We start from the raw sequence: 72,089 nt of genomic DNA, 5'->3' as shown, positions 1-72,089 counted from the left end.
TGACACCAATTATAATGATTGGATGCGAAACATCAAGATGATTCCACATTTCGAGGACAAGAACTATGTGCTCGAAAAAGAACTTATTGAGATTGATGAATCTAAAGCTACTCCTGATGAACTAGATGATTATAGGACTCACTATAATGATGCAACAAAAGTTTCTTGCATCATGATGGCGACTATGACTCCTGAGCTACAAAGGATCTACGAGGATTACTGGCCGTATGAGATTAACAATGACTTGGTGGAAAAGTACCACCAATGAGTTCGTCAAGAAAAATACGAGGTAGTAATGTCCCTTGTAACAAGCGAGATGAAAGATGGAGAGTCCATCAGTAGCCACATGAAGGGAATGCTTGCTAAATCTCAATTTGAACTTTGATGAGGAATTGGCTATTGATATAGTCTTGCAGTCAGTGCCTAGTTGTTATGATCCGTTTATCATGACTTATCATCTGAACAACCAAAAGACCATATTGTCTAAACTTCAAAAACTACTACATAGTACTGAAGGAGGATTTAAGGGAAAAGGTGTTGCCTCCACTCCTACTGCTGCTCCTGTCTTGGCGAGTGGGTAAGGAGAAGGGAAGAAGAGGAAATGTCCTCCAAAATAGAATTGGAAGGTAAATTCCCAGGCTAGGTCCTCAAGCAATGGATCCAAAGGAAAAGCTAGTTCGGATGCTCCTCATGCCTCTGATCCTAAAGAGGCTACTTGCTTTTATTGCCATGAAAAGGGCATTAGAAACGAAGTTGCCCTAAGTACTTGCAAGACATAAAGGATGAAAAATTGAAGCCAAACTCAGCACGTATTTACACTATCTTATCTAAAAATCATTATATTCTCATTCTTATATCCTTGATATAGGATGTGGTTTTCACATTTGTTATGATTTTCAAGGGCTAAGAAAAAAGTAAAGATGTGGAGCATGGGATAATTAACCTGATAATGGGAAATAGAAGATCGTCACCTGTTACCAAGATTAGAGTTTACAACTTAGTGTTGAGTAGTGGGTTGTGTTTAGATTTGAAATAACTGTTGCTACTCGTCAGAGATGACATGAAACATCATTTCATTTAATGGTTTATATTGCCAAGCTTCTAGATATTCTTTTGATAATGAGAATGGATATATTTATTCTTATAAAAATGGTGTATTTTATTTTGAAGATTTATCTTGTGATGACATGTATGAAACTATGATGGTTGTAGACTATTTAGGTAATAGTGTTTCACAAATTTATTTGTCTAATGGTTTAGATAAAGCATGATTATGGCATTGTGGTCTTGGACATGTCAACAAGAAATGCGCCTAACTCTAAAAGCATGGAGTGTTGGAATCATTTGACTTAAGGTCAGATGATATGTGCAAGTATTGTTTACTTGGAAAGATGACTAAATCAACTTTTACTGGTTCTTATGAACGAGGTGAAGGATTGTTGGATATCATACACACATGTGTGTGGGCTCTTCAGATCCACCACAAGGGATAAAAATCAATTCTATGCGACTTTCACTGATGATTATAGTAGATATGACTATATCTACTTGATGAAGCATAAGTCAGAAACATTTGAAAAGTTCAAAGAGTTGAAACAAGAAGTCGAGAATCAATTGGGCTGGAAGATCAAGATGCTCATATCCGATAGAGGTGGTGAGTATCTTAGTATCAAATTCCACAACTATGTCAATGAATGTGGAATAGTTTCACAATTGACACCTCCTAGGACACCACAAATTAACGGTGCAAATGAGAGGCGTAATCGGACCTTGTTAGACATGGTTCGTTTTATGATGAGTCAAACTTCACTTCCAATCTCATTCTGGGGGTATGCCTTAGAGACTGCCGCCCAAATTCTTAATCTTGTCCCAACAAAGAAGGTTGCTAAAACACCTCACGAGATGTAGACAAGGAAGGTTCCCTTGTTGGCACATATCAAGGTGTGGGGTTGTTAAGCTTTATTTAGATGAGAGACTCATGACAAGCTTGAACCTCGAAGTGAGAGATGTATTTTCATCGACTACCCACAAAATTCCTTTGGATATTTGTTTTACAGACCTAGTGACAACCTAAGTCTTTGTAGCGCGAATGGGAGTTTTTCGCAAGAGAGAAGTTATATGTAAAGAGGACAGTGGGAGTACTATTGATCTTGACGAAATTCAAGATTTAAATGATGAAGGAACCACTAAAAATTCTAGTGCTCAACCTGAGGAAGAAATTCCAGCTGAACCAACTGACGATTCTTTACCTCTTAGGTGTTCCAATAGAGTTAGAATTCCACCTGAGTTTTATGGCTTCCATATTACTACAGATTGTGATACGTTTATCAGTGATAGTAAACCGGTAAATTTGGATGAACCTTCTAACTACAAGGAAGCTATGGCGGGTCCTGAGTCTGCCAAGTGGAAAGAGGCAATGGACAGCGTGATCAAGTCCATGTATGACAACCAAGTTTAGAATGTACTAGGTCGCAAGACAGTTAGGTGAAAATGGATTTTCAAGAAGACGACCAACATGGATGGAAAGGTGCACAGTTTAAAAGCTCGACTGGTTGCGAAGGGTTTTGCTCAAACCCCAAGGGTTGTCTATGATGAGACATTCTCAATAATAGCTAAGATTAAATCTGTTAGGGCAATGCTAGCCATAGCTACGTTTCATGACTATGAAATTTGGTAGATGGATTTCAAAACTGCTTTCCTTAATGGGAAGTTGGACGAGGATGTTTAAATAAGCTAGCTAGAGGGTTTTATGGACGGTAAGTACCCCAATAGAGTGTATAAGCTTGAGAAATCAATCTATGGATTGAAACACGCTTGATGTAGATGGAATCTTTGCTTTGAAGAGAAAGTCAAAGAGTTTGGCTTCTCTCGAAGTGAAGATGAATCTTGTGTATATGTCAAAGCTAGTGGGAGTATAGTAACCTTCCTGGTATTGTATGTTGATAACATACTACTCATAAGAAACGAAATTCTAACGTTGCAGGAGGTCAAATCTTGGATTAGGAAGTGTGTCGCTATAAAGGATTTGGGAGAGGTTGCCTATATTCTAGGGATAAGGATTTTGAGAAACAGAAGTAAAAGACTAATTGGACTTGGTCATAGTACATATTTGGATAAGGTGCTAAAGTGTTTTAGCATGGAAAATTTCAATAAAGGAGAGTTGCCTATCTAGAGTAATACTAAACTAAGTAAGACTCAAAGTCTGAGTACTAATGTAGAGATGTACTCGTCTGACATGGCTTTTTCTTTAAGCAAGGTTAGTCGATATCGGGGAAATCCAGGTAGAGTTCATTGGATAGCGGTCATGAATATTCTTAAGTATCTATGAAGAACTAAGGATTAGGTCCTTGTTTTTGGTGGCAGTGATGACTTAAGATTAATTGGGTATAGTGATGCTAACTTTCAGACAGACAGATACAAATTCCCTTCTCAGTATGGTTGGGTGTTTACCCTTAATAGATGAGTAGTAACTTGGAAAAGTTCCAAATAGGAGATAGTGGTTGATTCTACATGTGAATCAGAGTATATAGCTGCAAGCGAAGCATCAAAGGAGACTATATGGTTGAAGAACTTCATCAAAGACCTTAGAGTAGTACCAACCATAAATGAGCCAATGGAGATTTTCTATGATAATGAAGGAGCGGATTGCCTTGACAGAGGAACTAAGTGATCATGGCAGATCTAGATATATCAACAGAAATACCACTTTATCAGACATAGAGTAGAAGGACACCTCGTCATGAAGAGGGTATCATCAGAAGAGAATCCTGCATATCCTCTCACAAAGGGTCTAAGTAGTGTTAAGAACATTCAACATGCAAGGAGCATTGGTCTGAAGGATGATATTAGTTTTAGTAGTTAGATGGATATTTAGAAACTTGTAACAAAGTAAATGTAATTGATATTTGATGATTAGGTAATGGAGAACTATTTATGAGTATTGTTTACTATCTTTTGTCAATTGTTTATTATTGTGTTTCATTTTACATGTTTTACTTCCCAAATAATTAGATTATTCAAATATCCACAATCAATCATACTTTTTGGAAGTAAGTAGTGAATTAAGACTGTCATGAATCAGACTGTAGATTATCTAAATGTTTAGACATACCAATAGTCTGTTGCAGTCTTCATGAGTACTTTTGAAATAGAGAATTTGAGTATTGGATTAACCCGCGCTCAGAGAATTACTTCATGGAATTTATCACGAGTAATTATGAGACGATAATATCATATAATCTTGAAACAAAGATATATGAGTTGTTGTTTCCGAACTGGTTGTGCATTGATAATGCGTAATCACATCAGTAACTTGATGTTATAAAACACATTGTTGTGCATGATTTGATGAGTAAATAGTGCAAGAATATAAGTCAAAGTTTATCTATTCCTTTTTCCCTAACGGAAAAGTTATATCTTGGCCCCTCGATGATTTTGTGTTGACTTATAGTGTCGGGACCAACCAGGACTAAATTGATGTGTTCGATTAATAGTTCTTTGTCATTATAAATCAGAAATTAGGAAACAAACTGCTGGACAATGAGATTGATTGTATTCCATGTCTTTTTTCCACATGATATCTTGCATAATGGAGGATTATATGATCACTTATTTTAGGACACATAATTAACTAGGTCAGTGTTTGGCATCGACTTTGAGAGCTACAATTTGGTAATCAATTTTTGAAGTTATACTGACAATTATAGTTATTAGACTTATCCAACTTGGAGACTGTTGGATTAGGTGTCTAAGCCCATAACTGTAATTGGTATATACTTGAATTGATAGTAGCACAGTTCTTTTGGGTTACCCTCATAACTAACAACTAGACTTGATGACTTTTGGAGAGAGGTTAAATTTCTTATTTGAATAATAAATTGAAATAAATGATTTATTAATGTGTTATGAAAATAATATATTAATTAAATCATATTATTTAATTAACAGTTTATCAGAAATTAATTGGAATTAATTGTATTAATTAAAAATGCAAGGGTTGTTTGGCAATTTATTGATAGTTGAAGAATTCGGATCTAGAACCTCCTTAGAAGGGTTGGACGAAAACTTCTAGGAAGGCCCTAGAATTTTCGTCCAAGGCCTCTTGGATGGGAGTTCGAGGGCTGCTTAGTTCTTAAGCTAAGGAAATTATGGTTTCCTCCCAAAACCCTAGCTTTGGCTCTAAGCTACCTCACTATATAAAGGGATTCACCCCTTCTCATTTTTGGCAACTTGATTCCTTATAGGAATAGTTGAAATTTCAAGCTCCCTTCTCATCTCTCCTCTCTCATCCTCTTGCTAAGTTTTAGGTGTGATCTACTAGAGGTGTGGCACTTGTGACACTAGCTCTCAAAGTTTAAGATATTCAAGGAATCAATTGTTATTACAATATAACAATTAGAGGTACGTATTCTAACCCTAGTTTTATGAAGTTTGAAAATAGCATATACCTCCTAGGGTTTTCCTTTAGATGTTCAATAGTTATATGTTCAATTAGAGAAAACATAGATCCAAGAAATTAGGGTTACATGCACACTTATGGATTGTTTGTTATGCTCAAAACCCCATAAATTTGAACCATCTCAACCCCAGTTATCCTGAGTCGAATCAACATTCGTATGAATTCCAATCAGGTGCTCGGGTCATGCTTCGAACCCCAACACCTTTCTGAACAATAACAGGCAATGAGGCTCTAACACACCATCAACCTAGATCCATCCATATGCCTACTATACATCACATAGAAGACGCCAAATAGCTGTTGGAAGTTTCCTGAACTCCCAACTTACACAATTTTAATCCAGAAGACCACTCCGGTCATCTCTCCTCCTGTCCGGGATGTGAAATTTTCCCTAGTTCCACACCCGAACCAATTCCTAGAAATTCTAATCGATTCTCCCCCACTTAGATTCGTCGAAGCTCTCCTATCCCAAAATTTTTGATGGTTTCCCAACCCATCTAATCTTATATAACATGAACCGACTATGTCTAATACTAGCATTCCTTACTAGCCAATCTCGATAATCGCCCAACTCCTGAAATCCAGAAGAATACTCCCTGAAATCTTAGCAAATCTGATAATCCCAATTACCTACCATGATACCACACTAATTCCTTAAATCCTTTATGCTGGTGACTTAAGACCATAACCCTCGCTCTGAATTGGTGAATCTTCACCCCAATTTCCCATCCTCAAATGAATCTCTTAATTCTAACCATATACAATCCTTGTGATAGTAAAATTCACTTGGCACTTCCAATGACAAAACAACTCATGCAACTATCACCACCTCTCCTTACTACGGCTCCTTCCTTAGCAACGAGACTTCGTTGCAGAACTAATCCTGCTGAATCGACTAAAGATCTCTCCATCAAAACCCATGAACTGAACCTAAAAAATAATTGAAAAAATCTCCCCAAACAGTTGTATCCCGATTATCAAAATATGACCCACTAGTGACTCTTGGCATGAAAAAAGTCATAGAATAATTCCTGACGATATAACCTAGACAATAGCAGAGATCCAAAATAGAGATATTGCTTACCCAAACCAATAAAAAAATTCCCAAACAATATAAATTCTGATAATAATCAAGAAGAAAGCAAATGATAACATACCTGCAATAGCACCTGATGGAACCTTGGTCTCCCCCGACTGACACTGCACTACTCGGCTCCTCCTAGCCGGGGCTCCTGCCCCGTCCTCACGACAATCAACAATCCTTAAAGTAACCGGAGCAGGTGCACTTACTGCTCCACCCTTGAATATCGGGAAATCGGCCTTCTTGTAGCCTACTTGATTACAGTGAAAACATAATGGGCTTGCCCCCTTGAGGACAATCCTAAATGACATGGCCAACCCTTTTACACATGTAGCAGCCCATGCCCCTAGAACGACAAACCCCATGGTGCTACTTCCCATACATGTTGCATTGAACCTGGCCATGTTGCCCCCTCAAACGCTAATTTAAATCTTAGGTCTCTTCATCGGACCCCCAACTGCCTGCACATGCTCTGTCTACCTTCTCCCCAGGTGCTCCAAATCAATCTCCTGCTCTTGCGTTACCCCGACCATCGATCATTCGTTTGAACAACCAAGATCCGACCCCTGAACTCGACGACCAATCTATCAGTAACACGCCCACTTGTGTCGGGTAACTCCTCACATAAGGTTTACAAAACATATGCGGAAATCCAATCATGGGATCGACAAGACCTAATAATAGGAATGTAACACCCAAAGTCTTAAAGACCATGAAAGGAAAGAAAAGCCCTAATTTAAGGGCCGAATCGGCGAGTCCAAGGAGGGACTCGGCAAGTCTGAGCGGGATCCGGGTTGAGGTGTAAGCGACCGACTCGGCGAGTCGGTCAAGGTGACTCGGCGAGTCTGGTCTGTGCGCCTAAATTCGGGACTTGGAGCCTATATAAATGTCTTAATCTTCTTCCTAGGGTTCCTTACTGCCTCTTTAGCCCTGGATATCAAACCCTAGCCGTCACATCTCCTAGTTGAGCCTTGGAAGGTGCATTAAAGCTTGGAAAAGGAAGAAGGAACTTGGAGGAGCAAGAAGGAGCTATAGATATGGGATTGTGAGTTCATTCTGAGCACTTGGAGGTTATAAATTAGTTCCTGGACCCTTTTTGCACCTAGATCTATGTGTGGTTGTTGGGGCTCTTTAGCCATAATGTTATTATTTTGAGTTAGAAGCCGGATCTGGAGTTGCTACTTCAGATCCAAGTGTGTTATGGCCTGGAGAAGCATAAAGTATCAGCCATTAAGTCGATTTTGAAGCCCCTTGGCCTTACACCCTAGTTTATGGCATAATTTGCATAGATCTCCTTCTCTCCACGTAAAGTTTGCAACTTTACGTGTGGAATAGGCTTGGGAAGGGTGGATCTATAGTTTGGAGTCCATGCATGACTCAAAAATCCTCTGCATGTAAGGAGATCTGAAGGGACTCGACGAGTCCTTTGAGTGGACTCGGAGAGTAGCATGAAGTTGTGGAGAAACTCAACGAGTGGGATGAACAACTCGTCGAGTCGTATGAAGATTGCCTTGTACTCGGAGAGTCAGGTCGCGAAACCCCAAACCCTTCAAGTTGTGACTCGAATCAGTGAGTCGGGTGGAGACTCAGTGCGTTGGACAAGTATGGACTCAGAAATCGGTAGACTCGGCGAGTCATGGACTGACTCGGCGAGTCGAGTTGCGAATGGAAGGAATCTGATCATTTTGAACTCGGCGAGTCAGTAAGGTGACTCGGCGAGTAGGGTTGACCTGGAAGGTTGACTTTGACCAGGACTTTGACTTTGGACCAGGGTGGACTTGGTTGTCTTTCGGGGGTCAGTTAGACTCAGTGTTGCATTGATATTGGTAGTTCGGGGAGCAAGGGGCGAAGGAGTTCCGTGAGTTGTTAGGCAGTAACTGGTGAGATCCTCAGCAAGTTCAGCCAGTGCAGGTGAGTTTCCCTTTGTGTGAATGGGTCTAAGGCCACAATGTCGGCCCATGTGGTTATGAGTAGAAGACCCGGGGGTTAGCCCTAGGCACAGTATGCTAGTGTTATTTTCAGGATGAGGTCCAGCAATAGCGGGCGGGTGCCCAGGGAATTGTTTATATGATAGTTATACTTGTTGTCTATGTGATACATGTATGTGCCTGGTAGGGAGGTGAGTGTGGGTGAGGTCCCGTATCTCACCAATAGCAGAGTGTGGGTGGGGTTCCATATCTCATTAGTAGCAGAATAGGGGCGAGGCCCGAACTAGAACAAGAGTGAGTGTGGGCTAGGCCCGTACCTCACTACCGTTAGTAGCGTGGACGGGGTTCCATGACTCATCAGTAGCAGGACATGGGCGAGGCCCAGGATAGGTGAGGCCTAAGTAAAATAGATCTGTATCCGAGTGGGGCTCGAAGCGCGGCGGGGCTTGGAGCGGCGGGGCCGTTGTAGCTGGCGAGGCCCGATGTAGGGGGCGAGGCCCAAGATAGGGGGCGTGGCCCAGTATGTGCAGTATGTGGTTATGCATGGTATGTGGTAGGGTGGGGAACTCACTAAGCTTCGTGCTTACGATTTTCAGTTTTGGTTTCAGGTACTTCCGGTAGCGGAGGGAAGAGCTCGGGGTGATCGCATAGCACACACCATAGATTAGACAGCCTGGGAATGTTTACTCTGATAATGAACATGTGTTTTGAAAACTTATACTCATATTATGTTTTGGAATGATGACTTTACTTTATGTAATGATCTATTAATAGAAATTTTTGGTCTTAAATTTTGGGTCGTTACAAGTTGGTATCAGAGCGTTGGTTTGAGGGATTCGGACATGCTCTCAGGGTGTGTCTGAACTCAAACTGAGGAATTGGTAAGGAAGTTTTCAAAATGAAAAGACAGTTTTGTAAAAAGAGTTTTGAGAAACGAAATGGTTTTAGAAAAGTAAAAAGAATTCAGAAAGAAAAGAACTTTGAAAAGAGAAAAGAGGTGTGGTGCATGTAATCACCGAGCTCAAGTAAGTACCCCAAAATACCCATACAAGTTTATGTTTTGATTATCAGTTGATGGAACAGCATGCTAGATTAGGACTAAGGATCTAGGGAGGATGCCTTATGTGCCTATTATATGTGCTTTTGATTTGCATGATAGTGTTGAATGGTCAGTAGGAGGATAGCCTGATTAGGTTATGCCTGAGTTTATGAGTTGTGTTGCATGCTAGTTTAGATTCTTGCTATGTGGATATGATTGCTTGAGTATGTTATGGTTAGATTTTCCCTTGTCTGAATGCTGCTTGCTTTGTGCATTGTGGGATTCTAAGTGATGGGAGTTAGCCATTAGGTGAATACGTCACGTCACATGTGATCAGGGTTGAATAATCTCAGAGTGTTGGATTTGGTCCTATTGCGCAGCTCTTGTTTGAGTCCAGCCGTTGTAGGAACGAGTCTTTTACTTGAAGGATTATCTGAGCCTCGTTACATGTGATGGCATCCAGGTGATGGCTAATTGGCATTGCGAGGAGGCCTTCAGCAGCTGAGGACTGGTTTGAGTTGAGTCAAAGGTTTCCCTAGGGTAAGCCTAGGATGAGGTAATGCTGGGAGCAGTAGAAGTAGAAAAGGGACCTGGTGGAGTCAAAGCAGTTCCTGAGGAAAGTACGGATAGATGTGGATGGTAGTATGGGCCCGTACTATTGAAAGAAGAGGATCCATACTCGATTCAGGGAAGGCCGAGACAAGACCGGGAACCTGGAGTGAGTATGTTTGGTCTCGCAGCAGTGAGGAGTATTCTGATAGTGGTTATGTTATATGTTTCAGTATGGTAACATTGCAAGAGGGACCAGCAGGTGGATCAGGCGCCGGAGAGGGATTAGGCTCGGGCTTGGGGGCCGAGCAGCTCGAGGAGCGGATGAGAGAGTTGATATCAGCGGAGGTTACGCGCAGTATTCTAGCTCAGACTCCTGTGATCTTTGGCACGGTCAAGGAGGGTATATTGGAGATTTTGGATGAGAGACTGGGAGCCTTCCATACTGAGATGATGGCTTTGTTGGGAGCGCGTACCTTGACATTTCGGGAGTTCAGGGCTTGCGGGGCACTAGATTATCATGGGGCTAGGGACCCCATTGCTAGCAGCAGATGGTTGGCTGATGTTGCCAACACATTCCGTACGAGCCGGTGTCCTGAGGAGGACAAGGTCAGACTCGCTTCCTGTCTTCTGAAGGACAGAGCGAGGGATTGGTGGGAGGAGATTGGTCACGCTTTGGGTGATGATGCCGCGTTGGACGCGATGACTTGGAGTGATTTCTCAGCGAGGTTTAGAGCGGAGTTTTCGCCGATTATTGAGGTGCAACAGTTGGCCCGAGAGTTTCAGGTTTTGATGCAGACTACTGAGACTGTGGCGGAGATCAGCGCCAAGTTCAGAGAGAGAGAGCCCTTCTTGTTCCGCAGTATGTCGCGGATGAGGAGATGAAGAAGGCACGATATCACGAGATGCTGAGGGATGATATCAGGGAGTTCGTGAGCAGGTCCGGATGTAAGACTCTGGAGGATATGATTTCTCGGGCCAGGGAGAGGGAAATTGATTTGGAGCAGATCCGGATGAGGTTCAGGTAGCCGCGAGTTCGGGCAAAAGGCCCAAGGGATCGGATTCGAGGTTGAGGGATTATCAGGACCACAGTCGATGCGGAAGGTGTGGCAGGACGCACGGGGGCGCGTGCAGGAGTGGTAGTGGTGGTGAGTCTGGCTGTTTCAGGTGCGGTCGGACTGGTCATTTTAGCAGAGATTGTACTGCTACCATCACTCAGGGATCAGACCTGATATCTTTTCACTGCAATCAGCGGGGCCACAAGAAGGCCCAGTTCCCCAGTTTGCTTTCAGCAGGACGGGTGATGGCACCTGCCCCTGCAACTTTGAGGATCACAGACGACCGTCAGGGCCGTGCGGAGGTGCCTGCGGTAGGAGGCAGTGCTTTTCAGATGGCTACTTTGGAGATGCGAGCAGCGCCGGACATTGCAGGTATGCGACTTCCGGTTTCAGTTCTTTTATTTTGTGCATGATTATATTGTTATGGTTCTGCATCATTAGCGGTTGAGCATTTTATTTTCGAGCGGGTTCATTGTGATCGAGTTATATGCCATTTGCATACCTTGGATATTGGTTAGTAATTAAGGGATGGGTTGTATCGAAGAAGGTTACTTAGAGTGCAGTATCCGTAGCATGCCTTGGAGAGACTCGGTATGTCTCGCTAGTTCGGAGCCGTATGAGTTTTAGAATGGACAAGTTAGATCCTTAGTTATGGTAAGCTTGGGATTCCCCAGCGGATTGATTACGGTAGCAAGGATTGGGTTTTCTTCTCATCGATCATCGAGGTGTAAGCAGGATCAAAGTGGGGGAGAATCCTCCAAGTGTATAAGGTTAAGGGCACGCAAATCCAGATCGGGTATATGATTATGAGAAGGAAATAAGGTAGTTCAGCGTTTGACGAATCGAGTATTTCAGGGTTGAGAGTTTGAGAACTTCCCTTCAGTGCATGCGTGTAAAGGGTAATGGTGGGTATGTGGTTCAGATTCAGGTTAAAGGGCCGCATGTAGAACTCGTGTGAGTCAGAATGGAGATCTTGAGGTCAAATAGCAGGAGATGTTTTCGTGTTAGCAGTTAGTGGTGGAAAGTGATGTAAGACTGCGGGGCGGCCGTAGCATTCACTAGCAGTCAGTGGTGGAAGTGTTGTTAGACTACGGGGCAGCCGTAGCATTTCGTAGTAGCTTCGTTGGCGGAGTCGGGGCGAGGCCCTTATCTCCTAGCATTCAGATAGGGATCGGGAATGGGGAATGGATGAGAATGGTATGGAGTTGCTTGTATAGCCATTGAGAGATGAGACCTTGGAAGAGGCCGCTCTAGGATATAGTCGGGTGAGACCCATGGGCGAGGCCCGTATGAGGATAGAAGTATAGGTGAGACCTGAGAGCAGGGTGGCTCAGTAGTATGGTTGGGTGAGACCTGTGGGCGAGGCCCGTGAGTTTTAGCAGCACAGGTGGGACCTGGTAAGGATTTAGCGTCTAGGCAAGGGGATCGGGGATCCCAGGAAATGGTATTGCCAGCATGGTAGAATAGATTGAGCAGTATAGGTGGCGGGAGTATCTTCGAATGCCGCTGGGAGTGACTAGTGGTTGTGCTGGGTCAGTAATCGGTGGGAGTCGGTAATCCAAATATTGATAGGTTGGTAGGGACCAGAATGGTCTCAGTTCATTCGGAAATCAGATAAGGAATAGCAGGATTTCTAGCGAGTAGCAGTGCGGGGATGCAGAGTATGGTGGAATTCAGTTAGTTGATCGTGGGGTGCCCGACACCGAATGATAGTAGCAAGAATGCTAAGTGGATACTAGCAATGATGACCCGTACAGAGTAGCGGAAGCAATAGATTGGGTGAAGACAGGGTCTTCACAATGGCAGAGGAGATAAATGGTTATGGAGCGTTGCCTCGGGAGGGCAAGGAAAGAAGGGGTGAACCCCTATGTTGCAGTACTTGGAGAATATTAGAAAGATTGTCGGTCGAGTAAGTTGTGTTTCCAGAATGTTCAGGGTCGGGATACACCCGAGATTATTATCGGTAAGGATTGACGTTAGTCTGAATGATTGAACGGAAGGCCAGCAAAGTTAGGCAGCTGATGTTGGAATGGATGGTGGGGATTTGGAGGCAGATCGCCGGCAGTAGAGTATAGTAAACTTCGAGGACGAAGTTTAGTTTAAGTGGGGGAGAGTTGTAACACCCAAAGTCTTAAAGTCCATGAAAGGAAAGAAAAGCCCTAATTTAAGGGCCGACTCGGCGAGTCCAAGGAGGGACTCGGCGAGTTCGAGCGGGATCCGGGTCGAGGTGTAAGCGACCGACTCGGTGAGTCGGTCAAGGTGACTCGGCGAGTCTGGTCTATGCGTGGAAAACCCTGAATTCGGGACTTGGAGCCTATATAAATGTCTTAATCTTCTTCCTAGGGTTCCTTACTGCCTCTTTAGCCCTGGATATCAAACCCTAGCCGTCACATCTCCTAGTTGAGCCTTGGAAGGTGCATTAAAGCTTGGAAAAGGAAGAAGGAACTTGGAGGAGCAAGAAGGAGCTATAGATCTGGGATTGTGAGTTCATTCTGAGCACTTGGAGGTAATAAATTAGTTCCTGGACCCTTTTTGCACCTAGATCTATGTGTGGTTGTTGGGGCTCTTTAGCCATAATGTTATTATTTTGAGTTAGAAGCCGGATCTGGAGTTGCTACTTCAGATCCAAGTGTGTTATGGCCTGGAGAAGCATAAAGTATCAGCCATTAAGTCGATTTTGATTCCCCTTGGCCTTACACCCTAGTTTATGGCATAATTTGCATAGATCTCCTTCTCTCCACGTAAAGTTTGCAACTTTACGTGTGGAATAGGCTTGGGAAGGGTGGATCTATAGTTTGGAGTCCATGCATGACTCAAAAATCCTCTGCATGTAAGGAGATCTGAAGGGACTCGGCGAGTCCTTTGAGTGGACTCGGCGAGTAGCATGAAGTTGTGGAGAAACTCGACGAGTGGGATGAACAACTCGTCGAGTCGTATGAAGATTGCCTTGTACTCGGCGAGTCTGTTCTTGGACTCGGCGAGTCAGGTCGCGAAACCCCAAACCCTTCGAGTTGTGACTCGAATCAGTGAGTCGGGTGGAGACTCAGTGAGTTGGACAGGTCTGGACTCAAAAATCGGTAGACTCGGGGAGTCATGGACTGACTCGGCAAGTCGAGTCGCGAATGGAAGGAATCTGATCATTTTGAACTCGGCGAGTCAGTAGGGTGACTCGGCGAGTAGGGTTGACCTGGAAGGTTGACTTTGACCAGGACTTTGACTTTGGACCAGGGTGGACTTGGTTGTCTTTCGGAGGTCAGTTAGACTCAGTGTTGCATTGATATTGGTAGTTCGGGGAGCAAGGGGAGCAGGAGTTCCGTGAGTTGTCAGGCAGCAACTAGTGAGATCCTCAGCAAGTTCAGCCAGTGCAGGTGAGTTTCCCTTTGTGTGAATGGGTCTAAGGCCACAATGCCGACCCATGTAGTTATGAGTAGAAGACCCGGGGGTTAGCCCTAGGCACAGTATGCTAGTGTTATTTTCAGGACGAGGTCCAACAATAGCGGGCAGGTGCCCAGGGAATTGTTTATATGATAGTTATACTTGTTGTCTGTGTGATACATGTATGTGCCTGGTAGGGAGGTGAGTGTGGGCGAGGTCCCGTATCTCACCAATAGCAGAGTGTGGATGGGGTTCCATATCTCATTAGTAGCAGAATAGGGGCGAGGCCCGAACTAGAACAAGAGTGAGTGTGGGCTAGGCCCGTACCTCACTACCGTTAGTAGCGTGGACGGTGTTCCATGACTCATCAGTAGCAGGACATGGGCGAGGCCCAGGATAGGCGAGGCCTAAATAAAACATATCTGTATCCGAGCGGGGCTCGAAGCCAGGCGGGGCGTGGAGCGGCGGGGCCGTTGTAGCGGGTGAGGCCCGAGGTAGGGGGCGAGGCCCAAGATAGGGGGCGTGGCCCAGTATGTGCAGTATGTGGTTATGCATGGTATGTGGTAGGGTGGGGAACTCACGTGCTTACGATTTTCAGTTTTGGTTTCAGGTACTTCCGGTAGCGGAGGGAAGAGCTCGGGGTGATCGCATGGCACACACCATAGATTAGACAGCCTGGGAATGTTTACTCTGATAATGAACATGTGTTTTGAAAACTTATACTCATATTATGTTTTGGAATGATGACTTTACTTTAAGTAATGATCTATTAATAGAAATTTTTGGTCTTAAATTTTGGGTCGTTACAAGGAACCTCCTTCCTGAAGGATTCTAGGGCTCCACAAACTTTGGGCTCCAGATGAGCCCCCAACTACCCCGCTACAATCTTGTCCTGAAAAGCTCCGGGATGACCATCCAAGAGTTTCAAAATACCTTCCTTGACTGAACCAAAGATCACAGGAGTACATTCCAAAACACTGTGGTTAATCTTTGATGAGATGAACTCCCACATGAGCTCATCTATCGGCTCAGTACCTGTACCTGAGCCTAAACCCGAACCTGAACCTCCTTCCCAAGATCTCATCACCATACAGAAAAACAACATGTAAATGATCAAAACATGCCCAAGAATCCTCACCCCAAAGGCGCCATTGATTCCTCGAAACTTTCCCCGATTCGAGTGTGGATCCTATGCTTTAAGTAGTACGGGCCCAATATTACGTTCCACACCTATCCATACTTTCCTCAAGAATGATCCCAAATCCTCTAAGTCACATTCTCAAACTGATACTCCACATGATCACTAAATAGCACAACTAAACCCATCGAAGCACTTACTAGGCTTTCCTCGGTTCTCGACCTCACCCTGCCATCAACTGCTGAAGAAATACCCATCATGTCAGTTACCCACCTCATGAATACAATAACATGCAACAAATCTTAGATAATCCTTCAAGTAACAGACTTATCCCTACAACGGTTAGACTCAGACGAGAGCTGCACAATAGGGTCAAATCCATCACTCTGAGATTATCCAACCTTTGCCACACATGACTTGACATATTCACTTAATAGCTAATTCACGTCACTTATGAGTTCCACAAAGCACAGAGCAAGCATAATTCATATGGTAACATTCCAATCCATATAATAACCAAAGAACATACAATCCCATATACTACAACTCATGCTAGGAACTTCCACTCTTTCTTTCGATTGCATTATGCATACAAATTATACCCAAACTAGCATCCCATGCTTCCTAGGCTATAATGCAACACATATCAGGCCAATCTATCACTGACTAATCAGAACTAGCATGCAATTTTACAAGATCATACAATAGGCATACAAGGCATCTCTCCTAGCATTCTATCATGCAAACACTGAGCAAATCCTCAACCCTAACTAGCACGCGATTCACAAATTCATAACTCAAATCATATCAGATAACATGTCTGGGTATTTTAGGAGAAACTTACTTGAGTTCGGCTGATTGCATGCAGCACACCCTTTCTTGTCTTGGAAAACACTTTTCTTAAAAATACATTTCTTTTTGAAAAAAAACTTTACCAAATCCCCAGTTTGAGTTCAGACACACCCGAGAAAAAAGACCCAAAAAATATGATACCAAGTTGTAACGTACCAAAAGAAGACCCAAAAAATTTCATTTTTAAATTAATAAAATAGTAAATTGTATCATTCTCATAAAACCAGGATAATCAAAGTTTTATCAATACATAATCATTATCAGAGTAAATCACAGAACGTGGAATCAAGTGTTGTATGTTCTCCAATCATCACGAGCTCTTCCCTTTAAAAACAGAAGTACCAGAAACATAAACTGAAAACCGTAAGCACAAAGTTTAGTGAGTTCCCCAAAAATTACAAATACCATAAACACATAAATAAACACATAATGGGCCTCGCCCGACATTGAGCCCCACTCAGTATACAGATCTATCAGTCATCGGGCACCGCCCAGTAAACATATAAACCATATAATCATATAAACATACAAAAACATGTGGGAATCACAAAGATAAGAGCATACATACAATCATCAGGCCCCATAGAAACTCGCATAACGGGCCCCGCCCATATACATGGGTCGATATTGGTGACTCTTGCATGTGTATGTGCTTGTATAAACTAGGGTTAAATACCTTTGACCCTTCCCAATGCTTGGACCAAGGCCCAAGCCCAAACTAAATTGTCAAAAAGCCCAAAATTCCAAAATAGTCATTCCAAACCCCTTTCATGGGCATTTTCCAAGCAAAACCAAAACAAGCATCAACCAAAAAATCTGATGGCCCAACAAGGCCCTAAGCATCTAAGTCCAAAAATGGCCCAAAATGAAGACCCAATATTTCGAGGCCCAACTTGCTGAGTACGCGGGGCATACTCATCTCGTACGCACATCGTACTCGCCTTAGGGCTTGTATGCTAAGCGTACCTACTTGTACGCCCAACGTACTCCCTCATTCAACTAACTTTTGTTTCCAGCTCTTAAATGATTAAGAGATCACTCCAAAACTTAGATCTGACTTCCTTGGGCTGATTTATCATGTAAAGTTGCCAACTTTACGTGCATGCATGGATTAAAGAAGCTCTTAAAGCTCAAAAGGACTTAATAGATGACTTAATGCATGCATGAGACCTTAAACACCATAAAGATTGCACCTTTAAGCTTAAGAAACTCATTATATGCCCAGATCTATTAGGATAAGCCCCATAAACGACTTAACTCATCAAACTAACCCAAAATGAACCAAAAGCATAAAAACCATGACATGAAGAGATCTAATCATACAAGGATGAAGTTTGGGCTTTATACCTCAAAAGTCACCAAGAGATGGAGCTAAATTTGGATCTCTAAGCTTCCTTCTAAAGAATGAGTCCACCAACTTCTTCTTCTTTCACTTCAAGGAACATCAACCACCAAAATCAAGACCAAGGCTCAAGAACACTCAAAGATGCTATTAGGGTTCGAGATTATGGTTTTAGGGCAATGAAGGTTGGTAAATAGGCCACCCATAGGGAATTAAGGACCTTATATAGGGTGAAAAACTTAAAATAGGGTTTCTTATCCTCCTCGTACACCCAACACACCCCTCGAATCCACGACCGAATTCCATTAGTACACTAAGCGTACACATATGGTATGCCCCGTGTACTAGCTTCTCAGCTAGTACGCTAAGCGTACCCTATGGTATGCCCCACATACTAACTCTAAGGACCAATAATACAAAATTTTGAAATAAAAAGGGCTAAAAGGAAACATACCCCAATTCAAGTGTTACACTAGACTACCTTCTTGATCTTGATATCTTACAACCACCATTGGACATACAATGATGCACACAGTAATCACTAACACTCCCAATCACCTGCCATTTCAATATCCTTCTCTAATCACCAAACCCTCGGCTCCCATAATCATAACACTTAACCCTTGGCTTTTGACCTCCAAACACAATCACACCTTCATATTATGATATTTCACGATATGGATCTTAGAATTGAGATATAAAAATCATGGATTTGTGTGAAGATATGGAAATCAAGACCACAAAAGAGGAATTACTGAGATGGTGGAGGTGTTGGTTGATGGTAGTCAGCTATGAGAAATAGAAGAAGGCGACGATGATAGGTTTGTGGTTCACTGGCACATTAATGGAATTAGTGATTCCTCCAGTCATATGGTTCATTTGGATATTTCATCCAACATGCAATCAATACTTATACCCGATTTCTTCTTTAACTTTCCAAATTTAAGTTATTTCTAAGCCTATTCAAACATTATAACTGGCGGAATTCCTCCATCGTTGTGAAATTCACAGTCAATTTCTTCCATGAGTTTGAGAAACAATTATATAAATGGCTTAATTGATTTTGACTGTTGCTTCAAATCCGTTATCATCTGCTTGATTAATCCAAATTGACGGGAGAAATTCCCCCAATTCGGTGAAGAAACTTGAGGAGTTGTAGAAATATGAAATTGCTAGTGTGTTAATGGACGTTGGACCGTTAATGCTCATGAAACCCCTTCACAAATCTGGCTGCACTGATCGCTCCATGAAATCAAAACAAGGGTTAAAGAAGGTTGGTATGGACTGTTTGAGGGGTTACAGAGGTCGACAGGTGGGGCTAGGCTGAAGAAGATGTTGATGTGGGAATCAGACCGGATTTTGAGGAAGAAGATGATTTAGGTTACTGGGTTTTTTTATGTCCTTGAATAGATAGATAGATAGATAGAGAGAGAGAGAGAGAGAGAGAGAGAGAGAGAGAGTTACTTATCGTTGGTTGAAGTTTAGAATTAACTATAGTTATCTTTCAATAGATTATGGGAATTCCTAATTATTTTTAGTTCAGATTACTAATGTGTACAGTCAAACTTAATTCATTGATTTCTGATTTTGTCATAAGATATTTGCAATGTTTTCCTATATTAGAATAATAGATTGTAGTTGGTTTCATTTAGTAACTTTTTTCTTTATTATTTACTTTTGATTTAATGTCCACAAAAGGAAAATTATGTAATGTCACAATTTCTTTTCCATCGGGTTACTTGCCTTTTCGAATATTGAATTTTTGTGATCATTATCAATCTGACCCTATTTGATTTTTAGCTTATGACGTATATGAACAAAAAGACTTTAAAGCACTTCATTGACATACTAATATTTCAGGAATGTTCATTTCTTCAACTCTTTATTATCATACATCTTTTAAGATGGTACTGCAAGTAATACATATATGTTAACTGTTTTCCTCAATTGACTATTTTGTCCCCTGAATTTCTTGCTGCAATTATCCCTTAGGTTGTTGATGTGCAATTGACAAATTTGTCCCCTGCATAAGCACTTACAAGATACAATGCATAATTTTTAAACATTACAATCACATTTTATTGTTATCTTTCTTAACTAAAAGTATGCTACAAATCAAGAATTGGGAGGTTGATTATGTGGATCAACGATCATATTTTAGCATGTATTCTTTAATGAAGGCGACTTTTTCTGTTATTATCTTTTCAATATAATTTTGTTCAACAAACAACACAACATGTGAATTTCACCATTTTAATGCCATGTTTTTTTAAATGTGCACGCTCCATTTGTAGGTTGTAATCATGAAATTCTAAGCAAAAAAAGATGTTATTGGCTTATTGCTTTAAATAATATAATTATAACTAAAAAAATATGTCGGATTGGTGATGAATTTATATGTTGCATTTACAAGTATATTTTAACCAAAAACAATAGCCCACTATTATTTTTAACCAAAAACTATATTATATTAAGCTATTTAACCCAAATACATTTTTAATTTTAACCAAAAAGTAAAACATGTATTTTTCTTTTTTAAAAACGGAAACCTTTATTTATATGTTTAACCAAAATAAGTCGTTGAATGAAAGTAGGTTGCCGTTTGAAACAAAATTTTTTTGTCAAGTTTGTGAGTTTTTCTTTTTTTTTTTTTTTTTTTTAATTTTTTTTATTTATTTATTTTTTAATAATAGTCTGAAACAACCGTTTATAAATTATTGTACGTTCAAAAGTTGTTGAATATTTTCATGATTTGTTGCTGGTTTTAATGTAATTAATTACATCTAGATTTATTTTAATGTCATTTATGGGAGGAGGTGAGGGATGACCGGTTTGGTGGGAAAAAAGAAGACTAAACTGCACAAATGGTCCCTGTGGTATGTCGAAAATTGCCACTTTGGTCCAAAAAAATTTGGACTAGCACCAGTGATCCAAAACTTTCATTTTGTTGCGATTTTGGTCCAGTATGTTCTGATTTTTTATAAAATGACGAATTTGCCCCTATTAATATGATTTTCCCTTTTTCTTAATTGCTTTTCTAGTTTTTAGATTAAAAAAAATAAAATAAAAATAAAAATAAATATCTCTTTCTCCTCTCTCTCTCTCTCTCTCTCTCTCTCTCTCTCTCTTTCCCTCTCTCTTCTTCCATTTTCGTTTGTTCTTTGTAATTCTCACGAACCCTTCATCACCGACTACACCACCGTCGTCGCCGTCAGTCACCACCACCTTCAACCCCTATCGTCTCCACCACCATCAACCTCTGGCAAATCTGAAAGCCGACATTACATACAACAAACCATAATCGATTACTACCACCGATGACCATCTTTTCACCTGCTTAGTTCCTCTTCTCCGTCGGGAAACCATCTCTGTAAACCCAATTTTTGATAAAAAACCATCAATAATTTCCAAAACCCTAGCACCTCTACCTTATCTCATCTAGATTAGGGTTTTCGACGAAGAAGGATGTCGACGATAGATGGTTTTCGCCGAAGAAGAAGAAGAAGGATATGATAAGGATGAGACTCACCGAAGAAGAGAGAGAAACGAAGGCGGAGTTTGTGGCTCGAGTTTCCAGATGAAGGCGCCATCGATGTGTGAAGACGATGATGTGTATCTAGGTTTTCAAATCGGAACTACTGAAGGATGAAGCCACCTTCGACTTCGATCTGGGTTTTCACGTCTTCGCTGCCCTTCGTCTTCTTTAGTATGTCCCAACCTCTGTTTCTAACTAAATTCTTTCTCCGACCAAACCATCTGTTCTTTGGATTACTATCTTCATCGAGTTATAATGTTGTTGAGAGAGATAAAGAAATGGAGAGGTGGTGTTACTCCGATCGGGAATAATCTATGGTGGTCGGAACCCCCATTCGCCGGAAGTTGGTGGTGACGTTAGTTTCGTTTTGTGAAAATTCACAGAGAGAGAGAGAGAGAGAGAGAGAGAGAGAGAGAGAGAGAGAGAGAGAGAGAAGAGAAGAGAAGGGGAAGTGCAGGGAGGGGTTGGGTAGTGATGCAGGTGAGTTTTTTTCTTTTCTTTTTAATTATTGTAAAACAAATAAATAGAAAAAGAAAATACAAAGGGAAAAATTGGTATTTTAAAAAAGTTTAAAATAAATTGGACCAAACAAGCAACAAAATGAAAACTTTGGACCTCTGGTGCTAGTCCAAACTTTTTTGGACCAAAGTGGCAATTTTCGACATACCACAGGGACCATTTGTGCAGTTTAGTCAAAAAAGAATGATCTTAGGATTTTCAAAACAATTTGAAAAAAGAAATTATTTGTCGATAAATAAACTAATCAACAAACAAAAACTATTTATCATCTTTTTCCCCTTATATTTATTTCACATGCCAATAAAAAAGTAATTAGGAAGTCCGGCAAACAATTCAATAGAAGTGAAGTGTATATATATATATATATATATATATATATATATATATATATATATATATATATATATATATATATATATATATATATATATATATATATATATATATATATATATATATATATATATATATATTGTGTATAAAGAAATGTTACACGATTAATAATATAAAATCAATCAATCATACGATCATATATATTTATAAATAATCTTAGCTTTTCATGTTTAATTCTTATTGACTTCGTTTCTGTTAAAATTACTGTTATGGATAATTGTTTGAATGTAATAACCTCTTTGCATGTTGAAGATATGGTGGATAACCGATTGAACAATGTTCAAATCCTGACACCACTCAGCCTTGTGGCCATGGAGGTTCGTCTGCAGTGACTCCAAGGCATGAGGCAAAGCTTTATGTTTGCGGCGGGGATTAGTCGGTGCGCGAAAGCTGATCCGGAAACCCTCGTTCGGGAAGTTCCCTTTCCAAAAAAAAAAAAACTAATTTCTAAAAAAATTATTTGTACCGATCGCTTGACACGGGTAAACGACTAGTTTATAATTAAGAGTACGAGTTGTCATAAATGTTCATAAATGTTGATATCTTTTTTTTTTATATAAAGCCAAGTATCTTTTTAACAGAAAACGTAAATAATAATAATAATAATTTTCACAATTTTAGATTTTAAAAAAAATCACCCATTAAATTTTGGTATTTTGTTTTTGGGAAAATGATTTTCAGTAGTTTTTTTCTCGAAAGTAAATGAGTTTTCGATGATTTTTTCGGAAAAAAAAAAGTTTGCTAGAAACCATGGTTCTAAAAAGCGCATCATGGAACCCCTCAAGGCTCATGGCGTAAGGCGTGATGTAGCCGTTACGGAAACGTCAAAGACGAGTTTAAGAAGCGTGTCGCCCAAATAACGTATCAGGGCGCACCTTATGTGTATTTATGTGGTTATTATTTAACTCTTTTTGAAGTAATAAAGATGAAATATTTGAGAATTATGTAAATTATGTGTATTTATGTGCTCATTATTTAATTATAAATGTATAATAAATAAAAGGTAAAAATAAGCGTCAAAATTAAAGTGTGAGATAAGCCTGATATCTTTACATAATGTTTTAGTGGTCGAAACAAGGATTCTAAGGATATAAAGAACGCCGAAATCCGAGTTATAACGAAGAAGTTATGACCCGTTGAAGTTTCGTGACGGAACCGACACGATACCGAGAAGCGTAAATAGTGAATTTACGACAGAGCGATATTTAGCCTTAGCGATCTAAACGAAAGTCGTAGAATATGTTAAACTAAGAACATCGATAAAAAGAACGCCCAAGTCTGACTTCGATAGAAGAAGCTATGATTTTTCGAAGTTTCGGATTAACAGTGTACAACCCGAAATTCGAATATTAGATCGAACGGTTTTTAGCCGACAAAACCTAAACGAGAATCGAAGATCTCGTTAAGATTAGCGTAACGAGAAAAAGATGGGCAAAAACGGACGTCGGATGAAGAAGTTATGAATTTTTAACGGACCAATGCTATCCCGGCCTGTTAAAAATATAAAATTTAAAATCGAGTAAAAATTAGCCGACGATGTCTAAATGAAAGTTGTAGAGTACGTTCCCACCTTCGCGTGGATATAAAGAACGTCACAAACGGAGCTCGTATGCAAAAGTTATGATTTTTAGAAGTTAAGAGTGCAATTTGCGAAGATGGTGATGACGTGGCATGATCCTAGCCCCCCCCCCCCCCCCCCCCTTGCTCCCCACGGTCTCACATCCGATGACTGACACGTCGCCCTCGCATGACGCCCCGCGTACGAGATCTGGTACGCCCAGCGTACCTTCGGCCCTATCCTTCCAAGATGAATGCGAGATAGCTGGAACGACGTGGCAGCCCTATCCGAAGCTACGCGACGCGTAGCTGCTGAACGCCCAACGTTCTGGAGAGGATTCGCCCCCTATAAATAGATGCAAACTCTTTTGGATTTTTCACACCATTTCTCATTCTCTCTCTAAAATCTTTCTCTCTGTAAATATCCAAACCACTCCTAAGCCCTAGATAAAACCCCTAGCTCCCGACGGAAGCCCCGAGGCTCCCGGAGTCCTGAGAAAAAGGGTCTTTCGGTTTCGAAACGCTGCTCCAAATAAAGCCCGATTTTCTTTAAAATCCGCTGTAAGTGAGCTACACTTACACAATTTTTAATATAGCTTTCAAATAATTATAGGAATGTTATTAGGTCCTTAAAATAATTATTTGGGCTATTATTATGAGTTATATTGAGTGTTATTTAACGCTTATATAATAATAATAACAGTCAGACCATTAATTTACCGCGGTTGACGTTAGACTAAACCCTAGTGGTATCGATACTAGGTTTTATTGAAGGAAAATCGTTTTGAGAGTATCGAAGCGTTGTCCGAGTGCTGAGTCACCTCCTTTCAAGTGAGTGCATAGTTACTTTCAGCTTACACATAGATATGAAATATTTTATATAAATTACGTGCTATGTGTGCATATTATCTGAATACTTGCTATCTATGTTGGATGAATGTTTTTATACATGTTTTCAATGATTTAAACTGTATATGTGTTTTATATCTACGAAAATGTTGGGGTAAAACATGGGTAAATGTAATAGGTGATGTGTGATAAAATGATGAGAGGCCTCGATGTTGTTGTTGTTGTTGTTGATCCAGTCATCTAGCGGAGTATAGATGATGACCACGAACTCTTCTAGAAGTCCAGTGGAACGCCGACAGGCTCGCAACCTGTAGGTGTTTGTGAACGATGTGTTCACCGGTGTACTCCATCCCCCTCATGGTTGCCTTTAGGATATTTATTGCTGAGGAACCCCCTTAGCAGTAGTGTCCATCCCGATGATGATCCTTAGGATAGGTCCCTTATGATAGGTGTTTAGGGACGTAATGTGAGGATAACGGGAACGGGTAATCAGGTTATTGTTGGTTGATGAAATTAATAAACTTATTTATCGTGGGTTGAAAACCCTATGCGCTCAACAGGCTCCCAAGCCTGACCCACTCAGTTTTATGTATTACAGGTAGTGGAGCTCGAGCATAGTTGTGATGTGTTGGGATGAGATATTACGGATATAGGCATGTAGATATGAAATAATGTAGTAAGGCTTATATTGTATTGTTTATACTTATATACTGTATCGAACATGACATCCCGAGTCTTTTAATGAAATACATTTCTAAGGAAATGCTTTCGATAACTCTTTATCATATTATTGTTTTGGGACAAATTCTGCAACTCTTTTATTAAAAGGTTACTCTGATTTTGAAATAAAGTATAAACAAAACCGGTCTTTTCTGGCCGTGATTTTGGGGATGTCACACTCAGTGATCTGGAAGTCGGTTTGACTGCCTGTAGACTGTTATGTGGTTACCTGTTATATGTGCACATGCTTGATTGGTAGTTGAGGGTATTCCATCCACGGGGATTAGTGGACCCTAGTATGTTGTCTTAATATACTATTATATGATTATATGATATATGTACACATGTTTGATTAATGGTTGAGGCTTATCTGCTTTGTGCGAGATCCAATAGACCTGAGCATTCCAACCCGTTGGTTGTGGGCCGTGAGTATTCCATCCCGAGGATGATTGCACTCGAAGTATGTGGGCATTCCAACCAGATGGTTGTGGGCCAAGGGTATCCCATCCTGAGGATGATTGTGATTATATATATATATATATATATATATATATATATATATATATATATATATATGTATATATATTGTTGTATGTATGGGTGTTTTAGGGGAACTCACTAAGCTTCGAGCTTATGGTTTTAGTTTATTGTTTCAGGTGCTTCAGATGTCTCGGCAGGGGCGAAGGCGTGACCGTACACATCCTCGTGTTTTGGACTTATGGTTTCTGGGATACTCTGATATTAAACTATTTTGAAAAAAAATTGTAATAATTAATGGCCTTTGGGTATTTGAAATAGTTTTAAATTGGCTTGATTTTTTTATGGGTGCTACACTTCTCCTTATCAGTTACCCTAAATCAACCATCTTCTTCTTCTTTAAGAAATCAAAAATAGTGCTTTGTTTTCTTGGCAAAATGGTTGTAGTTCACACCTCATGGACTGATAAAAATCCAGGTTGACACTTTTAGAGATGCCCTACTGAGGTAAGCAACAATTTTTTTTATTTCAACATTAATCTCTCATTACATGTTAGGATCTGAATTTATTTCTTTAATTTTGAAGGGATCCAAATGTTGGTTTATTGTGTGGCTTGATGGTCTAATGTGTGAACATACAAAAGCTAGTATACCTGGGCTGCTGAGGACAGTCAACAAATTGAAGTCACAAAACAAAAGACTCAAGTGTTACCTGTTATGTAGTTGAATGTTTTTTTGTGTTTGTTTTGGTTTACAAGAAGTAGGTTGAAGTGTAATGGTTTGGGCATCCCTGGCTACGCCATGGCAGCAAACCGGAAAAACAGTCGGCTCTAGCCCAGTCGCCACGTTGCGGCAACCTAAGGCCACTCTGTGGGCACCAGGTTTCGAACAACTTAATTGGTTAATTTGTTTTCTTCGATTCTAAGAGCTGCACAACTTAGATCTGGTCAACTCCATGGTTTAAATGGATAAAGTTTCCAACTTTATTCCTTTAGTCCCCTCAATAAGTCAAGATTCCCAAACCCTAATTCCTAAGGATAATCTAATGCATCAAGACTCTCATTAAGCACCCAATCCTTAGAGTTGCACGTCCTAAGTTTCCAGAATGATTTCATACAACTAATAAACCCTGAAAATATGTCTTTATGGACATGCATGTCCGATCCATATGCTTTCCATTTTAGGTCAAAATGAGGGTTTTTGGCCAACTTGCTCATGCATGATGTGAAAACTCAATATTACTCTAGAACAAAGCATCTAAGGCTTAAAGTGGCCTAGATATTCATAAAGTTGTAAACTTTATGAGATCCCACCACTCAAATCCATCAAGACATGAAGAAAAGGGACAAAATCAAGAGATCTAGTAACATGGAAAGAAAAAGGTTGGATCTTAGACACTCACTAAGGTCCAGGAGATGTATTAGCTGAAGAAAATGATGATTGCCAAGTATCTACTACATTAAGGGCTTACTTCTTTAAAAATCACCTAAAAGCACCAAGAATGAGCTCACAACTTCAATGCAGGCTAGGGTTAGGGTTTCTGAGTTTTCGAGGGAGATGGAGGCCGAATGATCATGAAACCCTAGGCATAATGTTATTTGTATAGGGCCTAAATCTCAAAATTAGGGTTTCTCACTGCCATGCCGTGGCACCTAAGACCAAGCTATGGTGGGTCATTTAAATCCCGCGGTCAAAAAACTTTTCGCGAATTTGTGGTGACGCTCTACCACACTGTGGCCATCCAATTTAGAGTTAATACATAAAACATTTGGTTCATATCTAGAATGGATCTTACATAAAATATGTGACATCCCCAAAATCTCGGCCAGAAAAGACCAATTTTCATTTATGCTTTAAAAATAATTTCAGAGTAAATCCTTTTGATTTGAAAGAGTTGCGGAGTTTGTTCCCAAAAACAAAACATGATAAAACACTGTTTACCAAAGCATTTCATAAAAGAAATGTATTTTCATTATATAACCAAAACTCGGGGTGTCATGTTCCGATACAGACCAATAAGCATAAACGATAACATTACAAGTCATTCAACAAATATATACATATACAGACTTGTAAACAAAACAACTTGATGGTTCATCCATCTTATGCCCTTGCACCACTTCCTGTAATACAAATAAAACTGAGTGGGTCAGGCTTGGGAGCCTGGTGAGCATATAGGGTTTTTAACCCACAATAAATAATTACATTAATTTTCATCAACCAACAATAACCCAATTATCCATTCCCGTTATTCTCACTTTATGTCCCTAAAATAACTAACACAAGGGACCTAGTCTAAGAATATTTCATCGGGGTGACAACACATGCTTCGGGGGTTCCTCAGCAATATAAGTCAAATAACGCAACCATGAGGGGGACGGAATACAGCGAATGAACACCCAAGTTCATTAACACCTACAGGTTATGAGCCTGCTAGCGTTCCATGGGACTGTCTAGAAAAGTCCGTGGTCATTATCTAAATTCCGCTAGATGACTGGATCAAAACAACATCGAGGCCTCTCATCTGTTTATTACACACCAACTATCTACCCATGTTCTACCCAACATATTAGTAGATAAAACATACATTTTTATACATAGTTTCAAAACCTGTATAGCATGCTCAATCAATATATTTTCCACATAACAGATGTGGCACACCCACAAAACACGTATTTCATAGAGAAATAATCAGATCTATAAGATAGAAGAAAGTGAATATACATTCACACACATAACAACAAAATATACACATAACACGTATTTCGTATAAAATACTTCATAATTCTGCGTTAGAAGAAAGTAACTACACACTCACACATATAAACAACAATATACTTAATACACTCAACCATACTTGTATTATTATCGTGTTTATGAAAGGTAGTATACACTCACATGATCAGAAGATGATCGGACAGCACTACGACATGCAAAAGTAGTATTCTTCAGTAGATCTGGAAGATCTCTACAAAAATCGAACTTCTCGCGGGCAGAGCTTCGGCTCGGGAACCGCACTTCTCGGGATCTTCGGGATCTCGGGACTTGCTTCGGGACTCGGGAATATTAACGGGGCTTTGGGGTACTTTTGGCACGCAAATCGATGCAAAACGGGAGAGAGAAGGGAGAAAAATAGCAAAAGAGCTGGCTGCCCTCGCATCCTATTTATAGGAGGCTGGAGCCTCGGAGTACGCGGGGCGTACTGCCTCAGTTCGTAAGCGCATGCATCATCCGAAGAACTCGAGTGCGAGTGTCGACATATCTTGGGTACGCGGGGCGTATTCGGATGAGTCCGGTGACTCCTCTTCGGATAATGCCGGATTTAATAATTAAATTTAATTATTAATTATTTAATAAACTTCGAAAATTCATATCTTCTTCATACGAACTCCGTTTTCGATGTTCTTTTTATCCACGCAAAGGTGAGACTACGCTCTACAACTTTCGTTTAGACTCCGTCAGGTAATTTTGAATTTATTTTTATTATTTATTTTTAATAAGCCGGGACAGAAAATTTCGTTATAAATTCATAACTTCTTCGTTTGACGTCCGTTCTCGCCTAACTTTTTATCGCTTCGATACTAACAACGAGATCTTCGATTCTCACTTAGATCACTAAGGATAAATATCGCTCTAACGTAAATTTCACTTTCTACGTCATTCAGCGTTGCCGGTTCTGTCGCGAAACTTCAACAGGTCATAACTTCTTCATTATAACTCGGATTTCGACATTCTTTATATCTTCGGATACCTTGTTTCAACTACTACAATATTATCTAAAGATATCAAGTTTATTTTATACTTAAATTTTGACGCTTATTTTTATTCTTAATTAATCAAACCACATAATTAAGCAATTAAGGACAAAACACATAATACTCAAATAATACACTTCTATTATTTCAAAACGGGTTACAAAGGTCAACCTAGACTATTATATCATCATTAATGACAAGCCCAGAAACACAGGCGTTACAATTCTCTCCACCTTAGAATGATTCCGTCCCCGGAATCACACATCAACAAACAAATGCGGATAGTGACCCATCATGTCACTCTCCGTCTCCCAGGTGAGATTCGGCCCATTCGTGTGTTTCCATCGGACAAGCACTAAGTCGAACATCTTGCGTCGCAACTTCTTAGTCTTTCGGTTAACAATTGCCTCTGGTTCTTCAATCAACCTTTTGTTCTCATCGATTCTCAACTCCGAAAGTGGAATCATGTCGGGAACTTCCCCCGTGAACTTCCGTAAATAACACACATGAAAAGTGTTATGAATTCCATTCAGTTCTTCTGGTAGTTCGAGCTTGTAAGCTTGGTTCCCAATCCTCTGAAGAACTTTAAACAGTCCAATAAACCTTGGACTTAATTTTCCCCTTTTTCCAAATCCTATAAGTCCCTTCCACGGTGAGACTTTAAGCAAAACCGAATCCCCAACTTCAAAAGTCATCGGTCTTCGCTTTTCTTCAGCATAGCTCTTTTGACGATCCTGAACCGCTAACATTCTTTCCCTAATTATTTTCAACTTTTCAGCAGTTTGATGAACCAACTCCGGTCCCATAAACTGATTTTCCCCAGCCTCAAGCCAACAAGACGGCGTACGACACTTTTGTCCATACAAAGCTTGGTAAAGTGCCATCTTAATGCTCGAGTGAAAACTATTATTATAGGAAAATTCTACCAATGGTAAATGTTCATCCCGATTACCTAGGAATTACAAGGTACATGCTCTCAGCATATCTTCAAGTGTTTGTATCATTCTTTCACTCTGACCATCAGTCTGCGGATGGTAAGCTGTACTTAAACATAACTTGGTACCCATTTCCTCTTGTAGACTTTTCCAAAACCTTGAGGTGAAACGGCTATCACGATCCGATACAATCGTTAACGAAACGCCGTGAAGCCTCACAATTTCTTTCACATAAGAATTTGCAAGCTTTTCCATCGACCATTTCTCCTTGGCTGCTATGAAATGCGCACTCTTAGTGAATCGATCAACGACCACCCATATCATGTCGTGACCATTCTTTGTTCTGGGCAGTTTAGTGACAAAATCCATAGCAATGTCTATTCCCACTTACCCATACGCACAGACAATGGTTCTAAACTCCCGTACAGTTTCTGATGTTGTGTCTTGACTCTTGCACAAGTCACACACTCAGCCACATACTTTGCAATATCAAGCTTCATCGTCGGCCACCAGTAGTAGGGTTTTAGGTCCCTATACATTTTAGTGCTACCGGGATGAATCGAGTACATGGTTTTGTGAGCTTCTTCCATCAGAAGATCTCTGATTCCTCCTGTCTTAGGTATCCAAATCCGATCTTGGAACACCTTCAGTCCATGACTGTTTACACCGAACACCAAAGTTTTGCCCAAACGTTCCTCCTTTTGGTCATTATTTTTAGAAGCTTCCTCTTGAGCTTTCTTTATACTTTCTACAATGGTCGAGACAACATCAATTCTCAATGCTCTTGGCCCTTTCCTTTCAAGATTGACTTTCCAACTGAGAGCATCAACAACAATATTAACTTTACCGAGATGGTAAAGTATCTCACAGTCGTAGTCCTTGAGTAACTCCAGCCAGCATCGTTGCCTCATATTCAATTCCTTTTGATTAAAGAGATATTGGAGACTCTTATGGTCAGTGAAAAGTTTGCACTTCGTTCCATAGAGGTAATGCCTCCATATTTTCAGAGCGAAAACTACCGCTGCCAACTCCAAATCATGAGTCGGGTAATTCTTTTTATGCTCCTTCAGTTGTCGAGACACATATGCTATTACCTTTTCTCTTTGGGTTGAAACACAACCCAATCCAACACCAGACGCATCGCTATAAATATCGAAGTCTTCAACTCCATCGGGTAGAGAAAGTATCGGTGCTTCGCATAGCTTCTTCTTTAGCGTCTCGAATGCTTCTTCATGCTTCTCACTCCAAGCATAAGTAGCTCCTTTGTGGGTCAAAGCTGTTAACGGAGTAGAAATCGAAGAAAAACCTTGGATAAACCATCGGTAATATCCGGATAATCCTAAAAAGCTTCGGATCTCTGTGGGACTTTTCGGTTGTTGTCAGTTCATTACAGCTTCAATCTTTGCTGGATAAACCATTATCCCTTCTTGGTTGACCACGTGACCCAAGAATTGGACTTCACGAATCCAAAAATCACATTTGGAGAACTTAGCATACAACTTCTCCTTCTTTAAGACTTCTAACACTTCTCGCAAGTGTCTGCCATGCTCCTCCTGGCTTTTCGAGTAAATCAGAATGTCATCTATGAACACTATCACAGATTTATCAAGGAACAGATTACAAACTCTGTTCATTAAATCCATGAATGCTGCTGGAGCATTGGTTAGTCCAAACGACATAACCAAAAACTCGTAGTGTCCATATCTAGTTCTGAATGCAGTCTTCTCGATATCTTGCTCTCTTACTTTTAGCTGATGATATCCTGACCTTAGATCGATCTTCAAGAAATAGCTCGAACCTTGCAATTGATCAAACAGGTCATCAATCCTTGGCAACGGATATCTATTCTTTATTGTTGCCTTGTTTAGCTCTCTGTAATCAATGCACATTCTCATACTTCCATCTTTCTTCTTCACGAATAACACCGGAGCTCCCCAGGGTGATGAACTAGGTCTAATGAAACCTTTGTCCAATAACTCCTGAAGTTGCATCATCAACTCCTTCATCTCCGTCGGTGCTAATCGATAAGGTGCTTTTGCAATTGGCGTTGTTCCGGGCAACAAGTCAATACATAATTCCACTTGTCGATCAGGCGGTAATCCAGGAAGATCTTCGGGAAATACTTCCGGATAATCACACACCACTGGAATACTCTGCATCACCTTCTTTTCCTTCTTAGCATCAATCACGAATGCTAAATATGATGTACATCCCTTGGTTAAACACTTTCTGGCTTTCATTAGGGAAATGATTCCAGAATTCACTCGGCGTTTGTCCCCATACACCATAAATGAATCTTTCCCAGGCGGGTTTACTTTAATTATCTTCTTCTTGCACAATATCTCAGCGTCATTGGCGCTAAGCCAATCCATTCCCAGACGACGTCGAAACCATTAAGTTCGATAGGTAATAACTCTTCGTGAAACTTATTCCCATTAAGGTCGATTAAGATGTTTTTCATACGATGGCTAATAGGTACAAACTTGCCACTAGCAACTTCGACTAATAAAGAATTATCTAGTCTATCAACAGGCAAAGCTACTTTTCTACCAAATTCATGCGAGATAAAAGAGTAGTTGGCTCCAGAATCAAATAAAATTTGGGAAAGCAATGTGTTTACGAGAAAGGTACCTGAAGTGACATCAACTTCATCTTTAGCAGCTTCCAGTGTCATCTGGAATGCTCTCACCTTCGGCTTTGGTGGAATGTTGGGCTTAGTTGCCTCCTTCTTCTTCGGACAGTCTTTCAAAATGTGCCCCTCTTCATTAGAACCAAAACACATCCTTTTTTTGTTCGGAAATTCATTGGCAAAATGTCCAACCTTTCCACACTTGTAGCAGGTTACATCCTCGCTACATTTCCCAAAGTTCTGTTTCTTACACTTATCACACCACTTCGCTTCACCTCCTTTTCCTCCAAACTTTTTCGAATCAGATTTCGAAAATTTTCCTTTCTTACCGGAACCAGATGTTCCCTCAAACTTTCTCTTCTCACCAACTTCAACCTTGTCGGTGGTTCTCCCCTTAATCATGTTCTCCACAGACTTGGCAGCCCAGATAGCTGCCTTTAGAGTATGTGTTTAACGTACTGGCATCTCGTACTCCCATGGGAGTCCCTTCGCATACCGGTTCACCTTTGTCAGCTCGTCTGGAACGATGCACAAGGCAACTCCATCTTATCGGTGAAGTAATTGGTGTATTCATCAACTGACATGCTGCCTATCGTCAATGTCAGAAACTTGTTCTCTAGTTCCAATAGATTTTGAGCCGAGCAGAACTTGCGCTTGAACTGCACCAAGAATTCTGCCATGTCAATTGCAGTGGCTTATTAGGGCTTACAGTCTTCCCTAGAGTGTTCCACCAACGAACAACTCTACCTCGGAACTGACGCACTGCATAGATAGTCTGCAACTTGCCTCTGCAGCCACAAGTCATGAAGGCTAACTCCATTTCAGGGATCCAATCCATCACTCCTATCGGGTCCTCCTTTCCATTGAAGGTCGATGGTTTGCAAGTTAGAAAGTCCTTGTACTTGCATCCCATTCCATCATTCCTTCCATCATGGTTGTCTCGCCTAACTATCGGTGGGTTGGCTTGACCAACAGACCCACTGAAGTTTCCACCTTCCAAGTGCCCTTCATTTAATTCGGGCTCTTCCACATGAATTGACATTTCTTCACGATTCTGTTGAAGCAACCGCCTAGTTTCATCCATATGATGATCCAACATTGTTTGAATCATCATTTGCACACCAGCCAAGTTTTTGGCTCTGGTGTTGCTGCTACGACAGGTCTTTGTTCAATCACTGGTGGTTGATTCCTGTTTTCATCAGCATTTCCAACTCCACTTCTTGTTCTCACCATTTTTGATCTACACACCGATAAGGTGAAATTAGATCCTCATTCACGATAGATATTGAGATCATCCTTATCACTCCGAAACGTTTACATGCTAGTTCTAATATCGTAGACATACGCTTAGAATCCTACACACATAAAGTATCTAGATCCGGTCGGCAACAGACCATAGATCCGAACAAATAATATCATATATGGCAACATATAACATTTAGCACATAAAGCATTTTAGGCAACTTTCCTAAAATAAACTAGTGCTCGTGTCTAAAATATAACAGACAAACATCTCAAAATTTCACTTAGCATTCTAAGTTTAAGTCTAGAAATCCTACAAATTCCTAGTTCGCTTAAACTAATGCCCTGATACCAACTTTGACATCCCCAAAATCTTGGCCAGAAAAGACCGATTTTCATTTATGCTTTAAAAATAATTTCAGAGTAAATCCTTTTGATTTGGAAGAGTTGCGGAATTTGTTCCCAAAAACAAAACATGATAAAACAATGTTTACCAAAGCATTTCATAAAAGAAATGTATTTTCATTATATAATCAAAACTCGGGGTGTCATGTTCCGATATAGACCAATAAACATAAACGATAACATTACAAGTCATTCAACAAATATATACATATACAGACTTGTAAACAAAACAACTTGATGGTTCATCCATCTTATGCCCTTGCACCACTTCCTGTAATACAAATAAAACTGAGTGGATCAGGCTTGGGAGCCTGGTGAGCATATAGGGTTTTCAACCCACAATAAATAATTACATTAATTTTCATCAACCAACAATAACCCAATTATCCATTCCCGTTATTCTCACTTTATGTCCCTAAAATAACTAACACAAGGGACCTAGTCTAAGAATATTTCATCGGGGTGACAACACATGCTTCGGGGGTTCCTCAACAATATAAGTCAAATAAGGCAACCTTGAGGGGGACGGAATACAGCGAATGAACACCCAAGTTCATTAACACCTACAGGTTATGAGCCTGTTAGCGTTCCACGTGACTGTCTAGAAAAGTCCGTGGTCGTCATCTAAATTCCGCTAGATGACTGGATCAAAACAACATCGAGGCCTCTCATCTGTTTATTACACACTAACTATCTACCCATGTTCTACCCAACATATTAGTAGATAAAATATACATTTTTATACATAGTTTCAAAACCTGTATAACATGCTCAATCAATACATTTTCCACATAACAGATGAGGCACACCCACATAACTCGTATTTCGTAGAGAAATAATCAGATCTATAAGATAGAAGAAAGTGAATATACATTCACACACATAACAACAAAATATACACATAACACGTATTTCGTATAAAATACTTCATAATTCTGCGTTAGAAGAAAGTAACTACACACTCACACATATAAACAACAATATACTTAATACACTCAACCATACTTGTATTATTATCGTGTTTATGAAAGGTAGTATACACTCACATGATCAGAAGATGATCGGACAGCACTACGACTTGCAAAAGTAGTATTCTTCAGCAGATCTCGAAGATCTCTACAAAAATCGAACTTCTCGCGGGCAGAGCTTCGGCTCGGGAACCGCACTTCTCGGGATCTTCGGGATCTCGGGACTTGCTTCGGGACTCGGGAATATTACTGGGGCTTCGGGGTACTTCTGGCATGCAAATCGATGCAAAACGGGAGAGAGAAGGGAGAAAAATAGCAAAAGAGCTGGCTGCCCTTGCATCCTATTTATAGGAGGTTGGAGCCTCGGAGTACGCAGGGCGTACTGCCTCGGTTCGTAAGCGCATGCGTCATCCGAAGAACTCGAGTGCGAGTGTCGACATATCTTGGGTACGTGGGGCGTACTTCGGATGAGTCCGGTGACTCCTCTTCGGATAATGTCGGATTTAAAAATTAAATTTAATTATTAATTATTTAATAAAATTCAAAAATTCATATCTTCTTCAAACGAACTCCGTTTTCGACGTTCTTTATATCCACGCGAAGGTGAGACTACGCTCTACAACTTTCTTTTAGTCTCCGTCGGCTAATTTTGACTTTATTTTTATTATTTATTTTTAATAAGCCGGGACAGAAAATTTCATTATAAATTCATAACTTCTTCGTTTGACGTCCGTTCGCGCCTAACTTTTTATCGCTTCGATACTAACAACGAGATCTTCGATTCTCATTTAGATCACTAAGGCTAAATATCGCTCTAACGTAAATTTCACTTTCTACGTCATTCAGCGTTGCCGGTTCTGTCGCGAAACTTCGACAGGTCATAACTTCTTCGTTATAACTCGGATTTCGGCATTCTTTATATCTTCGGAAACCTTGTTTCAACTACTACAACATTATCTAAAGATATCAAGTTTATTTTACACTTAAATTTTGACGCTTATTTTTATTCTTAATTAATCAAACCACATAATTAAGAAATTAAGGACAAAACACATAATACTCAAATAATACACTTCTATTATTTCAAAACGGGTTACAAAGGTTAACCTAGACTATTATATCATCATTAATGACAAGCCCAGAAACACAGGCGTTACAAAATATCTCTAGAAATTCACTCTATAAGGTCTAGAGTCGTTCATACTCAAATGGACCAAAATAATGGGACAAAATGGCATAACATCAACATCTAAGCTAGTTCTAACAATGGAAGCATAAAGGTACAAACTTTATACCCTCTAGAGATGAATGAGGGAGAAGAACTTCCAGATCCAAAGTTGATTCAAGCTTCCAAGCAACTCCACCACCTTCTTCTTTCTTCAAAATCACCTAAAAACACTCTTTAAGCTCATAATGCACCAAAATGGGGTGTAGGTTTCAAGAGAGATGTTTGGAGAGATGGATGATAAGAATGAAAGGCTTTCATGAAGGTTAAGGTCCTTAAATTGGGATCAAAACCCCTAAATTAAGGTTACCATGTACGCCTTATGTACTTAAGATCTACGCCCTATGTAGACCATTAAAGACTTCGTCTCCAAATTCCTTCTACGCAAGACATCTATTCAACTCTTAAAACATAAGATCAAAAGGGAAGGAGTTTACCAGCAAGAATTTGGTGTTACAATTCTCCCCCACTTGAATCAGACTTCTTCCTCGAAGTCTAATGTTGTGAATAAATCTAGGTAGTGCTCACATAACTCGGCCTCAGGTTCCCATGTCCACTCGGAACCCTTACGATGCTGCCACTGGACCTTAACTAAAGGTACCACCTTGTTGCGCAAGGCCTTCATCTTCCTATCCAAAATAGCCACTGGTATCTCTACATAATTTTGGCACTCATCGATCTGAATATCGTCCGTGGGAACCCCCACAGAATCATCAACTACACATTTCCAAACCTGAGAAACATGAAAGCTGCTTTGAATCTGACTAAGCTCCTCATGTAGATCTAGTCGATAGGCTACCTTGCCTACCCTGGCCACTCCTCGAAACAGTCGAATAAATCAGGGACCCATTTTTCCTTTCTTCTTGAACCGTATAACTTTTGGATTAGTGTCTAAGTCCATAACTATTTTGGTATGTACTTGACCCGATGGTGCATGGTCCTTTTGGGTTGCCTTCACCAAAGCAACTTGATAGGATGAATTATGGAGAGAAAGGATTAAATATGATTTATTAATATATTATGAGAATAATATATTAAAGGAGAAATCATATTGTTTAATTAATATTAGTCAAGAATTAATTAGTAATTAGTTTTGTGACTAAAAGAGATTAATTAAACTTAAGGGACTGGAATTGTAATTATAAGATAATTGCAATTTGGGCTATGGATTGTCTTATATTAAGGAGTTGACGAAATCTATGGGGAAACCCATAAGAAATCGTCCAAGGCCTTAAGGAAAGGAGTCCATGGGTTGCTTAGGGCTTAAGCATCCAAATTAGGGTTTCCTTGTTAGATAACCCTAATAGCCTCACTATATATAGAACCCTTATGACCCAAAAACGTGGCTAAGCATCCTTCTAGGGTTTCACATGTTTTTGGGCAGCCTCCATCCTCTCTCCTCTTCATCCTCTTGCTCTTGGTGTTTGTGAACCATTAGAGGAGTGACATTTGTGACTCTAAGCTTTCTAAAGTCAATACAAGGAGGACTTGAGATTGTTATTGCTACATAACAATCAAGGTATGATCTTAAACCTATTATCATGTTAATATGATTACTTAAATGCTAGAATTAGGGTTTATAGTCTTGGATAACTTGCATGTACAATAGAGAAACCTAGATCCAAGCATTAGGGTTTGTATGAGCACATAGGATGTTCTTATGACCAAAACCCATCAGTGGTATCAGAGCCTAGATTGGTTTCTATTGTATTGATGCTTTGTATGATTGAAAAATTCGATTTTTAGGTTTATGGGGGCTGAACTCGCCGAGTCCATAGATGAACTCGCCGAGTTCATGCTGACTCGACGAGTCCATACCTAACTCGGCGAGTCGGCTGGTCAGATGGAGGGAAAACCAGGATATCTTGCTGTTTTTGCTTAAGGATAGTTGCCTTATCTTATTAGATCAATATAAATCCGATTTTTATGATATATTTGACTCTATGCTTGATCTAATTAAAGATATTTATCAATTAATAAAATATTTGTTTCCTTATGTGATAATTGATTAATTATTTTGATTAAATTGGTAAATTGTTTTGCAAGAAATCATTAAATAAATGAAATATGGATAATTATGTGATTCAATGTTAATTAAGATTATTTGTTATTTGATCCTTGTTGTTATGAAAAGTTTCATATTTTCCCCTTTAGCTTTTATAATTTAAATTTGAACTCAAAAGTTTTGTTGTTTTGAAATTTAAATAGTTAAAACCCTCATGTTTTGAAAAAGGTTTCAGAACTTGCCCTCAAGTTTTGGAATTTAAATTTTGATTAAAAGTTTAATTTTGATGTATATTTAAATTCTGACCCTAATGTTTTTGATTAACAGGTTTAATTAGGAATGTTAAATTCTAAAACCCTAGTAATGTTTTGAAAAGTTCAAATCACACCCTTGTGGTTTTATTAATTAATTAAGGTGTATAATTAAAAGAGGTTTAATAAATCCATAAAAGTTTAGGTTAACAATTTAATTGAATTAAAAGTATAATTGTTAAATTTGACCACCTAGTATTTTAAAAGTGTAATATACACCCTATACTATATATAACATTAAAAGTCTAACATTATATATATGTATGAGTAAAAGTCAGTCTTACCGTTAGTAGGCCTCATTCACGAAGCTGGTCTATAAGGGGTGTTTAAGGAAATTGCCTATAATATGGCGATTGAATGGGTATCCACTCTTACCCACCGCACTCTTGACTAGTGGAGGGTCGTTAGCCGAACGTGTAGGATAGGACGAAACCTTCCATTATAAGTATAATGAAATACAAAAGTAACTAAATGTTTTCACAAATTCCTAATCTTAGTTACTTAGGCAAAGCGAATTGATGCAATTCCATGAAATTACACTTTGTGCCCTTGCGAAGACATTAGTGGAGCGTGTGTGGTTTACCGGCACACTAAATGGTTCTAAGCAAAGGTAGCAAAGGATGACTCAATGTTTGTCATAGTTCGGTGGAGCGTGTGTGGTTTACCGGCACATCGAATAGGTGACTGTAACATGTGAGGGCACCATGTAAGTTTGCATGGTTATTCACACCCGCTTTGTGATCCTCGACATCCCAGTCACAAACAAGAGGGGCATATCGAGATTTAAACATGCCATTGAAATGTTAAATGAATCTCAAAGGATCTAGGAGTTTTCATAGATTTAAAACTTAAATTTCTTTTTCGTTTTTTCATGGTGGAAATTAGTGAATCGTCATTCACTTACCTTCAAATGTTCTACAATTTGGGTTACGGCATCCCTCTCCCGAGTTGTAGAATATTGTGTTGGTTCCTAACCTTAGTATCTCATTTGGGTGATTTAATAAGGACTCAATCAATCAACTAACTTGAATTTGTTTTCTCCTGCGTTGTAGATGCCAAAGTTCGACAACTATGGTCTTCCCAAATCCCGTGGAACAAGCATTCCACATGAAGATGATATTCCACGATTCGATCGAGGAGCAAGAAATCATGCTTCACTTCCTCCACCTCCTCCAGTTGTTCTCCCTAACCCACAAGATCGAAGAATTTAAAGGTTCAATATCACTAAGGCCCTATTGGAAATGAAACATGAAGATGGTAAATTCGTGTGTGCCCACATTTTAGGAATGAAATCACACATCGATAGGTTGATTATGTTGGGTGTGTCATTTCCCGATGAGTTGGCTGTGAACTGGGTTCTACAGTCACTCCCTAAATCATATAATGAGTTCAAATGAAAGTATTATATGATGGATCATGATGATATCCTCATTGACCTAACTTACATGCTCATTGTTGCTGAATCAGAAATGATTTGGCGAAGCAATGGAGCGTATTTGTTGGGAAAGTCAACCGACCATGCTTCCGAGGACGTTCTAGGAGAACCGACCTGCGTTTGCTGCCAAAAGACAGGGAGTTGGATACAAGTCTGCCCAAAGAGCCTGAAGAGTCCATAAGATGGGAGAGTCAAAGTGTATGGCTGCGCTTCACGCAAAATCCACTATCTAACTCGATTAAGTTCGTATTCGTTGATTCATGATACATAATGTGATAAGATTGCATTTGAATGTTTTGTAGGATCCATGAAAGGAGAGGAAGCTTGATGAAATAGAGAAAGATGAGTCTAATCACGAAGAAATGGATCTCGATCGCATAAATTTGAAGATTAGATTTTGAGCTTAGATAGTTATGATAGAGTTGTTAGAAATTTTCCTTTTGAAATACATAATTTGCAATGGATTTTGCATTGTAAGGACAAATGTTTTCCGCTGCTTTTATAAAGAAAATAAATTTCCGTTTGACTTATTTATTTATTTGTTTATTCCCTTGCAATGAAATCGTTATGAAAATTGATGTTTGCATATTTCTACAACGAATGGATATGATTCTTATTTATGGAAATCTCGAGAATTTACCAAATAGGGAGAGTTTTCTCATCGCCCAAATTTCAATTTGACAGAAATTTGGAATCACGCAACTTGGTTGCATGATGAATGAGAAATTTCATATTTGGAAATTAGACTAATTCATTGACAAAGTGTCAAGTGAAGGACTAGGAGATCGAGCACACAAAGTTGTGTGTTGATCAAGTTCACCATAAGAGTAACAAAGATATTCGTCATGATTTACTAAAGGTTTAGTAAATATGATTATACTTATAAGATTAAGTGTAATTCGGAATTAATTATAAAGGTTTAAATCAATAGCAAAACGAATAAGAAGAATCAAGTAGGTAGAAAGATAAAAGGTTCTCCATTCTAAGAAGAAGGGAGCTTACCTTTTATGTTTTATGATAGGTCTTAATGATTAAGAACCATATCTCAAATGATCCTCTAAGTGAGTCTTAGTACAATTGAATGTCTAAGAAGAGGAATCAAGAATTGAAGAAATGGTTAAATCAAAAAGTCAATCATACTTCGTTCCAATAACAAATCTTAAAGTTAAGATTGTGGCAATAAGTGACAAGTATTAAGAAGGTTTTTAACATTCATCAAATGTGGAAAGTTGTGATGTCTTGGATAAGACAAAGACCAACTAGGACCATTTTATGAAGTGTTATGATAAAAACTACACTAACTCTTGAATATTTGGTGGTCAAGAAATGTTTAGGATCAAGGAGTCAGTGGGAGTCTTAATGGTATTGAAAGGTTTCAAGAACAAATCAAATAAACCTTATCGATCATCACTAGCACACGAGTTGAGGTTTAAAACCTATCGTGTTGACACTATTTTGTTTTCTATGCCATTCCAATTGAGTTAATTGTGCATATGAGTCCTATGAGTTCTCGTTTGAATGCAAAAAATGTAACAACCAAAAATTTCAACATAATTTAAACTTTTCAAAACAATCCATTTTAATAACATTATTACAAAAAGGTTTTCAATACATTATTTATTAGAGTATTCCCAGGTCCATTTCATAAAACATAAACGCGAGGAACGGTACGATCACGCTTTTGCCTTGCCGCAGTCTCCTGAAGAACCTGAAAAACATTAAACCACAACTGTAAGCCCGAAAGCTTAGTGAGATACCCCCATAATACCAACCACATATACGCCCTTCCAGGCTATGACCTTCCGGTCCAAAACATATTGCCTTCTGGCCCATAACATGTTGCCTTTTGGCCCATAGCATAAAAAGCATACATAACATAACAGAACATAGAACGGTCATGCATATCGGGTTTACTGTGTGACTGGTCCGCCGTATCGGGCTTTCAGTCCACCGGATCCACCCTCCGAGTCTAGTCATGTCCTTCGAGTCTACAGTGTGGTTGGTCCGCCCGCACTGGGCCTTCAACCCACCTGGTCCACACTCTGAGTCTATAGTATGACTGGTCCGCCCGCATCAGGCCTTCAGTCGGCCCGGTCCACTCTCCAAGCCTCGACACATCTGGTCCGCCCTCGTGGGGCCTACAACCTATCCGAACCGCTCGTTGGGCCTTCGGAACAACCAGTCCGCCCTGGGTATATTGGCTTACAGCACAAAGCAGGACCCGCCTCAACCCATCTCCAGTCCAAACAACCATGTGCACATAACATACAATCATATAACAGTCATAGTCAACAAACCGATCAAGCAGATCACATAACATGTCATTACCCTAACCAGGTTACCGACCTAACCGGTCACTAGCATAGCATCGCTCTACATATCGGGAAACCGACCTTAACCAGGTTTCTAGCATATACCATCCTAGCTACCAGGATGCAGACATATCAAACAATAACATAATAACCATATCCAAATCTCAATCCAAATAAAGGGTCGGCCTTGGTGCCTTAGACCCTGTTGATATAGTGAGGATAACTCACCTCGCGAATGCTGATACTCTGAACTGAAGAAGCAGACTCCCGAACCACCAACTCACCACAAGTCGCAAACTAACCAACATAACAAGCGTAAGCATTAGGTCAACATACTTCCACTTATCGGGCCAAGACCAAAGTCCCAATCTCACACAAAGTCCAACATTGGCCCAATTTACCAAATTGGGCCCACCTCACCAAATGGGCCTAGATCCAATATCCATAATATTAATTGGGCCCAAAATACTCTATTCATAATTTCCAGACTTGGCCCAAACACCTACAACCCACAAATGGCCCAACACAAAAGCCCAAAAGAAAGTCCACAGGTGGAGTATGTTGGGCGTACTCTCCTTGGTACGCTGGGCGTACTGCAATGATTGCCAAAAGAAAACGGGACACTATCCCGCTACGCGGGGCGTACTCGAAGGTTACGTGGGGCGTAACTGTGAGATCCATTAAGTCCTTTTAACATCTTAATGGCTTAAGCTCTTAATCCCAAACTTCAGATCCATAGGCCAAATATGATTAGAAATCATAAAGTCTCAGACTTTATCACTTGGGACGTCCTTAAGCTCTTAATCCAAGGTCTTAAACCATTAAGACCTATATAACTCATACATGGAACAACTACAGCCCTTGGGACCTCATTTTTATCACTTAAGACCTCTCCAAAGGTCTGAAAGGACATATATTCTTGACCAAATCGAACTATGCAACAAGATGAGGACTTTTGGGACAAGAATGATAACAAAGCTTCAAAATACATAGATCTATGCAATATGAAGGTCAAGCAAGAAGCTTTATACCTTAAACCAGCTCCAAAGGGTGGTATTTCTTCAGATCCACAAGTTCCACACGTTCTTCTTCTTCTTTGACAACTTCCCTTTTCTCCTTCAAGCCTTTCTTTTGCCAACAAGAGCTTTCCAATGATCCAACACACCCAAATATGAGAGAATACGAGATCTAGGGTTTCTCTGAGGTTGAAGATGAGCATAAGGGGGCTGAGGGGTGAACCAACATGTTCCTTATATAATGACTGACCCTAAAAATAGGGTTTGGGGTTTCTGAGAGTACGCTGGGCGTACCTCCCTAGTACGCTAGGCATACTCACCCGGCCACCCGCAACCTTTCGTCCCATTACACTGGGCGTACGTCCAGCTTACGCTGGGCGTACCCAGCCACCTTTCAAAAATCAAAAGCATGCATGCATGCCATACATGCATGGGACCATTTCCCTCTTATTCCACAAAGAACTATAAACAATGATCAACTTCGAGGCACCGCAACTCCTCTAATATAAACCCACTCTCAAATAACTTTACATTCATACGAGGGAGACGAGAAGCCCAATACTTCTAACACATACACCGACCCGAAACCTTCTCGGATGAAACTCATTTCTCGAAAGGGACCAGAATTACCTTTCTCTTAAATCTCAGGGACTCATAATTAAACACTTGAGGAACGGGGTGTTACACAAAAGGCAAGGACCTTGATCAATGGAAAGTACTTTGATAGGAAAATGTGAACTGCTTAACTACTTGGAAGACATGGTGGGCAGCTGTAATACCATAAGGCAAGAAATCAAGATTAAGAAAGTTCGGTCCATATGAGTTTGAATTTGTCGTAAACTTTGGTTTTAACAAATTCATATGGATAGGAACACATACACCGTTTAAATCTAAGTGTCATAATATTTCCTCCTTCATGAAAATGATTGTGAGGAAATGCTCTCACTAAGAAAGATTTTAAAAGGATAGTGATTGTAAAATTGCATTCTCAAATTTGATTATGGTTATGGTATCCCTTTCCATGATTTGAGTTGTGAGGTTTGGCAATTAGTCTTAATTGTTTAGACACACATATGAACTATCTAAGGCAAAGGTGTATAAGTTCAAGAAGCTTTGATAAAAGATTATCAAAGCACTAAGTATTAGAAACATGGACTTAAGAAATTCAATAGGTATTGTTTTTCTGAAAGTTAAGATGTTTCTAAATATATGTCGAAGATAGTGGGAGCATAAGTGTTATGTTTTATAATAATCATCATGATAGTGGGAGCATAAATGTTATGATTGTATGATTATTAAGAAAGGTATTGCAAGTTGGCAATATTAATTATAGAAAACAAGAGTCATTCTTTGCAAGTTGTAAAGATGGAATAGTTGTTTTGCTATAATTAAGGGAGAGAATATTATGTTTCATTTCAAATCTAAAGGCATAGGTTGAGAAATATTGATAAATTTAGTCAAAGGTACATAGTGTGTTCTTAAAATTTCGATTATGATTACGACATTCCTCTTCACAATTCGAATTTTGAGAACATAGCAGATAAAATATTATGCATCGTGTCCCATACGCTTCGGGTATAGGATCGATTGCAAATGCTTTAATATTTGACAATTCTAAAATTTTCCAAATGTCTAGAATCGGTTTTGACTAAAATAATTAAATAACTATCAAAGGACAATCTAAAGTTCGACGAGGATTGGTTGCTTGTGAGTAGTTGGAAGCATGGTATTGGATGGACCATATCGACATTATTATGAATAGAAAAGATTCTATTAAGAATGAGTTGTCATATGGAAAATATGGAAATGTTTCCATATTGGATGGACCATATCGACATTATTATGAATAGATAAGATTCTATTAAGAATAAGTTGTCACATGGAAAATCTGGAAACGTGTCCGTATTGGGAATTGAATATTGAAAATCTATGTCTAGATTAGAAACATTTATGCAAAAGGATGTTCAAAGGAATGTACTTTGAGTGAGAGACATCATATCTAAGGAATTGTTTTGTAACAATCTCCGATAGAGGACTTTGTAATATCATTGGCAATAGTCTTTGTGACTTTGGTGCAGTGACATTACGAAAGGATCATTGCATAAAATGTTAGAATCTAGCATATTCTATAAGTTGCAAGAATTTGATATTCTTTCACTTATGGAAAAGGATTTGGAGTTGTGAAATGAGAATGATTGGAAATGTGTTCAATTTGATCTATTTCACAAAGAAAGAACCATAGGTAAACATTGTGTGCATGCTAGGAGCATGGGACAAGTGTAATAATTCAAGTAAGAAGTCGATTACCCGAAATGAAAAATAATGAGTAATCAATATGGTGATAAATAAAAGGTGTTTTATTTATGATCAAAGGTTTGCGGCCATATGGGATTAGTATTATTCTTGTGTTTCACTTTGCATGTTTTGACTTCCTGAATAATTTAATTGGTTTAGAACAATAAAATTATTCGAACGGGCCACAGTCGTTCATATGTTGGAAGTAGATATGAATGAAGACTGTCGTGAATTGGTGTGTGGATTGTCTAAAAGAGTATTAGACATAAGTAAATGTTTGCTGCAACGTTCATGAGTGCTTATGAATAAAATTTGAGCATTGGATTAAACCCACGCTCACTTGGATCACTCCATGAATTTTATCACGAGTGATTGGTGAGACGATAACATCTTATATTCTTGAAACCAAGATGTGTGAGTTGTATCTTGCAAATCGGTTGCACATTGATAATATGTAAACGCACCAGTAACTTGGTGTCATAAAACATATTGTTGTGTGTGATTCGGTGAGTGAGTCCAAGCAAGCATTGTATCAAAGTTTATCCGTTCCTTTTATCCAAAGTAGGATAAAAGCGATATCTTTGGGACCCTCGATGATTTAGTGATGACAAACGTAAATGCTCGGTCGGGCTAGGGCTAATTTGATTTGTTCAATTAGTCAGTCATCATAAATCTTGAATCGAGAAATAGTACGAAGAGGATGATTTGAAATCATGTCTCATACGATATCTAGAATGGAGGAATATATGATCCCTCATGTAAAGGACACGCGTATCTGATAGGATCAGAGTTGACAACGGCTTTGGAAAGCTACGATTGCAGACCAGGATCTGAAGTCATACGCAAAATAGTTATTAGATTTATCCAAGTGGGAGACTGTTGGATTAGTGTCTAAGTCCATAACTATTTTGGTATGTACTTGACCCGATGGTGCATGGTCCTTTTGGGTTGCCTTCACCAAAGCAACTTGATAGGATGAATTATGGAGAGAAAGGATTAAATATGATTTATTAATATATTATGAGAATAATATATTAAAGGAGAAATCGTATTGTTTAATTAATATTAGTCAAGAATTAATTGGTAATTAGTTTTGTGACTAAAAGAGATTAATTAAACTTAAGGGACTGGAATTGTAATTATAAGATAATTGCAATTTGGGCTATGGATTGTCTTATATTAAGGAGTTGACGAAATCTATGGGGAAACCCATAAGAAATCGTCCAAGGCCTTAAGGAAAGGAGTCCATAGGTTGCTTAGGGCTTAAGCATCCAAATTAGGGTTTCCTTGTTAGATAACCCTAATAGCCTCACTATATATAGAACCCTTATGACCCAAAAACGTGGCTAAGCATCCTTCTAGGGTTTCACACGTTTTTGGGTAGCCTCCATCCTCTCTCCTCTTCATCCTCTTGCTCTTGGTGTTTGTAAACCATTAGAGGAGTGACATTTGTGACTCTAAGCTTTCTAAAGTCAATACAAGGAGGAATTGAGATTGTTATTGCTACATAAAAATCAAGGTATGATCTTAAACCTATTCTCATGTTAATATGATTACTTAAATGCTAGAATTAGGGTTTATAGTCTTAGATAGCTTGCATGTACAATAGAGAAACCTAGATCCAAGCATTAGGGTTTGTATGAGCACATAGGATGTTCTTATGACCAAAACTCATCAATAACAGCCTTCCATGCTGACACCTTTAGTAAAACCATATCAATGACCTAAAACTCTATCTTGGATCATCGCCTGTCAGTATAACTCTTGTGTCAACTACGGGCTGTCTGCAATCTCTGTCCGGTCTGTTGAATAAGCTTCATAGTCTAAGGTACCACATCGATCCTACCCATGTCCCTATGGCCTATCTCTCCCCAAAAAACTAGTGTATGAAACTTCCTTCCATAGAGTAACTCGAAAGTCGGTGCACCAATACTAGAATGATAGTTGTTGTTGTGAGAAAACATATCTAGGGGAATTTAGGAGTCCCAACTCCCAGCAAAATTGATTACAAAAGCCTTTAACATATCCTCAAGCTTATGAATGGTCCACTCACTCTATCCATCATTCTGAGGGTGATAAGCAGTGCTGAAAAGTAGTCTTGTACCTAACTCCTCATGAAACTTTTGCAAAAACTAAGAAGTAAATCACACATAACGTTAGATACAATAGCGACCAGTACACTATGGCAAGCAACAATCTCATGTACAAACACATCAACCAACGTTTTGGTTAAAGAACTATCTCTAATGGCAAGTAAGTGGGCACTCTTGGTCAAATGGTCAACGATAACCCAACTCACATCAAATCCATTGGCTATCCTCAGCAGCTTGTATTTGATTCAGGTGTCTAAGTCCATAACTATAATTGGTATGTACTTGATTGATTTGTAGCATGGCCCTTTTGGGTTTCCTTCACTCATGCAACTTGATAGGATGACTAGTGGAGAGAGAGAGAGAGAGAGAGAAAGAGAGTAGGATTTATTATATGAATAATAAATTGGCACTCAGGATGATTTTATTAATACATTATAAGACTAATCTATTATTTGGAAATCATATTATTAATTAGTAATTAATCAGAAATTAATTTGATATTAATTTTAGGATTAAAAGGAACTAATTAATAATGGAGGGACTGATTTTTCAAATCATTAATAGTTGAAAAGTTGGGCTGATGGACTCCTATAGGAGGATTGGAAGAAATCTATAGGAGGCCTAATAGAATTCGTCCAAGGCTTCTATTATAGAGGTCCATGGACTGCTTAAGGCCTAAGCAAGGAAATTAGGGTTTCCACCTGAAAAACCCTAATAGCCCCAACTATATAAACCCTCTTAGTTAAAGGACTTCGGCCCCTATGCATTCCATAGAAAATCCCTAGCCGGTTTCTTGTCTCTCATTGTCATCCTTGTTTGTGTTGAGTGGTTGTGACTCCATTAAAGGTGGAACACTTGGGGCACTAGGCTTTCAGAAGTCAAGATCAAACAATGATTGTTCTTGTTATTACAATATAAAAAGTGAGGTAATCTTCTAACCCATATATATATATATATATATATATATATATATATATATATATATATATATATATATCTGTGTGTGTATGTGTGTGTGTGTGTTAATTTTTAAATGGTATATACTAGATCTAGGGTTATTGCTTTTGTGTTCATATTTGTATGTTCAATAGAGAAAAACTTAGATCCAAAGCAATTAGGGTTGCATGTGCACATAGGAATGTTGTAATGCTCAAAACCTATCAGTGTATCATAGCTTAGGATTTTTTTCAATTGAATTGATGCAAGAATGAACTGTCAAAAGAACAAGAAATCGAAAAGTTTGTTGTATGGGGCATGAACTTGACGAGTTGCCTGAGCTCGACGAGTTCACTTGCCAACTCGACGACTTGACTCGTCAGTTTCCAGAAATTTTGATTTTATGATCAGATTTTGATTAGGATAATTACCATAACTCGTTTTTATTGCCTAAAATCAATTTTTCTTAATGGTAACATGATATTCTTATCAAAATCAAAGATTTGGTTAATTTTGGATAATATAAGATTATTTTGATTCAAATATTTAACCTGGATTTTGAAAAAGTTTCAAATTACACCTTTTGGTTTTATGGTTTAAATTTGAAATTAAAAGTTTTAATATTAAAAATATAAATAGTTAAACCCTGTATTTTTGAATAGCTTTAAATTACACCTTTTTGGTTTGTGATTTAAATTTGAAATTACAAGTTTTTAATTTTTGAAATTTAAATGGAAAAAACCTAGAATATATCATTGTAGTCTTATTAATAATTTAATTATAAGATTAATGAAAAGACAGTTAATAATTCCATGATATGGTTTAAATTTAATTAAATTTAAAGTTTAATTTATTTAAAGATTAAATCACCTAGTATTTTAAAAGTTTAAAATACTCCCTTATACTATATAAAATTAAAAGTCTAATATATTATGTATGTGTAAGATAAGTCAGTCTTACCGTTAGTAGGCCTCATTCACGAAGATGGTCTATAAGGGGTGTTTAAGGAAGCGTCCTGTAAAATGACCGCCATTGGGTATCCACTCTTACCTACCGCACTCTTGATCAGTGGAGGGTCGTTAGCTGAACAGGTAGGATAGGACACTAAACTCTCATTAAAAGTATAATGAACTATAAAGTGACCAAAATCTTTTATAAATTCCCAATCTTAGTTACTTTAGGAAAATGTGAATTTGATGTTAACCTATGAACTTGCACATTGCACCTTATTGGTCATTAGTGGAGCGTGTATGTTTAACCAACACACTAATATGGGACTAATGAATGATGACAATGCGTAGCTCGTGAATTATCATTAATCAATGGATCGTGTGTGGTTAACCGACACATTGATTAGATGATAAAGGACATCAAGAGTACCATGCTAATTTGCATGGTTATACACACCTTCTTTGTGATCCTCGGTATCCCAGTCACAAACTTGAAGAGCATAATCGAGATTAAACATGCTATTGAAAAATTCATTGAATCTCAAAAGATATAGGAATTTCATCTAAAACATAATTCATTTAAAATTTCGTTTTCATGGTGGAATTGGTAACTCATCATTTACCTACCTTCAAATAATTTACAATTGGATTATGGCATCCCTCTTCCGAATTGTGAATTATTGTATTGGGTCCTTTCCTTAATATTTCATTTGGGTGTTATATTAAGGATTGTATCAACTAACTTGAAACTACTTTGTATATTTCTAGTTCTAACAACAATGATCTTCCTAAATCCTTTGGAAAAGGTTTTCCTCTTGAAGATGATTTTCCACATGTTGATCAAGGTGAAAGATTAATCCCTTCTTCATACATTGGTGGAACTGGAAATCATTCTTCCCTTCCTCCACCTCCTCCAAAAATTCTCCCTAACCCACAATTTCGTCGAATTGAAAAGTTCAAGGTCACTCAAGCCCTATTGGCATGCAAGCATCGAGATGGAAGTTATGTGTGTGCACACGTTCTAAAGATGAAGCTGCACATTGACAGACTGGGAATGTTAGCTGTAGTTTTCTTGAGGAAGTTGGCTGTTGACTTGGTTCTTCAGTCACTTCCCGAGTCATATAGTCGGTTCGTTAAGGACTACTATATGACAGACCATGACGTGACCCTTATTGATCTGACATATTTGCTAATTGTTGCTGAATCAGCAATGATTTGGCGCACGGGTAAGGAAAAATTGATTGGATGATCCACTTCCAAAATTGCCATAAGCATAGGTGATGACAACGGTGATAGTCCATAAATGATTTCTTCTCTTAAAGGAGAGGAATTGGCCAAAGTCAAAAAGTTTGACAGTAAGAGAAAGACTGAATTTGAGATAGTTCCACATGTCACTCCTAAAGAGTCCATTTGTTTCAACTGCCAGTTGAAGGGGCGAAGCTGCCCTGAATACCTAATAGATCTAAGAGATGGTAAAGTCAAATTGTATGGCTCTACTTCAGGTAAATTCACTATCTATCTTTATAAAGTTTCTATTTATAGATTCTTAATACATGATGTGGTAAGATTGCATTTTGATGTTTTGCAGAATCTAAATGAGAGAAGGAAGCTCAATGAGAAGTGAAAGTTGATTCTGATCTGAAGAAATGGATTTCGGTCACATGGTTCAATGATCAGGATTTGGAGCTACTGCTTAGAAGTTATGATAGATTGCTAGAAATATTCAGTAACATAGTTTTCATATGTATTTGCATTGTAAGGACAAGTTTTTCCACATTTTTATAAATAAAGTAAAATTTGATTTTATCTTATTTTACGTATCCTTGCAATGACATTAGTGAAAATTTATGTGTATATTTCTATTGACAACAATGTTGAAAAAGGATTTGATTCTTAGTTATATCGCGTGTTGTAGTGTTATAATTTGCCAAGTGAGGAAAGATTCTCATTACCCAAGTCTTAATTGGACAGAAACTTGGAATCATATGATTTGAGTAGTGTGATGTATGAGAATCTTGATCCTTGGAAAATTGTGACTGATTCCTTGTTTATATATGTATGTGAGTCAAGTGAAAGACTAAAGGATCTAGTACGCATTGATGTGCACTGGTTAGATCCACCACAAAGGATGATGAGTCTATTCGTCATAATTTACAGATAGTTCAGTAAATATGGTTATGCTTATAAGATTAAGTATAATTTTGATACTTTGAAAAGTTTTAAATGAATAAGAAGAATCAAATTGGACAGAAATATAAAAGTTTCTCCAATCTGAAAGGAAAGGAGAGTACTTTAGTATCACGTTTTTATGATCATCCTAATGATTATGGAACCATTTCACAATTGATCCTCTAAGGACACCTTAGTGCATTTATATGACGAAGAAGAGGAACCGGGAATTATTGGAATCGTTAAATCAAAAGGATGAATCATACTTCGTTCCAAAATCAAGCTTTACAGTTATACTCTAGTGACTCCAAGTTGTACCTTGAGTAACATATTCTAAGTAGGTTTACAACACCTCTGGAAATGTGGAGTAGAAATGTTTCTTACTCTTGCACATTTGAAATTCGTAGTTGTATTGTTTTGGCTAAAACAAAGAACAACTATGACCAATTATATGAAGTGTTATCTTGATAATAATCTACACTAACTCTTGAATATTTGTTTGTCAACGAATGTTCCTTATCAGAGAATCTTATATGTCAAGAGGTTGGTGGGAGTCTTAATGGTCTTGAATAGTTTCAAGAGCTAATCAAGAATAAACCTTTTAATAATCACTAGCACACGACTTGAGGTTGATAACCTATTGTGTTGACATATTCTTATTTTTGTCTCATTCTAGTTATGTTAATTATGCAAGTGAATTATATGAGTTCTCATTTGATTGCATATGGCAAAACACCTTAATCAGTGAAAGTTCATTAATCTGTATGGGTGAGGTGCTCAATAACATGGAAGCAATGGTAGGCCTTTGTGCTGCAAGATGGCAAGAAATTAAGAATAAGAAGGTTCAGTCCATATGAGTTTGAATTTTTCATAAACCTTGTCTTATGATAGTGGTTAGAAATGACAAGTTCACATGGATAGGAGCACATACACCTTAAAATCTAAGTGCCAATAGGTTTCTCTCTCCTTCATGAAAATGATTGTGATGAAACGCTTTCACTAGTAGATTTTGAAGGATTAGAGTTAGCAGTTGTGATAATCGCATTCTCAAATTCGAGTATGATTACAACATCCATTTTCATAGTTCGAATTGTGAGAAATGGAAAATAGTTTGAACATTTGGGACTTACCGCTATAAGTTCTGAAAGGGTTTAGATACACACTTAAGCTATCTGATGAATGGTGTATGAGCTTGAGAAGTCTAGATAAAGACTTAACAAAGCACCAATATTAAAAATTTGAACTTTTGTAAGAAAGTCAATAAGTATTGATTTCTAGAAGTACAGTTGATTTCTGAGTAGATGTCAAAGCTAGTGGGAGCATAATTGTTATGCTGGTAAGAACATAATTATTATGCTAGTGAGAGCGTGATTATTATGTTAAGTGTTGCAAGTTTGCAATATTGTTTATAGGAAACAAAGTTCTAAATTTGCAAAGTTGCATAATTTGTAAATTGTTTCGCTATAGTAAGTCTTAGGGGAGAGGACATTAATACTTCATTCCGAATCTAAAAGGTTTAGATTGAAATTTTAATAGAATTAGTCATGAACGTATATGAATATCATCTTGAAATGTTTCAATATAGGAAATTCTATATATGGAAATGTTATAGCAAGAGACTAGTCTAGTATCATGTCTTTATGTTATACATTATGAATAGTATCCTATATGCTTTGGGTATAGGATCGATTGCATATGCTATAATATTCACCCGTTCTGATTTTTCCATGTGCCTAGTGCATTAAGAGGGAAAAAAAGGACCAGAACTAGATATGACTAAAGTTATTAAACAATTATCAAGGAAAATATGAGGTTTACCAAAGATTGGTTGCTTGGGACAGTTAGAAGTACAGTAATGGATGGACCATATTGATATAATTCTAAATAGATAGGATTCTATTAAAAATGGATAGTCATATGGTAATTGTGGAAATGTTTCCATAAATGGGAGTTGGACATTAAGAATCTATGTATAGGTTAGAAACTTTAATGCAAAAAAGGATGTTCAAGGAACGTTCCTTGAATGCGAGTCTTTGGTTCTATGGAATTTTTTTCCAATGAAAAGCTTTGTAATATCTTTAGTAAAGTCTCTGTGACTTTGGTGCCTTGACATTACAAAATGAACGCTGCATGTAAGTTTAGATCTAACGAGATTCTAGTAGTGGCAAGAGTTTGGTATTCTTACACTTGTGATAAGGATTTGGAATTGTGAAATGAACATCATTGTAAATGTGTTAAATTGATCTATTTCACAAAGGAAGGCCCATAGATAAACATAATGTGTATGCTTAGAGCATGGGATGATTATTGTTTTAATTCAAGTATTGAGTTGAATAGTCGAAAAATTATACAATGAGTAAGGTCTAATTAGTATGGTGATTAAATAATAAGTGTTTTATTTATATTCAAAAGTTTGATACCATATTGGATTAGGTTATTCTTATGTTTCACTTCGCATGTTTTACTTCCCGAATAATAAGATTATTCAAACATCCATAGTTGATCATACTTTGGAAGTAAGTAATGAGGTAAGACTATCATGAATGCAACTGTAGATTGTCTAAAAGCTTAGACATAACACAAGTTTGTTGCAGTGTTCATGAGTACTCCTGAAATAAGAATTTGAGTATTGGATTAAACCCACACTCATTTGAATCAGTTCATGGATTTTATCATGAGTGATTGTGAGATGATAATATCTTATATTATTGAAATGGAGAAATATAGTTGTTGTTTACAAGTCAGTTGCGCATTGATAATACGTAAACGTATCGGTAACTTGATGTTATAAAACGTATTGTTGTGTATGATTTGATGAGTAAATAGTACAAGCATATGAGTCGAAGTTTATCCGTTCCTTTTACACTAGATAGGATAAAAGCGATATATGTGGGCCCCTAGATGATTTGGTGATGACACCCTAAGTGCTTGGCCAAGCCTGGACTAAGTTGATACGTTCAATTGTAATCCGAGTCAGTCATTGGACAAAGAGAATGATTATAGTCCATGTATCATGTACATATGATATATTATAGAACGGAGAAATATTTGATCACTTATCTAAAGGAAGCGTTACTGATAAGATCAGAGTTCGACAGCGGCTTTTGAAAGCTACGTTTGCTAGTCAAATTTTGAACTCATACTTGCAATAATAGTTATTAGACTTATCCAAGTGGAAGACTGTTGGATTAGGTGTCTAAACCCATATCTATAATTGGTATGTACTTGATTTGATTTGTAGCATGATCCTTTTGGGTTGCCTTCACTCATGCAACTTGATAGGTCACCAGTGGAGAGAGAGAGAGAGAGTAGGATTTATTATATGAATAATAAATTGGTACTCAGAATGATTTTATTAATATATTATAATATTAATATATTATTTGGAAATAATACTATTAATTAGTAATTAATCAGAAATTAATTTGATATTAATTTTGGGATTAAAGGAACTAATTAATAATAGAGGGACTGGTTTTGAAAATCATTGAAAGTTGCAAAGTTGTGCTAATGGAATCCTATGGGAGGATTGGACGAAATCTATAGGAGGCGCTATAGAATTCATCCAAGGCTTTTATTATAGAGGTTCATGGACTGTTTAAGGCCTAAGCAAGGAAATTAGGGTTTCCACCTGAAAACCCCTTATAGCCCCACCTATATAAACCCTCTTAGTTAAGGTATTTTGGCCCCTATGCATTCCAGAGAAAAAGCCTAGTCGATTTCTTGTCTCTCATTGTCATCCTTGTTGTGTTGAGTGTTTGTGACTCCATTAGAGGTACAACACGTGGGGCACTAGGCTTTCAGAAGTCAAGATCAAGTCAGGATTATTCTTGTTTTTACAATATAACAAGTGAGGTAATCTTATAACCCTAATATATATGTGAATTTCGAAATTGTATATACTAGATCTAGGGTTATTGCTTTGGTTTTCATATTTGTATGTTCAATAGAGAAAAACTTAAATCCAAAGCAATTAGGGTTGCATGTGCACATAGGAATGGTGTAATGCTCAAAACCCATCACCTTGGTGATAAAATCCATAATGATCTTCTCCCATTTCCACATGGGAACCTTCAAGGGTTGGAAATTTCCATACGATCTCTAGTGCTCATCCTTGACAATCCGACAGGTCAAATATCTCTCCATGTACCATGCAATATTTTGATTCATGAATGGACACTAATAACTAAGTCTCAAGTCCCGATACATCTTTGTGGCTTTAGGGTACATTGAGAACCTGGACTAATGAGGCTCCTCCATTACTATCTTTTGGATCCCAGCAGAAAATTGCACCAATACGCAACCATACCGGTTTAAAAGTCCATGACTATCGGTAGAAAATCTATCAATCTCACCTCTGATCCTTTAAAATTTCTAGTTTTCCTTCTTGACTCCCTTGGCATGAGCCTCCATGGTCAAATCCAGAAGTAGGGATTCTATGGTCATCCTCAAACAGTGCTCTTAGGCAGGAGTACTACTCGTCTTGCGGCTCAAAGTGTCGATGATCACATTGGCCTTCCCTGGATGATAGAGAATCTCACAATCATAATCCTTGACCATGTGTGACAACCCAAGTTGCCCCGTTACATTTCTCCGTTACCGTTAACGGAATATTCCACTGTTCAAAAGTTCCGTTAATGAGAAGTCGCCAAGTTTAATAAACATTTCAATTGTGTATGTTTATATGCCGTTAAGTCGTTATAAAAGGAAATAAAATACATAACACATATTTCCATTTACTTGGAAAATATTAGTTTATTATCACAACCACTAAATCGGGTGCGACCAAAAGCCCCGTTTAACGGCAGTATCGGGAAGAATTCCACTGTGTCCCGACTCAAAACCCTATATAAGGGTGAGTGGAGTCTATTGGAGACTTTTTACACTCTCTCTCTATACTCCCTCTCTACATTCGTTTTCGCCCCGAAACCGCAACCAAACGCTTCCAAATTGTAAGTCCGCTTACCCTAGCTTATTCTAAACATAGTGATTTATGTTTATAGCCCAAAAATCATCCAAGAAGGCATGGAATAAGGAGTTTACGGCCCAGGAACATTCTAGGGCCGTAAACCCCTAAAATGGTGCCAATCATGCCTTTAAACTTGACCACAAGCTTAGAAACTATTAGGGGATATAGCTTAGGGGTGTTTAAACACTAAAATGCATGGATTTAGGACTCAAAGAAGAGTTTACGGCCCAAGCACATGCTTAGGCCGTAAACTCCCCAAGTCATGGTCCCAAATGCACTCCAAACTCATCCTAGGGCTTCATACATAATTTAGGAACTTATCGTCTTGAGTTTAGACCCTTGAAACACTCCAAGATGAATTATTAAAAGGAGTTTACGGCCATGACTATACCTTGGCCGTAAACACCCCTAAATGTGCCCAAAAGTGTGGTTTTTACCCCCCAAATGGCCTTAGACTATTTCTATAAAATGCTAGGAAGGATTTAAGGACTTAAACACAATGAAATGAGGCTTGATTTGGAGTTTACGGCCTAAGCATTTATCTAGGCCATAAACTCCCCAAAACCCACTCAAATGATGGTTTTAATCCTCCAAAATAGCATCATAGTTCATTAGAAATCACTAGAAAGGCATTAGGGACTTTAAACTTCACAAAATCCAAGGTATGAGAGTTTACGGTCGTAAACTCCCATGGGAGTGTTCATAGGCCATAAACTCCAATATAATGATCTTAGAAGCCTCAAATCCACTCATGCCTTTTATGAAAAGTCCTTAGAAAAATCTCATGAACAAGCTAGAAGCCTTAAAACACCCTAGAACCCATCACCATGAGTTTATGGCCGTAAACTCATGGTGAGTAGTCCCTGGGCCATAAACTATGTATTAAGGGGGTATTCTTGGATAGCAAACTCCATTCCTTAGCCATTCACACCCTTAAACGCTACCCGTGACACCCAAACACTTAGCCAAAAGTGTTTTCCGCTCCTTTGAGCGTGTATATTTGTGTAATTAGCATTAAATATACTAATTGTATGTGAACATATGTTATCATATGTTAAATAGGTCATTGAGTGTGTTCGAGTCATTATGTGGCACCGAGCCCCCAAACAGCACTCTCGTTGGACCTACTTACATCAGGTGAGTTCATACCCCTGAATGAACCTTTTAAATGCTTTTAAATGTCTTATATGGGGGGAATACAAGTTAAACATGCCAGTTATCATGTTAATCGCATATGATTGATAACCCGCATGCACAAGATTTTACCACTTTACACTGTTTTACCGAGTGGGACGCTAAAATGACTTTTACCTGTTTCATAACTTTTACTTATACTGATTTATTCAAATTCATTCTAAATTGGTTTATGAAAGACCCTCTAAGGTTTTTAAACATATTTTACAAAAGAATACAATTTGGGATTTTCTCTGTACTTAAAGACTTTTCATTAAAGATTTCCTTTTTAGACGTATACTTTTACTTGTTAAATACTGCTGCTTCGCTTATGCTTATTTTATGCTCCGACTCGGCAACGCTTTCGCTATTACTTATAGTCGCGTATATCCGATGACACTTATACTTATTCACGCTCTTACTTAGTAATACGATTCTTCATCACTTATAGTGGATAACAACTTTACTCCACTTATACTTGATAGACGTTCTTACATCACTTATTGTCGTCTCTGCTTCGTGATACACTTATACTTGGTACGCTTATACTTCATGGTTCGATTATCCCACACTGTACACGTATACTTCACGACTCGGATGTTCCACTTTACTCTTATACTTCACGAATTAGGTGTTCCACTGTAGTCTTATACTTCACGACTCAGATGTTCCACTGTACACTTATACTTCACGACTCAGATGTTCCACTGTACACTTATACTTCACTGTATGATACACACTCAAGCGTAGTTAGATGTATGTTTATGCTCGTATAGATGCATATAAATAATGATTGAAGGACTTAGGAAGGCTTGTCCGCCTTATTTCCTTTTCTTTGTTGAGATGTGGTCTGGTGGGATCGGATGTCCATCTGAAGGTCGTTCGATTCATTAGTTATATATTATGTATACGAGCATAGACATACGAGTTTTCTTCAGTCAATTCAGTTAAGAGTCTATACCTCTAGTCTACACTTACATAAGAAACCCACTCCCTCCTAGTAACACACTATCCTCTATTTGGGATGCATCTTCGGGACGCGGCCTTCTCCGTCGTCTAGTTAGTAACCAGAGTCTCCTGTAGGGAGAGTGGACATTGTGTGTATAGGCCTATACGGGATTGACAACCCCGCACCCTGACTGCTAGCTACAGTCCATGGCCTACCAAGCCAAGGGGTGACAAATGTCACATTATATAGATGCTTGTAGGGCGTCTAGTACTCTAGTCAGTATGGTTACGAGTATCTTGGGTTGCCTTATAATTCATGGCTTTAAGGTAACAGTATTTCGTCAGCGATTTACACTGTATGCTGATGTCACCTTTTTCAGAGTCACACTGTTTTGACCTTGCTAGATGTATCTTTCATTTGATACCGTCTGGGGTCTGTTATCTCTGTTTGACCTTTCAAGATGTACCTTTCATTTGGTACCTTCTGGGGTCTGTTCCTCCATTTGTTAGACTGAACCAGGCGTGTCGTTAGTTCGATACTTTCCTGGAGTCGATGACTCTTTTGCCTTAGTCAGCAGTCCTCACTGCTGAGGCATATGTTATTCCCTGATGCCTCTGCTTTCTTTAATAATCAAATTCAGTATTTTGATATTATTAGCAATTAAGGGAAACTTCTTCTTACCACATTACACTGACCAGTCTTGGTAGAAGGTTGCTTTTATTAAAGAAAATATAGGATTTTCTGGAAAGAACACTAATACACTGAAATCACTTAAACTACTGCTTTATATAGTTATTTGACTAAATGACACTAAATACTTATGAACTCACCAGCATTGTAAAAATGCTGATACTCGCTTTTCAAATAACTTGTATTCTCAGGTTAGCATTAGACAGGTACATCCCCGGAGCTGTTGATGAAGATAGCTTAGTACCACGCTGTATTTATTCTATTACTTGTATTACTTTAAAGTGTTGTAATATAACCTTGTAAAAACTATTACTATTAATGCAATGTTTTGTTGTACTTTGATTACTATAATGCATGTGTTGTGATACTTGACATGACGTCATCCACCCCAGAACGTTTCCGCCGTTCTGGTTTTGGGGTGTGACAGATTGGTATCAGAGCGTTGTTTATAGTGAGCTAAGTATATCAAATCATAAAAGATATACAACCTATAAATGCAATGGGATAAAACACTCTGACCAGTAAATTATACTTTAAAATATAACCATATTTTACCAAGGTATAATAACATCCAGAATCTAAGCACTCGAACACAAGTATCACAAGAAGAACAAGAATAAAAGTCTTCGGATGTTGAGCACTACAGACAAATCTGGGCAGTTATGTAATCGTACGCTGGAATAAATGTAACCTGATCAACTACCTTTATTCGAGATGCGATGAACGTGTGCCCAGGAGTGATTGTGGTGTGTAACTGGTCTGAAACTTACCAACTAGGATTTGCTAGAGCCAAACATAAATTTAAAATACTATAGGAGTATTTTAGAACGCTAAAAGATTCACACTAAACCCAGAATCATAATTCAAAGACGAGAACCACACAAGAATTTAAAATACCGTAGGGGTATTTAGGATACATAGATAACCTGGTGTGAGAACTAAAAGATCCTTATTGATATACCTACAACTACAGAGGGTGTACTTCTAAGGTTATATATAATAAGGATCCCATAGGCTAAGAATGTGTGGTTTCGCTCTATTTCCTTTTCCTCGTTGGGATGTGGTTCTAGAGTAGTATCACATATTCGAAGGCCTATTGGATCTAAACTATATATGATTTGTACTCCCTGTGTAATCGTAGCAGGACTCGATATGGATCACACGGTGAAATGTTAATAATCTGTTAGGATTCTTTAGACATTTCCATTCTCGCACGAACCCTGTAGAAAACCCTACCCACTTCAATGCATAACAGAAGAGTTGATTCCGACCCCGAAGAAGTTCATTTAGAAAATTTCCTGTTCGGAAATAAATGAACTGGGTCGAGACTATTGAATGCACCAAGTGCCCATATTCTTTTAGGGACATCGGTGGGAAATTCGCCTTAATTTCCGAGATTCCAGTCATCCATCAGGAAGTGATGACACCCATAGTTGGAATTAGAGGAAAGGCGGAGTAGAAATTTAATATGTCCATACGAGAAGAGAACCCTAGGAAACTACCTGAAGGAAACCAACGCCGATTCCAGTCAAAGATATGAGGCAGACCGAGGGAGCCAGTACGTGGAACCCCGAGAAGTGTCTTTTCCTCGTGTTCGTCACGCTAATACACCCATAAAATAATACAATTTAGTGAGTTAGTGATTACACTACTCACGCTATGTGTTAGGTAAATCGCCTTGTTCCCGTTGCCAGTAATACTCTTAGAGCGGATCCCCACACCTCTGTGAAGTTGTTTAGCCATAAGCCCTCATGAGCCTCTCTTTTCGCAGCTTCGTTCCGAACTGTTCTCAAATCTCTCCAGGCTGGAGAGTGAAACCTTTCTCAGCATAAAGGTAACTTAGTAGGAACGACTGACATCTTATGGCCTTTTTCTGATACTTATACACCCACTTCGATTACCAGGACTACATCATAGGGATGTAGGTCGACACTAAGACAACCAATACCCGAGGCACGGGAAAAATATTATGCCTAATACGTTCAGGACAGAAATGTACAGGGTTAACCATCGTCTCTCATTACCTTGTATTCCTTTCCGTGTAGGAAAAACCATGCCACCGAAGAAGCGTAACAAATCCACAAGCAAGAAACCTACTCTCCTATTCGATGAAGCTACATTCCAAGCTGCAGTCTTAGCAGCCATAGCAGCTGTCATGGCTCACCTGAATGCTAACACCGCCAGTGTTAGCAAGAGCCCTGTCGGGAATTTCAATTCTGACAATCGACAGCAACAACCAACACTTCCACACTCAGTTACCCAAGAACCTCAACCAAACCCACTAAAGAGAAAACTCAAGATAGAGGAGGGAAGTACCTCGACTCAAGGACCTTCCGAAGGGCAACGAGCTGAGGCAGTCTGTACCCCTGTCAACCCTTCCCTCCCGACTCCAAGAAGACTGTACCTAGGAGACCTCCCCCACTGCAGCAAGTGCAGCTACCATCATCGTGGTGCCTGCCGTGAACTCTATTGTGCTAGGTGCAACATGAAGGGGCATACTGCTCGTGTATGCAGAACTCCGGTGGAACGTATTGCATCAATCGCCCATGCGGTGGCCACACAGGTTTGCTGCCGATGTGGTGAGTTCGGACACTTCAAGAAGGACTGCCCAACCGAAGGGAAAGACAAAGACACAGAAGAAACTTGACACTACTGCTTAGGGAGAAGCGGCAAGGAACTCATTAGATTTTGGTACGTCTCTCGACCTCGGATAACCGAACTAAGAACAATAAAAGACTAATTCAAATGCAAATTCTTTCCAATAAGGCGAAAGTCGCAGCACTGTTATAAAATTTAAAAACTCATTAGGTAAAACTATAGTGGCTAAACATATACGTTACGGCCATGTATATTTAAGATGGACAGACCTAGAGTGAGAGAATGCCGCCTCATCTCCTGTTCCTCGTTTGGTTGTGGATTTAGGGCGGGGTCGCTCAGTCAACAGTCCTCCCCACCTTAAATGTACATGACTAGTATATGGGAGGCAATTATAGAAATGCCTTGTGAGAGCCCGTTCATGAAAAGATACTCTATTCGGAAACACTTAGAACTCTCTATAGTTCCGCGTTGACTCTATCGGTCCAAGTATCCGCGGTAGTGATACGTAGGACGAAACCTGAGACGCCTTGAACTGTGTGCCTGTTCGGCACATGACTCTATCGATCTTCACTTTATATCATGTCGGAGTGTGCTAACTTCGACGACTCTATTGATCATGGTTTGATTTCGTGCAACCGTGTGTAAATCCTTAAGTGCTGTGTAAAAAGAACTTTCTCCATAGCCATATCGGCAAATAAAGGTTCTTCCGAACCTGAACCTAACACAAATAAACCAACCTAATACGACCCGTAAAAATCATCCCTCTTATCTCAAACCTTTCGAAGTACCCACAGGAGGGTACCATACACTGTTGACCGACCCCTCGGAGTCAGATGAACACCGAAGTGAAACACACTACAAGATACTCTAGATGACGACAACCGAACGAAGCAGACTCCGTATATTTTCCCCGAGAGACCCTTCGCACCTCGCACATTAGGCTCGTGAACCTAGAGAACAGAACTCATGAGACTGATCACTATAAATAGGTATATGCATAAAGGTGGTATATAATCGAGATCAAAAAGATTTAAGGTGTGTGTTTCCTCCCTATTCCCTGTTCCTCGTTGGGTTGTGGGTTTGGGGTGGAGTCGCACAGCTGAATGTCCTGCTAACCTCAATCGTATACTGCTCGCATACACCCGATATTTGTGGTTAGACTGAGCATGAGCTCTACCACGGACCTCTTCGCAAAACACTTTCACCCTATTCCATAAAGTAGGAACCCGAGTCAAGAAAATCACTACGGGTTGAACTCTTAAGAGTTCCGAGTGAGAAGATTCTATACTCACTAGATTCGACCTAGACCAAGAAAACCTAGAACCTTCGGATGAGTAGTTGCAGTATATGCCCGCACTACTCAGGCACTTCTTCCACCTCGTTATAGACAAGTAGTGCCTATCATCCTCCACCCTATTGCATGGAGGAAATCGTCGTCGCCCTGTAAACGATGAAATACATTCTCCGAAGAGGACACTAGAATGCCGAGAACCACAGGATAACCTTCGCAGCCAAGAATACTTGGTAAAGTGCGAACGTAGTTGCGTTAAGCCTCATGACCCTGATCCCGAAGAGATTATAGACTTGACACCAGCCCTGGTGTTAGTCGAAGGGTTATGCAGGAACATACACTTTCCACACTAGAATAAACCACAGTCTTAGAGATTCATTGGACTGTTAGGTGTTCCACGAATACAATCTCACGCAGAGATAATAGAACTACCTCCCGAGATAGTCCAACACTCGTTAGGTGAAACCCTATCTCCTCGACCCTCAGGGTTTCCGTATCTCGAGATTCTTAAGTGCAGGTTCATTTTGCACAAACGCGAGATAGACACTCTATATAGCAAACCGATAACCATAGTCATGCAACCCACTCGACGATCTAGAAAGTCTCTATCAACCAGTTGAAAGAAAACACGAAACCGAAGACCACCTGAGCTTCCTAAGGACTAACCTGAAGGACTACACATCCAGTACAAGTGGGAACGTTAGGAACTTCGTAATGGCGATCATGCCAGTGTTGATCTTGCCATAGAAGTACACTATGTTCTTAGTACTGAATAGCTCTATTCCTTTCCGAGAGCTTAGGACCATCCGAGAATCCTCATGGAGACATGGTCCAACCCTTTTCAGGCCGCTACTACTTTCGGATATACAACAAAGTTCACATTCGATCGACTCACTTCTTAGACTTGATACGTGAATTCCCGACAACACTCTTCGTGACTAACTCATCTTGATAGAATCCATCGAGAACCCTAACCTAGTAGATACACCAGTTGGAACCCACTAGCTACACAAGACCAAATCCGCATCCCGTACGCGAGAGTCTGTTGAAATGACAAACACAGACCAAAGATCACTTGGGAATGCGAGGACAACCACATATGAAGTACTCTCTTACCTCTACTTGGCCATTCATACCTACTTCCTTGCCTAGATCTGAATTTCGGGTCGAAATTCCCTCTAACGGGGGGATGATGTGACAACCCAAGTTTCCCCGTTACATTTCTCCGTTACCGTTAACGGAATATTCCACTGTTCAAAAGTTCCGTTAATGAGAACTCGTCAAGTTTAATAAACATTTCAATTGTGTATGTTTATATGCCGTTAAGTCGAGATAAAAGGAAATAAAATACATAACACATATTTCCATTTACTTGGAAAATATTAGTTTATTATCACAACCACTAAATCGGGTGCGACCAAAAGCCCCGTTTAATGGCAGTATCGGGAAGAATTCCACTGTGTCCCGACTCAAAACCCTATATAAGGGTGAGTGGAGTCTATTGGAGACTTTTTACACTCTCTCTCTGTACTCCCTCTCTAGATTCATTTTCGCCCCGAAACCGCAACCAAACGCTTCCAAATTGTAAGTCCGCTTACCCTAGCTTATTCTAAACATAGTGATTTATGTTTATAGCCCAAAAATCATCCAAGAAGGCATGGAATAAGGAGTTTACGGCCCAGGAACATTCTAGGGCCGTAAACCCCTAAAATGGTGCCAATCATGCCTTTAAACTTGACCACAAGCTTAGAAACTATTAGGGGATATAGCTTAGGGGTGTTTAAACACTAAAATGCATGGATTTAGAACTCAAAGAAGAGTTTACGGCCCAAGCACATGCATAGGCCGTAAACTCCCCAAGTCATGGTCCCAAATGCACTCCAAACTCATCCTAGGGCTTCATACATAATTTAGGAACTTATCCTCTTGATTTTAGACCCTTGAAACACTCCAAGATGAATTATTAAAAGGAGTTTACGGCCATGACTATACCTTGGCCGTAAACACCCCTAAATGTGCCCAAAAGTGTGGTTTTTACCCCCCAAATGGCCTTAGACTATTTCTATAAAATGCTAGGAAGGATTTAAGGACTTAAACACAATGAAATGAGGCTTGATTTGGAGTTTACAGCCCAAGCATTTATCTAGGCCGTAAACTCCCCAAAACCCACTCAAATGATGGTTTTAATCCTCCAAAATAGCATCATACTTCATTAGAAATCACTAGAAAGGCATTAGGGACTTTAAACTTCACAAAATCCAAGGTATGAGATTTTACGGCCATAAACTCCCATGGGAGTGTTCATAGGCCGTAAACTCCAATATAATGCCCTTAGAAGCCTCAAATCCACTCATGCCTTTTATGAAAAGTCCTTAGAAAAATCCCATGAACAAGCTAGAAGCCTTAAAACACCCTAGAACCCATCACCATGAGTTTACAGCCGTAAACTCATGGTGAGTAGTCCCTGGGCCGTAAACTATGTATTAAGGGGGTATTCTTGGATAGCAAACTCCATTCCTTAGCCATTCACACCCTTAAACGCTACCCGGGACACCCAAACACTTAGCCAAAAGTGTTTTCCGCTCCTTTGAGCGTGTATATTTGTGTAATTAGCATTAAATATACTAATTGTATGTGAACATATGTTATCATATGTTAAATAGGTCATTGAGTGTGTTCGAGTCATTACGTGGCACCGAGCGCCCAAACAGCACTCTCGTTGGACCTACTTACATCAGGTGAGTTCATACCCCTGAATGAACCTTTTAAATGCTTTTAAATGTTTTATATGGGGGGAATACAAGTTAAACATGCCAGTTATCATGTCAATCGCATGTGATTGATAACCCGCATGCACAATATTTTACCACTTTACACTGTTTTACCGAGTGGGACGCTAAAATGACTTTTACCTGTTTCATAACTTTTACTTATACTGATTTATTCAAATTCATTCTAAATTGGTTTATGAAAGATCCTCTAAGTTTTTTAAACATATTTTACAAAAGAATACAATTTGGGATTTTCTCTGTACTTAAAGACTTTTCATTAAAGATTTCCTTTTTAGACGTATACTTTTACTTGTTAAATACTGCTGCTTCGCTTATACTTATTTTATGCTCCGACTCGGTAACGCTTTCGCTATTACTTATAGTCGCGTATATCCGATGACACTTATACTTATTCACGCTCTTACTTAGTAATACGATTCTTCATCACTTATAGTGGACAACGACTTTACTCCACTTATACTTGATAGATGTTCTTACATCACTTATTGTCGTGTCTGCTTCGTGATACACTTATACTTGGTACGCTTATACTTCATGGTTCGATTATCCCACACTGTACATGTATACTTCACGACTCGGATGTTCCACTGTACTCTTATACTTCACGACTCAGATGTTCCACTGTACACTTATACTTCACGACTCAGATGTTCCACTGTACACTTATACTTCACTGTATGATACACACTCAAGCGTAGTTAGATGTATGTTTATGCTCGTATAGATGCATATAAATAATGATTGAAGGACTTAGGAAGGCTTGTCCGCACTATTTCCTTTTCTTCGTTGAGATGTGGTCTGGTGGGATCGGATGTCCATCTGAAGGTCATTCGATTCATTAGTTATATATTATGTATACGAGCATAGACATACGAGTTTTCTTCAGTCAATTCAGTTAAGAGTCTATACCTCTAGTCTACACTTACATAAGAAACCCACTCCCTCCTAGTAAGACACTATCCTCTATTTGGGATGCATCTTCGGGACGTGGCCTTCTCCGTCGTCTAGTTGGTAACCAGAGTCTCCTGTAGGGAGAGCAGACATTGTGTGTATAGGTCTATACAGGATTGACAACCCCACACCCTGACTGCTAGCTACAGTCCACGGCCTACCAAGCCAAGGGGTGACAAATGTCACATTATATAGATGCTTTTAGGGCGTCTAGTACTCTAGTCAGTATGGTTACGAGTATTCTGGGTTGCCTTATAATTCATGGCTTTAAGGTAACAGTATTTCGTTAGCGATTTACACTGTATGCTGATGTCACCTTTTTCAGAGTCACACTGTTTTGACCTTGCTAGATGTATCTTTCATTTGATACCGTCTGGGGTCTGTTATCTATGTTTGACCTTTCAAGATGTACCTTTCATTTGATACCGTCTGGGGTCTGTTATCTCTGTTTGACCTTACAAGATGTATCTTTCGGTTGATACCGTCTGGGGTCTGTTATCTCTGTTTGACCTTTCAAGATGTACCTTTCATTTGGTATCGTCTGTGGTCTGTCTTCACTGTTTTGACCTTGCGAGATGTACCTTTCATTTGGTATCGTCTGCGGTCTGTCTTCATTGTTATGACCTTGCAAGATGTACCTTCCATTTGGTATCGTCTTCGGTCTGCGTACACTGTTTTAGACCTTACCAGTTGTACCTTTCATTTGGTACCTTCTGGGGTCTGTTCCTCCATTTGTTAGACTGAACCAGGCGTGTCGTTAGTTCGATACTTTCCTGGAGTCTATGACTCTTTTGCCTTAGTCAGCAGTCCTCATTGCTGAGGCATATGTTATTCCCTGGTGCCTCTGCTTTCTTTAATAATCAAATTCAGTATTTTGATATTATTAGCAATTAAGGGAAACTTCTTCTTACCACATTACACTGACCAGTCTTGGTAGAAGGCTGCTTTTATTAAAGAAAATATAGGATTTTCAGGAAAGAACACTAATACACTGAAATCGCTTAAACTACTGCTTTATAAAGTTATTTGACTAAATGACACTAAATACTTATGAACTCACCAGCATTGTAAAAATGCTGATACTCGCTTTTCAAATAACTTGTATTCTCAGGTTAGCATTAGACAGGTACATCCCCGGAGCTTTTGATGAAGATAGCTTAGTACCACGCTGTATTTATTCTATTACTTGTATTACTTTAAAGTGTTGTAATGTAATCTTGTAAAAACTATTACTATTAATGCAATGTTTTGTTGTACTTTGATTACTATAATGCATGTGTTGTGATACTTGACATGACGTCATCCACCCCAGAACGTTTCCGCCGTTCCGGTTTTGGGGTGTGACACCATGTCAAGCCATATATGTTGCCTCATGTTCAGATTCCATTTATCCATAAGATATCGTAAACTCTTGTGATCCGTGTTGATAGTCCATCGGACTCCATAGAGATAATGCCGCCATATCTCGAGGGCAATTACCATTGCCCCAACTCCAAATCATGAGTCGGAAACCTAACCTCATGAGGATTTAACTGTTGGATGCATAAGCAATGACTACCTTTCTGCATGAGAACCACCCCTAAACCTATGATCAACACATCACAAAATACCAAAAAATCCTCAACACCTTCAAGGATGGTCAATACCGGGGTATCACGTAACTTCCTCCACAATGTCTCAAATGCATCCTTAGAAGTCGATACTCTTATTTTTCAAGCGGGTCAGAGGAACAACAAACTTGGATAAATCCTGAATAAATCTCCAATAATAACCAACCAACCCCAAAAAACTCCCAATTATACAAGGATTTGGGACCTCCAACTGCATAACTATCACAATCTTAGTAAGATCGACTAGAATCCCATTCTGATTGACAAAGTGTCCCAGACTCTGAACTCTCGTAACCAGAACTCACATTTAGAGAACTTGGCATAAAGCCTCTCATGTCTCAATACCCTAAGAACCTCTCTAAGATGCTCCTCATGTTGCTCCCTGTTCTTAAAGTATACCAGAATATCATCAATGAAAACAATAACTGGTCGGTCAAGCATCGGGTTGAATCTGTTGGATTAGGTGTCTAAGCCCATAACTATAGTTGATATGTACTTGACTCGATAGTAGCTTGGTCCTTTTAGGTTTGCTTCACTAGAGCAATTTGATAGGATGGACATTTAAGAAAGAGGTTATTTATGATTTTTTAATATATTATAAGAATAATATATTAATTGAGAAATCATATTATTTAATTGGTATTGATCAAAAATTAATTTGGAATTAACTTAGTGATCAAAAGAGACTGATTAAATTTGTAGGGACTGATTAGGTAAATCAGTAATTCTTATAGTTTGGGCTAATGATCCATGTTGATTAGGGATGGTCCAAATCTAAGTGAGAGTCCATGAAGAGTTAGTACAAAGGTCCTATCATATGGATCATTGGAATACTTAAAGGTTTCAGTAAATTAGGGTTTTATGTATGAAACCCTAGGAATTCCACACTATAAAAGTAACCCTTGCACTCCCAAAAATCAGCACTTGTGTTCTAAGAAGAAACCCTAGCTGATTTTGGTGCCTCCTAACCTCTCTCTAATAAGCCTCCTTTTGCGTTTGGTGTTTGTGACTTATTAGAGGTATCACACTTGAGGTACTAAGCTCTTAAAAGGCCAAGAACTACAAGCTACAACAAAGAGGTATTCATTTAACTATTTTTTTTATGTTGTATATCTCCAACTACATGCTAGCTATGGTATATGCTTTGGATAAAATGAAATTGCATGTATAACTTGAAAAAACTCAGATCCAAAGCATTAGGGTTGTATGTGCACCATAGGGATGATATAGTGCTAAAAATCCAAAAGCATACACAATTCATCAAATATATGAACGTTGCAGGAGATTTGGTGAGCCTAAAAGCAATCATCACAAACTAGTAATGACCATAACGAGTTCAGAACATGGTCTTCTCCACGTCCTTCTCCGTAACTCTCATCTGGTGGTAACCCGACTTCAGATCAATCTTGGAGAAACAAAATTCACCCTGCAACTGATCAAAGAGGTCATCAATCCTAGGGAGTAGGTAGTGATTATTCACTGTCAATATGTTTAACTCCTAGTAGTCTATGCAGATGTGATGAGACTCATCCTTATTCTTCATAAATAAAATAAGTTCTCCCCAACGTGAACTACTTGGTCTGATAAAATTCTTGCCTAATAGCTCGTAAAACTGAGAGGATAACTCGTACATCTCTGGTGGTGCGAAGCTATATGATGCCTTAGTAATCGGGGATGAACTAGGGATCAGATCGATCCTAAACTTCACCTGCCTCATGGGAGGCACACTGGGTAAATCTTCCAGAAATATATTTGGAAACTCTTTGACCACTAGCACATATGAAACTAAAGCGCTCCCTTCATCCCGAGGGTCGACCACATAAGCGAGATAACCCAAACATCCACGTTGAAGATATTGATGAGCCTTGGTAGCTAAACAAAAGGTCGAACTAACCCTGGTACCCTCGGTATAAATGGTCAATTCTCCCCCACTTGGGGTACGAATTATCACCCGCTGTCTCTAACATTTGAGCATGTCTCCATATCTGCTCAACTAGTCCATCCCTATAATCACGCACACATCCCCCATACGAATGGGAATTAAATCGACTGGGTAAGTCACCTTGAATATCTCCAAGGTATAATTCCAAAAAAATCTCAATGCAAAAACCTGATGTTCGTTGGCGATGGAACTCACAATAGACACTCCAACTCTCCAAGAGTCATATCAAAACCCCTACTGAAGTACTGAGACACAAAGTACCGACTTGCACCCGAGTCAAAAAAACACAAGAGAATACAATTAATTTACTAACAATGTACCTAACAGAAATATAATCATAAGAATACAATAAAATAACTTGATAGAATAATAAATGAGAACATACCAGTAATGACTTTAGGCGCCAGCCTGGCCTCTTCTGCTATGAGCTCAAAAGCACAGCCCTTGGCCTTTGGGGCCTTATCTCTACCCTGACATTCATCCATGATCTGAAGAGTCGATGGGGTCAGTGCTTGCATGGGCCTAGTAGCAAGCAAAGGACATTGGGTCTTCACATGGCCAACTTGATCATAAT

The sequence above is a fragment of the Lactuca saligna genome, chromosome 8, assembly GCF_052625555.1.
Source record: "Lactuca saligna cultivar CGN05327 chromosome 8, ASM5262555v1, whole genome shotgun sequence".
Taxonomy (NCBI): domain Eukaryota; kingdom Viridiplantae; phylum Streptophyta; class Magnoliopsida; order Asterales; family Asteraceae; genus Lactuca; species Lactuca saligna.
This window is presented reverse-complemented; position numbering follows the sequence as displayed.